The following is a 51,792-nucleotide window of genomic DNA, read 5'->3' on the forward strand; positions in this document are numbered from 1 at the left end:
AAATCCATATTGACGCTTTAGGTGACGTCACACTAACGATAGTATCAAATTGCATTGTCCATTAAAATTTCATGACAAGGTGGATTTTAGCTGAGCTTTCAAGACTTTGCGGAGAGAAACCTTATAATTACTTAGATTTAAGATTATTTTAACCTTAAGACTAGCTTTATGCAAGAGATTTTGATGGCTTGAAAACCCTAAGACAACCTTGATTTAAGGTTTTTATATAGAAGTTTGTTTTGTAAGGTTATGGATTAGGGTAATGTGTGTAGAATAGAGCAGATTGTCACAGATCTCGTTTTAAGGTTAGAAGGCTTACGCGTAAACCGCATAAAAAGCTTTTTGGGTTTACATTCATAGTTTTTTGCTGAGTGAACATAAACTTTGTTTTGCTATCTGGGGGCTAGTCCACCGTGCCCAATCCTTCGAGCCCCAAACGTGGCATGCTGGTAAGTGCACTGATATGCTCACGGGCATTCTGGTATGCCAGTTCACATAATAGTGCACTCAGCACGCTTCAGTGCTGAAATGGGCTGGCTCCATATCATGCTGAAACCATCTTACATTACATACGAAACCATTACGATATATATATATATATATATATATATATATATATATATATATATATATATATATATATATATATATATAAATATATATATATATATTAAAAAAAATTTTTTTTAATATATATATATATATATTAAAAAAATTTTTGAGTGCTCCTCACACTATTGTATTAATATATTTTGCTTTGGCTTTATTGATACAATATCAGAAAGCACTCTGTTTTGCGGATATAATCGTGTGGGCTGAAGAAAAGATTATATCTTTTTTTTCCGGTTTTTTAAATAAAATTTCATTTTTATTTATATATATATATATAAACTGTTGTTTGTTATTTTTTACTTATTATCCCCCCCTTTTTTTTCCTTCTTCATATGTCTATAATTTTTCTTTGCTTTATTCTTCATTTCGAATATTTCGAATATATATATATATATATATATATATATATATATATATATATATATATAAATCTCTTGTCACAGTTTTAGTGGTTAAACTCCTCCTAAACGGCTGGATCGATTTTGATGAAATTTTATATGTATATTCAGTAGGTATGAGAATAGGTTTATAACTAATTTTTTTTTTTCATTTTTTGGACAGATTTAACGTATATTTTAAATATATCTTTATTTAATCATATTCCAATCCAAACTAGACATAGAAACCTGATAAATCAAAAAGTAATATTCACGCACGTTGCAACAATTCACTTTAAACTCTAATACTTATGCTCGCCCTTAAAAGAAGAGCATCAAATATATTTGCAAGTATGTGAATAAAGGCAGTGATATGGCAGTATTTCGAGTTGAAAATACCAATGTGACCGCTTTTCCAGTGAATAACAACGACGAAATAACGCTCTACCAAATTGGCCGGTACATCAGCTCCAATGAAGCTGTTTGCCGCAACTTTGGATTCCCTATTCATGATCCTACCGTTAGTCATTTAGCCGTCCATCTTGAAAACGGTCAGCGCGTATATTTCACGAACGAGACAGCGATTGACAGAGCTATAAATCCACCAAGAACTACACTCACCGAATTTTTTTGAATTGTGTAATCGTGCGGATGCGTTTGATGCCTTTGCACAGACATTACTCTGTTCAGAAGTACCACACTATTTCACATGGGCTCAAACAAAAAGAAATGGACTTCCCGCAAGCAAGGCACACCGATGAAGGCCGTTGTCCCGGTTTATTCGAATCAAACGCCTTGGGGAGATCATTTACAGTCAATCCAAGGCAGACTGAGTGCTTTTATCTTCGAATGTTGTTGGTTAATGTCACCGGCTCATTGTCATTTCAAGATATACGTAAAGTCGATGGACATCAGCATCCAACGTATAAAGATGCATGCCTTGCACTCGGCTTGCTGGAAGACGACAACCAGGTAGAATTTTATTTCTTTATTTCAATTAGTAGCAAAATGTATGCTTTCTATATATTCCTTGCATTTATAAACTTAATTTATTATCTTTTTGATCCACTACTATTTTTAAAAAAATTAAGCATATATATTAATATGTAATACTATTGTAGAAGTACGCATTAGCTTGATTTAAATACAGCGAATATTTCTGTCTGAAATTATAATTTAAATTCCGCTTAACTACCGCAGGGTAAAATCATCCTCAAAAGGATTAAAAGTTGGCAGGTTTGCAATAAGCAGTATCTCACTTCTCACGCAGTTTTCGGAAAAATTTCGGCCATTATTATTGTTTGTACATCGAACGCCGTTGTGACGTTTACAATTATCATTTCCATCGAATTTGCAGTGCTGTAAATATTAATAATAATTATTAATATTAAGAGTATTTCTACTGTATTATTCTGAAGGAAAAATATTGTGAAAGGTAGGTTAAGTAATAAAAGATAAATAAACACATTACTACTATGCTGTTTTTCATCATACGTTTACAAATATCATTTTACTATTTAAGTGTTATTCTCAAGTAAATTTTTATTAATTTATTAATCTGCAGAGCTGTCATTATTCATTCCTATTTTATAAATAATTGATACAATTATTGATTTTAAGAGTAATTCTGCTCTGTTATTTCAAAAGAGAAATATCATGAAAAGTATGTTAAATTAAAAAAGCGTGTGTGTACTTATGTATATGTGTTAGAAGTTATAATTTTTTGGCGTATGGAAAAAAATTTAAAATAATAAAAATGCTGTAATGATCAAATATAAATATTAAAATCAATCAAAAAGGTATTATTTAAGTAAAAATATATATTTTTAATTAATTTCATTCTATGGCTAACTTTATCCTGTCGTTTTCTGCGCGCGCAGCTCACAAAGTTTACTCTCATCCAAACGCTCCAAAAGAATTATAACTTAAATAAAATATAAATAAATACATAATACTTTTTTTCATCATTAAGTAATTTAATTTTTTTTTAACAGCAAACAATGCCAAAACGACGTAGAGGGGCTTCTTTGGGCCGTAAAACATATCAAGCTACATTCATGCAGAATGCAAGAGCCGAAAGAAACGCAGAAAAAATCCAGCAAGACAATACTGATGCACGTGAGAGCATGGCACGATTGCATCAAGTAGAATCAGAAGATGCACGAGCTGACCGAAATGAAGAAAGAAGATTGGAACAAAGACGATCGCGCCGACTCACATTTAACAGACTAAGAGTAAATGAACAACAACGCCAACAGGCACATCGATCTTTTAACTCTCAGTCTTTCCTGCGCCTAGCATTCGAGTATAAGCCTAATGTTGAATATTATGCTCATTCAAAAGTCATAATTGGTGCTATGGACAAGGAATGCCTGCATTGTAATGCTCTTAAGTTCAAAAATGAGCCAGCCGGGATGTGTTGCTCATCAGGAAAAGTACAACTACATGTAATTGATACACTACCTGAATCATTAAAGGGTTTACTGTTTGGCACGAATCCAGATTCAAATGTGTTCCTGAAATCAATTCGGACATTCAATTCCTGTTTCCAAATGACATCATTCGGAGCAACAGAAATAGTTAAAAATAATACGGCATATGGTCAACAATTCAATTCAACATTTAAAGTCAAAGGTCAAATTTATCACAAAGTGGGCTCATTGCTGCCAATGCCAAACGAAGCGCATAAATTTTTGCAAATCTATTTCATGGGCGGCAAAGATGCGCGCGTAGACGCACGTTGTGAATACAATCACCTCAATTCATTTTTTGCCAAACGCATCGTTGGTGAGCTGGACGCTCTATTGAATGAGCACAATGAATTATTGAAAATATTCAAATCACACTTGCCTAAATTACAAAGTGATCATCACGCTATTGTCATCAGCCCTGATAAAACACCTGTTGGAGAGCATATTCGTAGATTCAATGCACCTGTTGTTGACGACGTTGCTGGAATCATGGTTGGCGATCGAACAACTGCACGACAAATCGTGATTCGTAGAAGAAATAATAATCTCCAGTTCATTGCTGAAACACACCGTTAATATGACGCTCTCCAATATCCGCTAATTTTTTGGAAGGGACAAGATGGATATTGCGTAAATATTAAACACCGTGATCCCGCAACAGGTACTTCATTCATTGTGGACTTGAACATTACTCATTTAACATGGACATGGACGCCGGCACACAGCTCTGCACCTATGCCCCCGGAGGGGGCATCTATCAGAAAGAAAAACTGTGACCAGGAAAACAGTTACAACGGCGACATACCACGCTTCCCCCGATGTCAGTCGCTAATCACAAGCCCACCCTAGCATCTGCAACGTCGCCAGAGCTCCCGTTAGGATCCTTACATTTATTATTTATTAATTACTATATAATTATATAGAGATACAGATATGAATTATTTATAATTGTATTTTTATTATTTATTTATAATGATATTTTTATTATTTATTTATCATTATATTTATTAGTATAATTATTACAGGAGCCGAAACAAACAAGAATGTTAGTGCGAAGGATTATTATGCGTATCAGTTGATGAATAGACGCGGTCAGGACAACATCATTCTACGATATCGTGAGCTTTGTCAACAATTCATGGTCGACATGTACGTGAAGATAGAGAGTGAACGACTACGATTTGCGATATAATCAACAACAGCTGCGTGCTGAAGAATACATTCACTTGCGAGACGCTATTGTCAGCAGCGCCGATGCCGCCGAAATTGGTAACTCGGTCATTCTACCATCATCCTATATAGGCAGTCCACGTCATATGCAAGAATATATCCAGGATGCTCTGGCTTACGTGCGCGAGTACGGACGACCGTGTTTGTTTATCACGTTCACGTGTAATCCTAAATGGCCAGAGATTACATCATTGCTTTTTCCCGGCCAAAATGCAATACATCGTCATGACATTACAGCACGTGTATTCAGACAAAAGTTAAAGTCTTTAATAAGTTTCATTACGAAATTACAAGTATTTGGTCCTACACGTTGCTGGATGTATTCGGTTGAATGGCAAAAGAGGGGATTACCTCATGCGCACATTTTGATTTGGTTAATCAACAAAATACGTCCTGAAGAAATCGATAGTGTAATTTCTGCGGAAATTCCAAATCCGTCTACTGATCAATTGCTGTTTGATATTGTTACAGTTAACATGATTCATGGCCCATGCGGCAATTTTAATCGTTTATCGCCGTGTATGGCAAATGGAAAAGGTTTCCTAAAAATTTCACTAACGATACGATCACAAATGTTGACGGATATCCAATATATCGTCGAAGAAATTCCGATAATGGCGGACAATTGTTTATTAAAAATATCAGCAACATCGACATTGACATTGACAATCGTTGGGTCGTGCCTTATTCACCTCTACTGAGCAAAACATTCCAAGCTCATATTAATGTAGAGTTTTGTAGTTCAGTGAAGAGCATCAAATATATTTGCAAGTATGTGAATAAAGGCAGTGATATGGCAGTATTTCGAGTTGAAAATACCAATGTGACTGCCCCTCCAGTGAATAACAACGATGAAATAACGCTGTACCAAATTGGCCGGTACATCAGCTCCAATGAAGCAGTTTGGCGTATCTTTGGTTTCCCAATTCATGAACGGGATCCAACAGTTATTCATTTAGCCGTCCATCTTGAAAACGGTCATCGCGTATATTTCACGAACGAGACAGCGATTGACAGAGCTATAAATCCACCAAAAACTACACTCACCGAATTTTTTGAATTGTGTAATCGTGCTGATGCTTTTGGTGCTTTTGCACGGACATTACTTTACTCAGAAGTACCACACTATTTCATATGGTCTGAAACAAAAAAATGGATACCCCGCAAGCAAGGCACACCGGCTGAAGCATGTCCCGGTTTATTCAAATCAAACGCCTTGGGGAGAGTATTTACAGTCAATCCAAGGCAGACTGAGTGCTTTTATCTTCGACTGTTGTTGGTTAATGTCACCGGCTCATTGTCATTTCGCGATATACGTAAAGTCGATGGGCATCAGCATCCAACGTATAAAGATGCATGCCTTGCACTCGGCTTGCTGGAAGATGACAACCAGTTGGAATGTATGCTTGCTGAAGCAGCATTGAACTGTACTGCTAAGCAAATTCTTGTCATATTCGCTATAGTATTAACTACATGTTTCCCGGGCAGAATAGAAACTTTATGGGATAATCACAAAGATTCGATGACTGATGATATACTGTATCACCATCGCACACGTTGTAACGATCTAACGATAGCATTCAGCGATGCTATGTACAATGAAGCACTGATTGCTATTGAGGATCTTTACATTACTATTGCCAACTTGCCTCTCAGTCATTTCGGTATGCTTTCGCCAAATCGAAGTGCATCTGATTTTTTAAACAATGACATGAATCGTGAACTTCATTACAATACAGTAGAAATGGCAGCTATTGTGACTCGCAATGTTCCACTGATGAATGAGGAACAAAGGAACATATATGACCGCATTATGCTCGCAGTTTCGGCAGGTCAAGGTGGATTTTTTTTTTGGAAGCACCAGGTGGAACTGGCAAAACATTTATTATTTCGCTAATTCTTGCTGAAATACGATCAAATAATGGCATCGCGTTGGCCGTTGCATCATCTGGCATTGCGGCAACTTTATTGGATGGAGGCAGAACAGCTCATTCAGTATTTAAGCTGCCACTAAATATTCAAAACAACCCGGACGCAGCGTGCAGCATAAAAAAGCAATCGTCTATGGCCACAGTGTTGAAACACTGTAAAATTATCATCTGGGATGAATGCACAATGGCACACAAACATTCGCTTGAGGCGTTGAATAGGACATTGAAAGATATAAAGAACAATGACAAATTATTTTATTTGGCGGCACTCTGCTACTCCTTTCAGGTGATTTCAGGCAAACACTTCCCGTCATTCCGCGTTCAACGTACGCTGATGAGATCAATGCTTGCTTGAAATCATCTCCACTGTGGTATAATGTTGAAAAAGTTCAACTCACAGTAAATATGCGAGTCCAAATGCTTCAGGATCCATCTGCTGAAACATTCTCAAAACAATTGCTAGATATCGGTGATGGAAAAGTTACCAAGGATGAGACAGGATGCATAAAATTACCGGAGGATTTCTGCACAATCATTGATTCAAAAGATGCTCTCATTAACCTTATATTTCCCGATTTACACACGCAATACATTAATCATGAGTGGCTTGCAGAAAGGGCGATTTTAGCAGCAAAAAATGTGGACGTCAACGAATTGAATCTGAAAATACAACAGTTATTGCCAGGTAACATGGTGACATAAAAATCCGTTGATGCAGTTTGCGATCCTATGGAAGCTGCATATTTTCCAACAGAGTTTTTAAATTCATTGGATTTACCAGGCATGCCACCGCATAATTTAGTACTTAAAGTTGGATCTCCTGTTATTTTGCTTCGTAATTTGAACCCACCACAGCTGAGCAACGGCACGCGATTGGTCGTTAAAAAATTAATGAACAACGTTATCGAAGTCATTATTTTAAATGGAAAATTCCGGGGTGAAAGTGTATTACTTCCACGAATCCCTATTATACCCACAGATGTGCCAATTCAATTTAAACGCATTCAATTCCCCATTAGATTGGCATTTGCAATGACTATTAATAAATCTCAAGGCCAAACAATGTCTGTTTGTGGCTTAGATTTGAGCACACCATGTTTTTCACACGGACAATTATACGTGGCATGCTCTCGAGTGGGTAAACCATCCAGTTTATTTGTGTTAGCAAAAGACGGAATGATAAAAAATATTGTACACTCCATTGCACTAAGAGATTAATACTGTTTACTAATATTTTCAGAATTAGTTGTATATATAATTTATAAAAAAAAGTTACAATAAATTTAAAAAATTATTATTTGGTGTGTTGTTATTTTCACCTTCCGTCATCGTTCACAGCGCTCCATGCCACTGCCACTCACATACCACATACGCACACACTTACAATAAATAAGATATATTTTCATACTCAAGAACTAAATCATATGGCATAACAACGTTTGCCGGGTCAGCTAGTATATATATATATATATATATATATATATATATATATATATATATATATATATATATATATATATATATATATATATATATATATATATATATATATATATATATATATATATATATATATATATATATATATATATATATATATATATATATATATATATATATATATATATATATATATATATATAATAAAAATGCTGATGTATAATATCCCCAGTGGTAGACGAGTCGCGGGTCTGAATTCTCTTGCGGTCGGGCTGTTTGTGGTAGATTTTCGTGATTTCCCTCTGCCTGTTGCACAAATGTGTGATGCATCCATCAAAAAGTTCCAGGCAAAGATTTGTTTGCCCTTGATCCAGATGTTCTTTTGTCTTCTAGTTTGGGTTTGAAATTTCAAGGCTTTGGAGTTGAGCATTGATAGTCGTAAGGTCAAAATTGGTAGGCGGTTAAACGCCTGGTTTTAAAATAAAATATACTTTAAGTTAACATTCATTTTGCATTAAGTCAATATTCATTTCGCATTGGGTCAATATAACTTCATTAAACATTTAAATTGATAAAAACTTGAGTTGAAACAAATGTCGAAATACTGTCATACAATCATAAAAATCATTCAAGCTGTAAAGATAAATTTGTTTTTAATAATCTTCATATCCCACGCTTGTATTGCTGTATGATGTTTACAATTATTCCTGTGCAGTTTTCCCAAGACATTTTAATAAAACAATTCTGTGAAACCAAATCTGCATTAAGACAATAACTTAATAAGAATTTTTAACTGAATTTTTAATTTTAGCGTAACAATCTGATTATCGTTATGATTCAACAAGGAATGCGAAGCAATCGTGGCTGTTTGAAGAAGTGGAACACCACAGTTTATCATAAAATCTGAAAGGTGTATTTTGGTGAAGAAAACTATCTTATTTTATTTTAATCTTCAATAGTGATTCACCGTTTTCTCGTTTAAGAATTGATATTTGAAACTCAATGGGGATTTAAATATTAGTTTTGCTAGCTTAAATAGCATTTTTTGAATCTTAATATGTACAAAAGCAGTTTATAAAAAGCTTTTAGTTGACAGACATTTTAGTGTGTGCAGACATTTTAGTCTTATTTTTACGAAGTGTAAGCACATTTTCGTGTTGTCATGTGAGAAGTTTTGTAATTGTAAAACAAAATTAATTGTACACACTTATTTCACGTTGCTATGTGAGATGTTTGTTCTTCGTGCAACAGAAATAATTGTACACCCATATTTCACGCTGTTATGTGATATGTTTTGTATTTGTACACACTTGTTTTACGTTATGTGAGATGTTTTATATTTGTGGAACAGAAATAGTTATTGAATCAAGTGCCATGTGAATCAGTTTATTATAATCTCCAATAGAACAACCTTTGGACAAGTTTTACTAAGAACATTCATAGAGTGTATTTATTCTGTAAATATCACTTGAACTGAGTTGATTTTTGTCATAGGGGTCAATCAGTCGAATGCCTGGTGTCTTGGCGACCATAGTCTTAGAATAGTAATCTTTGGAGAACGCTTTCTCGCCATATAACATAATTGAATCATAATCGAATTTATTGATCAACCTCTCTTGATTTGGTCTCAGCTTATCAAATTGATCTTCCATTCCTGAAAGGAATCATAACATTAATTACCAATATTATTGTAACGTTACGTTACTGTTGAACCATTATCATTTTATCTCAAGAAAGCTTGTTTTAAGATTTTAATGGCAGATTTTAATTATTTACATTGAATTAAGATTTAATGTAAATAATTTTAATGCCTGTAAAAGTTCCATAAATCAAGGAGACACGTTTACCATACCAACATCAAATAAAGGAGTTTAGTAATAACGTCTTACGTGCTTTAAGGATTCTTCAACACGTATATTATTGGAGTTGCTTTGAAGTAGGATATTATTACTTGATTTAGAAAAATTGAGTAAACCGTAGTGTTAAATTTTCTGTCGCGTGATTTTCTTTTTCATATTAAGTAAATGGAAATTATTTTCTGTCATCTACTGTATTCAAGATGGTACCGTATTTCATGGGAATTGTTTAAAAATATTTTGTTTCATCAAATGACTACTCCCTTTCTTTACCAAGTTAAATTTTGGAACATATTTTTAATCCTAATCCATCGAAAATAGAGAATTGTGCTTGAGTTTTTAATTTTAAATAACGTCATTTCGATAACAATTTTTTCTCTCATTTATTGATGGTGACCCTTAATTCTCTTACTATTTTTTAATTCGCTTTTTACATGAATTCGAAGCCAGCATATAAATTAGAAATCGTGATTAGGGAAAACCCATAAGAGTATTCTATTTACCAGTATGTAAATTTTTTTTTATAAATTTGAAAAACTAATTTTTTTACAAATTTAATTTAAATTAATAAATTAAGTAAAAATTAATTTTTATAAATTTTAAAAATATTTTTTTAATTTATGAATAAAAAAATTTTTTATATGAAAAATTTATGATTTATATAAAAATAAATCGATTAACTATAAGTTCCTATTACTTTAAATATTGTTTCACATCGCTTTTCTCAATGCATATTTTTAAGTGGGTAAAATGTAAGCTTTTCTGTTGATGCATTACGCAGAATTTTATCGTTACTTACCAGTCATTATGTTTTCCCAAAGAATGGTGATGTAATCGTCCCTGTCAGATCTACACTGTTCATGATCGAATCCTATAGCGTGGGTCAACTCATGAATAACAGTTCCCAATGGCTCACAGCCATCCCCTAAGGATACTGGTTGCATGCCACCCGTTCGACCCCAATGAGAATAACACCTGTTATCACGAAAAATAACACATTATGAAAATATCAGTGTTAAGATTTCATTAAAACATATATTATATTCCTTATAATATATGTCATATATTAATTACAAAATATGTCATATATTCATTACAATATATGCCATATACAGTAGAACGCGATTTTATTTCTCTTTTGAGCAATATTATATTGTTCATCCCAGAAATCAAGAACAATTATTTACTTCCATGTTTTATGATTGAAAAAATAAGTAGCCTTAAATATTTCTTTTGTTTGTTTTGAAAAACTTTTTTCGATTCATTAAAGTACATTGCAAATTTTTTTAATCAATTAAGGGACACTTGTTTTTGGTAAAAAATATTTATGATTACCCCTTCTTTTACATGATGAGAGAAAGTTCCCTCATGACTAATCTGAGATTTCTTTGCTAATAAAAGCAATAATGAGGTTTTGTTTTCCTTGCAATTTAAATTGAATACCCCAAATATTATTCCCCAAACCATGAAATTTACATCACTATGCATTAGAGAAATTTACATCACTATGCAGTTGTTTCACTTCTAATGTATGAAGAAAATATTTTTTACTATATGTTTATTTTATATTACTTTTGTAGAGAAATTTAGAAGAGAGGGTCATTGAAGATTATTTGGACCAGTTAGCAGGCGGTAGGCTATCAGAAGATGGTCAAGAAAATTCTGATGTCGAGTACAGCGATGCAGATGGAATTAGATGATTGTTGCAAGAGGAGAATTGTTTTAAAATTATCATAAGGAATAAAATTGATACAATTACATTTTTTGCTTATTTTGTATTAAGCTTAACTTGCAAATTTGTATGAGGATGGATATTTCCATGATACGTTTTTTAAATACGATTGTTTTCACGCACCGACCGGCCTGTGTAGGAGTTAGAGAACTGTCCTTGCACCAGAAAGGTTCTGGGTTCGAATCCCGGGCAAGGCATGGATGTTCTTTCCTTCTTTGTACTATCTGTCCTTACTGTCGGAGCAAGTTTTTTCACACAAAAAGGGAAAAATCATCCAAAAAAGGGTTATGACTGTTAATAGCCTGAGTGAAGCAAATTGTATTAACATACTTTAGGATATTGCAGAATATTTACAAAACTAGCAATTTTAACTCTAAATAAGAACTAAAATTAAGCTCTTACTAAACTCTAAATTCAGTAGCTTGACAAGCAAAGAAGAGGCAAGATCTACTGTGTCCATCTCCGTTTTCTTTCATAAGGTTTAAAAACAATTTTTATCCTTGTATCCCTGCTATTATTTTTTGTATCTTTTTTTATTGTAAGCTTAACGAACTGTTTCGAGAACGTTTTGAAAACATAAATAACGAAGAAAAGTGATCTTAAATTATTTTACATAATTCCTTAGGATGCTCAAGTATAATTTGTTTTGTATTTTATAAATGAAGTGGAAAATAAATAGTTCAAATAAGTAGGTGACTGTTATATTAAAACTGCAGAACTTTGATCTATAATATAGCCTGGAATTCCAAAGATGCCCGAAGACTTGGATAATGAATTAAAAATAACAGAGATGAAAATGGAAGGTTTTCTGCTAAGGGATATAGTGAATTTATCATAATCTAGGTCACAAAGTTACCAAGTGACGACACACTGTTAGAAATTTCTCGAAGAAATCGTTAAATAGCAGTTTTTTTGTTATTTTACAACATTCAATCAGAACAATTAAATAACCGTAAACAAAATCGTATTCAAATTGTTAACTGGAAGAAAAATCATTCGTTAATTAATTTCACCTAATATGGTTAAATAACCAAAGTTCTATCCGTGCATACTGGATCTTCAGCCAAAGAGAATCAAGTGAGCATACTTCGAAACCTGGAAGTTAGGCCATCACATAAGGAATAGGAATTCATCTTTTTATTTTTCGTCCTTGGATGCCTAATAATTTAAAAGTGTGTGGTAAACACGTTATAAAGCTACTTAGTTTCCTGTAGCTAGGTACATAGTTTGCCCGAGGAGGCTAATTTGTCAGTCTCATGTGCGAGTGACCGGCAGTTCAAAACTCAGCTTTGACACGGCAATATTTTCTTAATATACAGGGTTATTCATAATTCCCTCCGACCGCAAACGACATTTTTCTTTACTACAACTGCCTTCAGTGGTACATGTTACTGCTATCTACCGGCAACTGCTTAAATTAAAACTTGAATACTTTTGGAATAATTTCATATGTTCTTTTTTGCCATATTCGTCTTCGTTTTTTTACTATAACGCTTCGAAACGCCGGATGGAATTATGAATAACCCTGTATATATATATATATATATATATATATATATATATATATATATATATATATATATATATATATATATATATATATATATATATATATATATATATATATATATATATATATATATATATATATATATATATATATATATATATATATATATATATATATATATATATATATATATATATATATGATTGTTTCGATTGATTGTTTCGCAATAATTGTCTTTTCTTGGCTGAAAACAGTTTTTCGACGAAAGTTAAAATTATTCACCTAACATGTATATACTAAAAGGAATTCTGTTTGCTTAAGCTTGTGCCTCTACTTCCCACGTCCAAACATTACTATCTATTAGTATTATAAGCAATTAGATCTCTTGGTGAACAGAAGTGATTTTTCGAAGTAATCATTTTTTAAAATAACATTTATATTCTTACAACGTTATATTGTTCAAAAAAATTTGATGAGTTCACAATCATAATTTAATATTTTCTCCAATAATAGCAGTACTGGAAAAGAACTTTAAATTACGGATACAAAAATATTTAAAGGAAAACAATACCTTTACGACTTCTGTTAATTTTATGCTGATGACAACCAAAACAATATTGAAATGAATGAGGAAAAACTGGATCCACTCATATTTAAATGGTAAGTTTAGTTGCAACATTTTAGCAAGCAGCATTATTAGAAATTATTACTTTTTCCCACACATGCGTTCTTAATTTTAATTGGCTGTTTTGTGCGTCACTATCTGCAAGTGTTCTGTGATTGGCTATTCGTCATCATTTCACTCTCTTCTCATATTACATAAAGATATATATAAATTTCTATTCTTACCCTTGTCCTGAAAATATTCTTATGTAGTCAGTTTCTGTAGTTTGCTCTTTGAATTTTATGCAAGTTTTACTTGATATATGCCTCATTCCTCTTAAAGCACTCCCCCTATCTAAATAAGATATCATATTATTAAAAGAAGTATTGTCAATGAATCTAGGTATTTTATTAACATTTGATGTTAGTTATTGCTGTTTTTACTGTTATGATAGTACTGTTATGTGCTGTGGACCACATTTAACATCATAAACAAAATTTACATGAAAAATTGTTTTGAAAATATTTAAGTAATTTAAAAATTCTTATTTTTTCGAAGCTTAAATATCAATATTTTTTGAATAAAAACTAGTTTTGAACTTACTGGAACTGCCCTTTTTTTCTTCTCCAGAACTGGCAATTATGTTTAATTAATTATTAAAATGATTAATTATTAGTTATTTTATTAAAATTAAATAAAATTTAATTTTTTAATTAATTAGAATGGAAAGATAGAAAAATAGCTCTCTGTTCATAAAAGAAAAAAGTAAGATTTATATTAATTTTATTCCGTATTTAAGATGGCTAATTTGTTGGATATTGTGTATTGACAAGTGTAGGAAAATGGTTCAGAAATTTTATTTTTCTTAAATATTTAAATTTCATACAAATTATTCGCCTAAAAGCTCTGATTTGCTTAAGTGCTTTGATTTTAAAATCGGAGTAATTTAAAGAATAGTTTTAATAAATGTTTTTTATAATAAATACGAACTTTATACCTGATTATTTACAAAATACTAACTTGCACTGGGATCTAATCTATACGGAATAACACCATTTGGCCACAATAAGGATTTGTGATTCACGGCATTTCTGTCCTAGAAGTAAAAAAAAAGATAAATATTTTTAATTAACAAGACACTACGAAATGAAAAATGCTTTAAATTTGGAAAAGAAAATTGTATGATATGTACGATAGCAAGTCGGGTAGCCAGTGGGGTGGTCGAGAGGCCAGCGTGCTCGACTCTGGATTCGAATCCTTCTCAGGACATGGATGTTTCCCTCTGCTTGTTGTGTGAATGTGGCCCACCTTATGAATAGGAGTGTGGCGTGGACCTCCTCCTTGACTTAGGCTCTCAGGTGCCCACAGGGAAAAATCATCTTTTATTTCCTAACAAACTCTAACTGATCCTAAATTATAGCTTTTCCACTCCGATATCAGAATTTTCAGACAATTTTCAGCACCATCTTCACAAATCAGAAAATTTATTCGACCAAAATGCAATCAGGTGGAAGACTAATACTGTATGAATTACACTATACCAAACTTATAATTGAATTTGCAAATAGTAGATATGAATTTGCAAAATCTGAATTTGAATTTACACAATATGAATTTGCATAATATGAATTTACACAATATGAATTTGCAAATAATAGATATGAATCAAATAGAAAAATGTAAGTATGAAAGTTTAATTTGAAACTATACAATAGTGCTTAAAAGAGAGACGGAATAAAATTATAGTTATAGCACTTAAAAAACTAAAAAAAAGTTCAAGATTTATACAATAAAAGTCTCTAAGATATAGCACTCCAAATATAATATTTTCAAACTATTATTCTAAACTTTTGACTTGAACAAACAATAGCTATATTTGCACCATACTCAGTTGTAAGTTAAGAAAAGGCTATTGCGGTATAGAACTTAAGTTGTCATCCGCGACTATAGTTCTGCTTTATTTCTTTATCAAATTATGTTTTCAAAACAATTTAAAAGCTTATAAAAGTTAAACTCATTGAACAGAAATTTAATTCGTGCTACCTTTCACGATATATATCACAGAATAATTAAAAATAGGTTATAGTTTCGAAGTCGTAGAGGAATCCTAGACTTGACGACATATTTCGATAACTATGGAAATTATTGGTTCTTGAAAAAGAAACAAATATATGACGTTGCAAAAGCATTGGAAAAATGGCGTGTTTTAGTGTGAGATCAGGAATTTTTACTTTTGTTTCACAGTAGAGGTAAATCGTCTTAAGAACAATATTTATTATTCTTTCATCAGTTTTTTTTAAATGCGAATAGAAAAACGTATATTTGTTACGAATTTTAGATGTAATTTTTATTAATTCTTATTACTTGTTAATTGATTATTATATTTTTCTTTTTTTCATTTCTCCCACTTTAAGAATGCAAACAAGAAGAAGGCTGTGCAGTGTCGTTTCAAGAGTTGACGATGTTGGTATTCGTTCGCGCTGGGAGCTTGGCATCATTTTAGCGTTACATTTAGATACAAACAGTTTCTCTACATAGGGATAATGGTTTTTTCTTAGCTTGCAACAGAGTACTGTAAACATTTGTTAATTAAAAATCTGCACAAAAATTAATGATTTTTTAAATTTAATTTGAATTGTACACAATTATCTTAGATTCAAAACTGGAAGAGGAAAAGCAATTTAAAATTTATGTGAAAAATTTAAAATAAATAAATAACTGACTGAATAAATAATCAAATAAATAAATAAATGAATGAATAAATAATCAAATATTTCCCCCTTCAAAAACTTTAATTAAGTTTTAACCTCTTATGGATATATTTTAGTGAATAAAATTGTATGAGGCAAAGGCCATAGTCAAAACTTATCTCCCAAACTTAAGTTTCTGCAACTGCGTTACATTATCAAAACACTTACTACCCGCAAGCTGCACCAGTCCGACGAATTGTTTTGGGTGCCAGATCTCAAAAGGGGCAGAGATAATTCTTTACAGTTCATCAAAGAGGATAGGAGAGAAAATCATTACTCTTTCATTTGATCCCTATTTTATTCGGCAATATCTTTAACTTTAAAGAAACGGGCATTGTTTTGTTAGCAGTTTATTATTATTATTTTGAAATATGAGATTAAAAAAATAATCTGCAGACTGTGCAACAATCTGTAACGCCCGCTGTAGTGTTGGAAGGCGTCTGTTACGGAGCTTACCTCTATACTGTCCATTCCAGCGATGTCCCCTTGAAATAGGTCTGGATTTTCCATTGGATTCCTCTGTCTTCGGGCCCCTGAAATAAATTTATAACTCAAATCCTATTCTAACACATTAACGACAAAAAAATCATCGAATTAAATTTATACATCAATTGCAAAAGTACAAATATACAGGGTCTTTCGTAAACACCGTTGTTAATATACATTTTTAGAATCCTTCTCAAACGTATAGACAAAAAAAATGTATGCATTGCGAAAAATAAGTTTTTTCAATGTGAAACCAGTTCCAGAAAGGGTTTAAGCACGGAAAAAGTAAAAATGTTATCAAATTCCGAAGTGTTTGATTTAGAGGTGAAACTTTCTATTAATTGCCCTTTTTAGCTTCCTCGTATTTTCACATGTAATCAAGCATGTTTTGACGTTTTTAATCCTGACATACTCAGAAGTGATTTGCCAGATTATGAAAGAGTTTTTTTTCCTTTTTAATGATTAATTTGAGACTTCCAATTTTTAAGATACTTTTCTTCATTTTTTTGACAGGATTTTAAGAATAAATATTAAGAGACGTGATTATGGAACACCTTATATGCACAAGATGCAAACATAACACATGACTATTTGATACATAGATGTAGGCCTAGGCGGGGAAAGTAAACATTTTTATGTATTTGTTCTTAAAGCATTCTTCTTTTGTTTATATTTGCATTTGGAAATCAAAAAAATGTTATACTTGTAAACAAAATAAAATAATTTAATATACTTTCTATTTTCGAGATGTTTGATTTTCAGATGATGTTGTATTAAAGATATTGAATGTTGATTCAAGATGTTGCATTTTCAGAAGGTAGGATAACACCATAGAAACATTTTCTAAACTTAATGAAATTAATATATTTGTGAGACATTAAAGTATTTCTAAAAAACGAATGGAAATTTTCATCTGGGTAAACTGCATCAAAGTCTGTAGAAAAATACCAAATGAGTATGCATAAAAAGGATAATTGTTAATTGTATTTCGTAAATATCAATTATCATTCTTTAATAAAATTTATTTAATTAATTTAATATTTGAAAAATGCATTATGAATAATTAACTATTTGTCAATAAATACATTCATGAAATATTTGATCTTGTAATATCTTTATTTTGCAATTATTATTTAGAGTGAGATACATTAAGAACAGTAGAAAAAGAAAAAAGAATGTATATTTTTTTAAAGGCTCGAAAGAATAAAATTAAGTTGATTATTACTTACATACTAAACAGAAAAGAGATATTAACACATAAATTTGCATTGTGACCTAAAATAGCGCAGCAACCCTATGTTCAATGCAAGGTGACAACCACTGGAATAAGATACTTTAGATTTTATTTAATCTTAAAAATGCGCGAGAAAACTTCAGCTGTTGAAATTGTATGAAAACTGTCATATGTTGATTAGTGAATGTTTCTGAAATCATTTTACTTCTCTTAACTTTTCACTTTTTTAATGATAGGAAAAGAAATTAGTTTACTAGTACAATCTCCGCTCTTAATTTTCGAAATTATAATAAATAATCTCCATGATCGGGTGTGGAGTACGTAAAATTAAAAGGAGTAACTTCTCAAATATAAATTTCCTGTGCTAAAACTTTTATTAGATTTTTTTTTATTTTACGACCGGCTTTAAACAACTTACCCATTTTTGGGTTTACGACTATCAATGCCCAATTCGTCATTCTTGTAATTTTGCTCAACCCGGAAGACAGGAATACACCTGGATCAAACATTGATGATAACAACCCTTCGTGGAGGATTTTTTGAAGTAATTAACCCACAATTACGTTACATGGATACGTTACACATGAATTCGCACCCGGCTTGCGCCTACCACAGTGCTGACGTAAAATATCTTCAGTGGTAGACGAATCATGGGATAGAGTCCCCTTGTCGTCAGGCTAACCGAGGAAATTTTCCCTTTGCAAGTAAAGCAAATCTGGGTTAGTTTCACCATAAAGTCCTCCACGAAGGCAAATTTCACCAAATTCTTCAAGATTCAGGAGTTCCTTTGTCTTTCGGATTGGATTCAAAATTACAAGGCTATGGAGTTGAACATTGGTAATCGTACACCCCAAAAAAATTGGGTCGGCTGTTTAACGACTGTTATAAAATATAAAAATTGAGGAAAAGCATAATTTTAGCCAGATTTTACAGCGGTTTCATATATTTCATATATATCCCACAACGTTGAATTTCCCTCCTCAATTGAACTAACTTTTATCATAATTGTAATTTAACTATTTTCATATGCTTACAATACTAGTTTTCAAATTAAATGTATTGATTCATCGATTATGTACAGGTTATAACAATAGAATAACCTGATTTTAAATATTTATAATTTCGCAGCTATTACACACATGAATACATAAAATAAAATAAAAATATATTCAGCTATTTATTCAGTTAAAAATTAGAATTTCTTCTTCCTTTTATACACTACAAACATCTAATCTGTAATCAAGTTCGTCCATATGTTTTGTAGTTTCATACTACTGATGGTACTTAATTTTTATTTCAGCATGTTTAGTAATGAATAAATTTACTGTACATTTTTGGAATCTTTTAAAAAATTACACTAATTGGGCTAACAATTTGAAAATTAAGCGAGAGGGAAACAAAAACGTTACAGAAATCTTTTGAATTGCAAGTAAGGGATGTGAGATGAAAAATATATCAAAGTCAGTCTGATTGCCTATTGAAGCTTGGTGGAGTTAAAAATAATTCCTTTTCTTTTCCTTCTTGTTACCTCCAAGAATCAAACAGGGTAATAATGTAGGGTAGCTTTCCTTAATAGGGTTCGTTTGGCTTGCCTTTTTTTCTCTTGAATATTATTTGGCAATCCCTAATGTGTACATTTCAACCTTATTATTTTTTTTCTTTGCAATGATTTAAAAAATATAAGTAGCTAACAAAGTCATTCCCTAAAACCCTTTGTATTTTAGTTAATTTTATAGTATAATCATTATTAGTATATTTTTTTAAATAAATAGAATAAGCAAAATTGATCAGTAATAAAAGTTCAAAATGTCATTTAAGCAATATTTTTTGGTTGTTAAAACACGTACAAATTATTTATAATTTTTTATTTAAAGAAGCTTCTGTAACGCGACAAGCAATTTCATTTCTATTTAAAACTTGAAATATCGACTTCGGTTTTCAAATAATATATTTTATTAATTTCATTTTTATTTATTTCCAATGCCGAAAGCCAGATTTAAAATAAACACTTCTTTTTAAGCATAGAGAAGATACCTAAGCAAAATTAAAGCAACAAGTACAATCAAATAAAAATGATCAATTAGTGAAACACAGAAGAAAAAAAGTTAAGTCGTAAATCTGGATGAAAGTTTTCTAGCCTCCCAATAACTGGTGTTGATAAATCCTTCCTTCAAATCCAGACAAAGAAGGAAGTGGTCCACAATCAGCACTTTTTTGATACAGCATCGGTAGCAAGTATGGCTATTGACGATTTTCAATAGATGAAGATGAGCATAGAAGAAATCGTGCATAGTAGAAAATATTCCTTCTGTAACAGTTTAAGTTTAGTGTTCAGTTACAGTTTAAGTTTCGTGTTATAAAGTTGTGAAATTAGCTTCAAAAGTGCCTCTGCAGTATTAAAATTCCATCACATATTAATCTAAAACGATGCTAGTACATTTTTATAGTTACAGTTTTCAAATAAAGTACAGCTCAATTCCAAAGTTCTTGCCATTGTAGCTGCGTCGATTTTGTTTAAAATGTGAGTGGGAAGCGAGATGAAACAGATATTAAATTATTGTTAACATGCTCTGTTCTCTAACCAATACAGAGAATAACTCTATTAAAAGACTATATCCTATAGTTGTGATATAAGTTCAGAAATGTTTACATAACTGAATATATAAGTTGTTTTGTAAATCGAAAGTATCATTGATATAAGGACAGGTTTGAAAAGGTCGAAACCTGTAGGATTGATGGAGTAAACAATGAGGAGTTAATCAAGAATTATTAAATTTTTTTTTAAAGACATTCAATTGTCATTATGTAATCAAACTGATTTTAAAGTTTCCACGCCTGTCTTCTTGTATAGTGATTTCTTAAACTTTGATTGAAGTTTTTCATTGCTTAAATATTAATTCAATAATATTGTCAGAAGAATTAAAAAAACTAAATAATGATTATGTCAATTGTCATCTGTACATCTATACATAATAATAAACGCGGCTGTGTGTGTGTCTGTAATCACAATATATCGCCCCAGAAGCCTCGCCCAGGCACGAAACTCGGCACATAATTGTGTTTTGACATAATGAAGAAGTATTTTCTTTCTTTTTCAAAAATTTGGATTAGTTTTTTAGTTATCAGTCATTTTGTAAGAAAATCTGTGCTTTTTCGTTTTCAAAGAGCCATATTCAAAAAACTATTAAAAAATGCATATACTTTTCTCCACTCTTATAAATGTATGCTAATGCGAACCTTACAATTGAAATATTAATTTTCGACAACTTAAACCAATAATATATGAAGGAATTAATAATTTAATTGTAAGGTTCGCATTAGTTTACATTTATCAAAGTGGAGAAAAGTTTAACTTTTGTATTAAAAATGTGGCAACATATTCGATACGTAAATAGAACGCTTCGCTTTGATATATTTGTCGCTGTTCATAATAGTTATAATAAGTTTTTCTTCTTCTTTCCACGCTCTATTTTTTTTTCTTAAGCGAAGACGATAATTTTTGTAGCGATATAGAAATAGAAATTGATACCATAAAAAATTATATAGAAATAGAAATTGATGCCATATAAAATTAATTCCTTTTCGTGTTCTTTTCATGTATTTAGCATTTTAGTTTTTTTTTCTTAAGCGTTGTAGCTATATAATATATAAAATAGAAATTTAAGACAAAATTGCAGGACAGGAACACTTTAAATGTTCACTGATCTTCAGATTTCCTGCTATGTTTTAAAAAACTTTATTTGTGAAAACCTTTAGCGTGGCGGACAGCTGACCGCCTTAGGCGGCTAGTTATGTAATAAAACTGTTTTTCAAGTTTCCACGCCTGTCTACTTGTATAGTGATTCCTTAAGGCCTGTTCAGACGATCCAAGTTCTTGGACGAAGACTGATTGATATTGATGGAAACTTGTTTTGCTTTGAGCTTGGATAGTGTAAACGATCATCCAAGTACTTGGTCCAAGTCTTTGGACGATAGTAGAGCATGTTCTGCTTTCCATCCAAGTTTTTTCTCCCTTAACCAATCAGCATCTTAGGTTTTGTGGCGTCAACAAGCAGGCATCAGATTATATCATTTTGTTATCTGTTTTCATACATTTTAGTCCAAATAAATTGATTTTTTACTGATTTTTGTGCTATTATGAATTTATTTAGTTATTTCAAACTTATGTAAGTATTATTTTTTATGTTAAATATGAACAATGCGCATGCTCTAGTTTTTCGTCTGACCAATCAGTGACATTCAAGATCTTGGATAGTGTCAACGAATCCATCCAATTTCTTGGACAGAGAAATTCCTCCAATTTCTCAGATTCAAGAACTTGGACCTGTGCAACCTTAAAACTTTGATTGTGTTTATGTTTTTCCTTGGTTAAATATTAATTCAATAATATTGACTGAAAGAGTTAAAAAAATTAAATAATGATTTTCAAATATTTGAAAAATATTGCACCAATGAGATCGTTAACGCTAGATGTTTGGTTTTTAATGACGTTTAAGCGCTCTCAGAAATCCAGGCCTATACCTGCATTTTAATACGAATCTAATATAATTAAACTTTAACTGTATATTTATGTCTTTAGAGTGACGTAACGTCTTAGACTTATGGTACCTCTGCTTTGTTATTTCTATCATTATACTCCGTTGCAAGTGAAGACCATTGCGATATAGGATTTAAGTAATCATCCGTGTTCCGTTTTATTTCGTTATCAAATCATACAAATACGTTTTCAAAACAATATAAAAGTTAGAAACGTCAGATAGAAATTTAATTTATGCTATCTTTTTTGAAAAAAAAAACTTTTTTTTCTTTTCGCAAATTGTTACAGACAATAAAAGCATTTTTGAAAATATAGTCCCCAGAGAGTTCTTTCTTAGCTATCTTGGAATTTTGGCTAAATTTTTTATCGTTCTAAACTAAATTTATATGTTTTATAATTTTGGATAAGAAATTTAATACTTTTGTTAGTTTTATACTTCTTTTTAACAATTTTTTAAAAAATATAATTTAAAATAAAATTGAAATTCACGTAATTTTAAACAAGTAACGTTACATTAACAAAGATATTTATTCACCTTATTCATGACGGAAAATCTCTCTATTTTTAGCTGAAGGCAGTACAATAAAAGCCATTCATAACTTCCTAGCTACTATTATGTCATATGAGGTCTGCAAGACTTCCGTTTTGACTTGTTTTTGCTTATTTTTTAGGATACTGGGTAAATTAAAAATCTAAAAGTAGGCACGCAATGTATAATACTAAATCACCTTTTCAAACAATTCTGATATTTGGATTTTTTGGTGTACTTTTGTCATAAAAATGAGTTAAAAGGCGAGAAATATAACTGGCATTCAATGATTTTAATTGGGTGGCAGCTTTGTAATTTCAATGTTTTAAAAGACGTTGCAGAGTGGAGTTTATTATTTTTTTTTTACATAAGTGCATTTTTGAGAAAATAAATGAAGGTGATTAGGTGACATGTTTATAATTTCTCTCATTCGCCTACTTCTTTGACGGTGAAATTTCGTTGGGAAGAAAGATACTTTTTGAACAACGTGGAAATACAACGCAATTTACTGTGGATGAAATAAGTTTTGGGAAAACATTTGAGAGCAGGTATATTAAAGTAGTGTCTGTTAAACGGAAACCAAGATGCTTCGGTGAAAACAACTTAAGAGATAAATGCTTTTTAAAAAAAAAAATAAAAGCTAACAAGGAAAATAGAACCAAACCTGACCAAGATATCAGCTATAAGACCAATATTTGAAAAACAAAAAAGGGCACAGCCTGTACACTAAGAAAAGAAACCGTCTCTTGTTAAGCACAGCAGCTGACCGACACCCTGTCAGTCAGAGTAACCTATGTCTACATTGTTTGAGCTTCAGCGTTACATACTGTTTTACCAGGGTTCTTATCAATCCCTGTCGCATCCGCACCCTCTTTTGCATCAAACCACCCTTGTGCTCACCTATCGTCGTTGGAGAAGGTCTTCGAGCTGCAATTGAACGTTCAAGGCATCTCATACGCGTTCGATGAGATTAAGGTTAGGGGATATTATAGGACTCTCCAATTGTTGAATATTCTCCGATTGGAGTAGATGGGTATTATCGTCCATAAAGATGAAATTCAGTCATACACTCCTCGGGAAAGTCTCACACATGGTGGAAGCATCTCGTACCTGTACCGATGACTTGTCAGAGTATCTCTATAATCAGAGTATCTCTAGTAAAGACCTCTATCGAACACATGAAAATCAGTATGCCCGTTTGCCATGATGCCTGTCTGGACTATCAGACCGCTTTCATCAAAGTGGTCCTTTTCGACAATGTTAGAGGGCCGATATCGACTCCCGGGTTCTCTCTAGATGAGATCACGTCTCGAATTGCTGTCCAGACTGGCTCGCTACTTATCACTTAGGAGAACCCTCCCCCAATCATCCCTTGTTCAAGACGGGTGCCCTCGATATTATGTTAGACGGTCCTTTTTTGTGGTTCACAGTCAAAGAGATGCAGACTACAGAGTACCTGGTTCCTGTTGCATTATACAGGTTGCAAAACAGTTGCGTCGTTGCTGCGGACACTTATCACTTTCGGCTAGAAGTCTCAAATAACGGTTTTGATCCGGCATTGTTGTCCTTTTGCGTCCCTGAATAGGTCGGTGGACCGCTGCTTCTGTCTCTGCGAATTGTTTCCTCAAAGTAGATCCTACATTTCTCGAAACTCCAAGGTCTCCACGACAGGTAGTCAGTGATTAAATTAAGAAATTAAAACTGTGATTTCAGACTTCTTATATTCGACATGCCATGTTCTTGTTAAGAAAAATAAAAATAAAATAGAGCACTCTATGAGTAATAGAGTGCATTAGAAAAATCTTTTCATATAAATTCAAGCTTTCAAATGGATGAAAAATGCCATTTTTGTTTATCTGTATTTTATGTGTGGCATTATAAATGTAAGTTGAAACATGCATTATAATAAACGTAATTCTATTTTCACATTTTATCACATTTTGTTTTTACACATCTAATAGATTAGTTTACAGATAATCCTTACACTCATACAGTACATTGATCCGGTATATATCACTAGGACTCATCTCATATTTTTTATGAGGACCGATTAGTTTTACTCCTTTTTTTAATGGAATAATTGTTCTATCAATTCTGTTTCTTGAAAATGCAGTTTCATCATAAAGCATAATAGAATCGTAATCAAATTTATTGATTAATCTATTTTGATCCTTCTTTAGTCGCATGAATTGGCTTTCAAACCCTGTAAATGAGAAAAAAGGAAAATATTATATTAAGTGAAACTTTATATCATTTATTACTCAGACAACACAAAAATATCTAAAGCTGTAGCTTTCATCGATTTCAATTATTTCAAAAACGTGGTTCTTCTTTAAAAAAAACTTCAAAAGTTATTTTTAAATGTCAACTTTCTTTCCTGTAATCATGAAAAAATCTTCAATTTCCCAGTCTCTGAAGCAGGTACTTGTAGCAATTTAAAACTTTTAATCTAATCAGATTAATAAAATATCTGTCGAGGAATTTAAAATCATAAATGTAAGCCTTCAACGCGATTGGTAAATTATCATTTTATAATTTAATGGTTTTGTTCACATAATTTCTTACACATAACTTAACGTAACATTTTCGTTCACATAATAGGCGATATTTAATAGTGTACGTGTTAAGGGATCATTTCTATTAGCCACTAGCTGAATGACCATTCTTCATACGGGTTGACAGTACTTTTATTTTATTTTATAACCGCCGTTGAACTGTCGACCCAATTTTTGGGTTTACGACTACTAATGTTCAACGCCGTAGCCTTGTAATTTTGAACCAATCCAGAAGACAAGTAAACTCCTAGATCGGTACCCCTAGAAGTATTGATTTGTTATGGGAACATGGAGGACTTTGAGACTCGACAGATTTAACGTGCATCAGTCACCATTTACTACACGGGGAGTCTTTGACCGGCGGGGACCAAACGCACGAACTCTTGGACATGGGCCCGGCACCCCACTGACCAGGCTATCCCGGCCTAGTAGCGACAATTTAATTTTACGTAGATTAACTAGCAGTGTTACATTACAGACTCGAAGAATGGACATCGACAATAACAGTACAATATAAAATAGCTAGTCACGTCACAGATATTTTATTTATTTATTTTTTTTTAAAAAATTTTTAAATATTTTTTTTGAATTTTTTTTTACATTTAACATAAATGGCCATCACGGGTAGCTGAAAAACTCCAGATTCACTATCTGTCCCCAGGGACTGGGAGCAGGGTCAGTGGGGAGGCATGTGTGGTGATCAGTCACGTTTTCTGCTATTGTGAGCCAGTCCGTGGTTGATTGCGTGGTAAGTATGTTTTGTTTATGTTGTATTGTGTGCTTTACCTATTTTTATTATGAGTAGTAGTTGAGGCAGTGTTTTGGCGGATCATGATATAGATTAGCGTATTATTGTGTGTGCGTTTATCGACAGTTAAGCCATCTCTTGTTTGTGTGGATCGAGCTTGTAGGCTTCTTTTTTTTTTAAATTAGCCTCACGGACAACAGCTTGTTTTGACTGACTGCCTGCCAAATGTTTTCTGGTCAGGGGTGGGGCCAGAGTGTGTTTTTATGCAGCAGCAATGGTTTGCCTGGAGCCCTGACACCCTATGATTGTATTTGCTGCCAGTATTTTTACAAAGTTATTATAAGGTTTATGACATATTGTCTGTGATGTTCCTGGTCATGGCTAGAATATTTATTAGTTTTTGCATAATATGCTTGTTTTTGAAAGTGTCTGCAAATATCGTTCTGCCTTGTTCATTGGGTTTTTTGAGGTGGTATGATTCAGTTAGTGGGCAGTCATGTAGGTAGTGACTTGGGGTACCTGTGTCATCGCATGGGCATGTGTCTGTGTTTATTCGCTGCTTCCTGTGTAAGAATGAGGGGGAGAAGCCATGTCCTGTAATGAATTGTATTGCTGCTGGATGGCCTATGAGTCGGTCTGTGTCTACTTTAGGATAATATGATTTTTTTGTATAGCCTTTTTCCTTTTCGTCCCAGTATGCTTGCCAAAGTTTTCGTGTGATGTTTTTAAGTTTATTTCTTAGGCTCGATGGTGGAAGCAGAACACCGTTGGGAATTCCGTGACCTGCTGCTGCGTCTTTAGCCGCTAAATCCGCTGCTTCATTGCCTATGTTACCTGTGTGCGCTGCCACCCAGTGTATTTGTGTGTTGCCATTTCCTGATTAGGTGTTCTAGTTGTCTTTGTGTTGTTGCCACGTGTGGGTCTTTTTGTTTCGTTTTTCTAATAGCGTGTATACTAGCTAGACTGTCTGTGAAAACTGTTGCATCTTTGCAGCTGTGTGTCTCTAACCAATTGATCGCTTCTTTGATGGCTAAAACCTCTGCTTGAAACACTGTGTTTTCTTGTTTTAACGCAAATTTGTATGTATCTGTATGTTGGTTGTTGTGGTAACCACAGAATGCAGCTCCCACGCCATTGTCTGTTTTGGAGCCATCGGTGTAGACTTGTTACGTCGTTATTTTGCTGGTTCTAGTACTTGTTGGTAGGTTAGTGTATTTATGACTAGTCTTATGGGCCGGGTGGACCATATGTGTTTTTATCTTTTGTTGATAATCACCCGCTTTTATGTTGTATTGTGTGTTTTCTTGATTGAATCTTAGTGTGTTAGCTACTAGTGCTTCTTTTTTGATTTGCAGGTGCAATGGCGGTAAACCTGCCAGAACATTCAGACCTGGTATGGGTGATGTCGTGCTGTTCCCGTATCTTCAACAGCTCTTCTCAGCTGAACGGCCGGAACAAGGCATGTCAATATGGTCAAAATTTCCATTTTTAAATAGTGTGTAGCGGTTTTCTCAGCCAGAAGAAATTCTTTATGAAGAACACAAATGTCACGAGGCTTATAATGCATTTGTTGAAGCAAATGGAAGAAGGTACCAAAATAGCTTATTTAGGAAGAAACAGCGAAAGACACAATTAAAATTAAGCTAAAACAATTAAATTTATTTATTTATTTATTATTATTTGCTTCCTTTTACGGTGACTTTATGATGAAGTAAAATTGATTTTTAAAAGTTCATCCCATCAAACAAAGATTAATTGTATTCGGTATCAGTGTATTATTACTCCAGGTCAACCATAAGCGATTGTCAAAAATTTCTTCCTATACTTATCCCTTTTGGTTGGCCGTAAAAAAACCTATTTCCTCAGAACTTGGTTCAGATATTGGTACATTTAGTTCCTATTCTAAACACTAATTAATGTAATAACAATAATGCTTGTTACTAAAACTAATTAAACATGATTGAGTGTCATCAGATCACCGAGTTACGATTTGCAATTTGTACACTTCCCTCTTGAGGGTAAGTCGTATTGAAATTCTTAGTCAATTACCATGCCAAATCTTTAGTAGAGATATTTTTAAAGAATTTAACCATACCTTCCATGATATTTTCTCTCTCAATGTACACATATTTGTCCCTGTCAGATCTGCTGTGCTCATGAGCAAATCCAATGGCATGGTTAAGTTCATGGAGCATGGTTCCAAAAGGGTCACAGCCTACGTCAAGAGATAAAGGTTGCTTGCCTCCTGTTTTACCCCAATGAGAGTAACAACTAAAATTAAAAAAATAATAATAATATAGAATTAATTATACAAAATTATTGTACCGAGTGTTTTACATTCACCTTATGCAGAGTGTTTTACAACCACCTTTTACACAGTGTTTTACATTCACCTTATACAGAGTGTTTTGCAATCACCTTATACAGAGTGTTTTACATTCACCTTATAGAGAGTGTTTTACAATCCCCTTTGGCAGAGTGTTTTACAATTACCTCATACAGAGTACTTAGCAATCACCTTATACAGAGTGTTTTACATGCACCTTATAGAGAGTGTTTTACAATTACCATCATTAATAAAATGTATTGAATTCATTCCAAGTAAAAATGCTGCTTTTTAGTCAGTTTTATAATTATCATAATACATGAAAAAATATGACTATTCTGGATCTCATTGTAGTCTCTCCGACAGGTCAAATGATTGCATACATGACAGGTCATTATGAGTGCAAGGACTTTGAATTCTACATAAAGCTTGAGTGTTTCTATCAACAGATACATTTGAACAGGTGACCAACTGTGCGTCTGAAGCGGCTAATTAGTAATACAAGATGTAATGGATTTGGGTTATAATAAATTCGAGTCAATATCTTATATTTTTGCTTTTTTAGTCATTTTTGCAATTATTACAATACATGAAAAAAGTGACTATTTCGGAACTCATTGTAGTCTCTGCGACAGGTCAAAATGAGTGCAAAAATGACAGTCAAGCACTTTGAATTCTACGTAAAGCATATGTGTTTCCATCAACAGATACATTTGAAAAGTGGACCAACTGTCCGTCTGAGGCGGTTAATTAGTAATACAAATGTATTTGATTCGGGTTATAATGAATTAAATTTTTGAAATCTGACATTTTGTTTACACCACACAAAAACAATATGAGAGCAGCTGAATCTTGCTTTAGGCGTTGTGCCAACGATTTCGTACATTACTATCTATCAAATAGCAATATTTCAGAAATAAAACAGTTGACGAATTGGCAGTGGGTGAGGGGTGTTTAACTACAAGGAAGAATGAACTCAATCTCATTATATCCTCTCTATATTAAAAAAATTGCAAATGCCACCACTGCGATTTTAGATGTGCAAGTTTATGTTACATATTATTTTGCATCACAGAACTATGTGAATTAGCAACTTAAGATTAAAATAATGCGTGGAAAAATTTACAAGAAGTACGATATAATTAAAAATTAGACTTTGATAAATAATTCGAGAAATTCAACTTTCTGATGCCTACTTACCCTTTTCCACGAAATATATTAATATAATCCTTTTCATCCGTGCGCTTTTTAAACGTAATACAAGTTTTATTTGATATATGATTCATAGCCATTCCTATTTTATACGTTAATCGACCTATAGGGAAAAAATACATTTCAACACCTGAGGCTATTACTATACACCGTTGCAAGTTAAGAAAACAGCATTGCGGTATAGGATTTAAGTAATCATCCGCTACTGCATATAGTTCCGTTTTATTTCGTTACCAAATCATATAATTATGCTTTCAAAACCATATAAAAGCTTTTAAATGTTAAAATCATGGGGGAAAAAACTCGTGCTGTTTTTGATAAGCAGAAAGAAGGCCGTGCTACGTCGTTTCAGGAGTTGGCGATGTTGATATTTGTTCGCACTTGGAGCTTGGCATCCATTTAGCGTGCTCTTAGATGTAAATAGGCTCTCTCCATAGAGATAATGGGTTTTTCTTAACTTTGCAACAAATTATAAAAATTTAAAAAACTTTAGTTTGTTTTTGTAAAATTTTTTCGTTCGACTAAAAATATTATTATGGAATAGGAATATAATTTGAGTAAACCCATCATGAATAAATTTTTAAAATCATTTTCTAATTTTTACAAAATTTTTTACTTTTGTATAAAGCACGATAAAAGAAAAAACTGCTTTTATAAAATAATTAAATACTGCACTTTATTGCACATCAAATTTGTTGAAATATAATTCCTTCTCGTCTACTTCTTTTACTTAACTTAAATTTATTATTTGCTCAAGTATTTTATTGTAACCGTGATATATTTCGTTTTGTGTACCTGGCAACTTCGATGCTTAATTAGTGTGCTTATGTTCTCCATGGCTTCATGCCTGTCTTTGTGTTAAGTAAGAAATATATAGTGAAAGAATAGAAATCTTTACGAAAGAATCATTGTGCAAGAATATAGAATGTGTCACTTAAGAGAATCGATACTTGACTGTTTTGGCATACTCGAAATTGAATGGAAAAAAGAGTAAACAAATGTCCCTTTTCTACAACCAATCAGGATCCAGATACCAACACTACGTCACTTGCAGGTATCCCATTCTGATAAAATTTTACATTTACATATCACCTTTAAATAAAAGAAAATTATAAATTGACTATCACAACAAAATTATGTGCGTTTTATTTAAAATATTTAATAATTACATTTATATTCTTGCCATTTATTGTGAACGTAATTAATTGCTCTTTCAATTTTAATACACCGTAAGAGCTTTTTTATCATCAAAGTCATAAATTAATGTGGGAGTTACTGTTGTTAATTTTATATGTTTGAAAAATTCTGGAAGTTATTTTATCACTAGTACATCAAAAAATAAGACCAAAAGTTGGAGAACGGATTTGAGCAATTTTACCATTTTCTCCATGGCCGATGAGGATTGTGGGAGGAAAAACATTAAAACCAGTTTGATTCCCAGATAAAATTCGGTGGTGTTTCTAATTTTCTTCTTTCAGTTCTGTTTCCCACAGCAATCTAACATGTTTTAAAATTTTCATTAGCCGTTTTCTCAGTTGTATTACATTTCGTTAGTATTTGTATTTTTTCATCGATGGAATACTAAATTGCAACCTTTAATGTGTATACTTTTTGACTCAATTTCTGGCAAGGATTTCAAAATTTTATTTTATACGTGTTCATTACGGATGATTTAAAATTGATTAAAAAAATTTAAGCTACTTACTGGCAGTATGGTCTATATAGTAAGGAATAACACCATTCGGCCATCGCTGTCGATCAGACGTGACTGCATTTCTATCCTGTTAAAGCATTACAAAACGTAAATATTTGACTTTCCCTGCTCTGAATATAAACAAAAACCGGTTCTGAAGCATGCGAAGAGGTATAGTTTGTCTAAAGTAAGAACTTCCCAGCCATTCGTCTGGACCCATGGTGGTGACTATGGCAACGAGGTATAACTATTTCAAATAGGGTTGGGGGTCACTGTTCAGACTCGGGTCACGAGAGGATGGGAATTTTCTTCTTCGGTCTATTGTATTAGCACTAGAGTGAAGAGAAGTTACTTTATCTGAAATGCGCTATTCTTGTTTCCATAGCAGCAGACGGTCTCAGACTTTGTGATGGGGGGAGTACTTACCGTAGACAAATTATATCTCTCTTCCTCAAGCATACAGGAAACAGAGATTGGTGAGTAATAGAGCGGTTTTAGCCTCTTTCCTGTTTTGTAAAAAATGGAGACTCAAATTTCACGAAGCTTTCTTCGTTGTTGACGAAACAGTTTCCTGATATATGTGCGGAGCGAACTTTCCGTCCAAATGACGTAATAACTATTGTCACTTCGTTGAGGAAACGTATTTTGCCAAAAGTAAACATATATTTCCTTATTATAGTTTCGATCATCTAGTCTTCGTTCAAGTTTTGTCATTCTAGTTAACGATCTCTCACGATGTTCCGCGATGAGGTTCCGAGTTGAGGAAACATTTTTGTCAGATATTTGAGAGCTCACATTGCATCACAAAGCATGTGATATTGGGATGAAATAATTCTCTAACGAAATACAGGTCAAGGATTGCTGAATGGTCGGAAATGAGAATTATATTTCTAAGAGTGTGGTTTCGAAGATTTCCACAATATGAGGTTTATACTGCACACAATATTAGGCTTCAATTTAGACGGAACACTAAACCGTTGATAGACATCTCTCTATTCCAGTTGTGTATTGTAATATAAATAAGAATGAATAAAGAAATATTACCCATAAATCTACTTATGTAGAGTGTTCTCTAACTTTCACTCTGACTTTATTGTTTAAAAATCAATATTAAAACGGAAGTTATGCGTGTTTCAAAAGTATTTTTTTCTAGTATTAATGCCGTCGAGGTAAGATTTCCTAAATCGGTTATTCTCTATTGCCTTATATTTTACTTTTTTCTTCCATCTCATACCATTTTTGAGAAAAGAACGCTAACTTCGAATCTTGTATCTCACAGAGATTTTACTATACCTAGATTCTACTTTCACAACTCTAAAATTAGCTTCGTAAATTAAGAGGATTGTTACATACCTCAATGAGCAAACTGTATACTTAAAAAAATCGCTCAGTTACTCATTCTTTTAAAGAAAAATAATTTATTTCTTACTTCAATGTCTATGCCAGCTATATCACCTAAGAAGAGATCTGGATTCTCCATTGGATTTTCTTGACGACCCCCTAAAACATAGTGAAAAATTACTCTTGCAGCAATCTTAGAAAAAGCTATAACTAAAGCTCTTAACATTTTTGATGGAGATATAAAATTATAGACTATGAAATTAATCATGAAATTTATAATACAGACTTTATGATACTATGATCATACTGAAATAACACAATAATAATGATAATAATAATCCAAATGTCCTTTTTCCTTTTCTAAATTTTTTGTTATATAATCCAGCTTACAACCTTATATTTTCTTCCTCAAAAACCTTTAAACAATATTAATTATAATTGCACAATTTTGATTAAAAGTGGGTGATATGCCAAGAATTTTTAGATTCAGGTGAGAGTCAATTTAATAACGATCTGCAGAAAAGGTCTCGGGTTAATGCCATCTAAACTACATAATTATACTGCAAGTTAAATTTCGCAATTTTGGTACAGAAAGTAAATAAACATATCATAGTGTATCTTATGATAAAGTCGTTACGAATTGAAGAATTTGAACTTTTTATGACATTAAAATTAATTATTAGGTGTCATAATTTAATTTTAAGGCATCACATTAAGCAAACATAAGCAAAAGTATAGAAAAATAATTTATTGCTTATACTCCTTATTTATAACTGCCTTATTTGTAAAGTTTCGTAAGTTTTTTTGTAATAAAGGCAGTGGTTTTTACAGCAAACGCAAAATTTTTCACAGGCAGGTTTTTTTTTATGTTTAAATACTTATTATTGGAATTCTTAAGGATTTTTTCTGTTGAAGTTAGAATGTTAAGGTAATTTTTTTCACAGTAAGCCTAAAATAAAATTGTGAAATGAAACAGCATTTCGAAAATTAAAATTTTTACATCACGTTATTTACATCAGCATTCGATATTTTTTTGAATGTTTGTTCTTTACAATTTTACACATGGAGAACTATAGAAGATGTTATAATTGATATACAAGCAAATGAATGCACAGATTTACTGCAGGAATCAAAATATTGATTCTTTTTTGAGAAAAACATTGACGAAACTTACAGCTCTAAAGATTTAAAAATTGGGAAATATTTATTCATTTTTTGAATTTTTAAAAATTGTCAACCATGTTATTAATTTTCGAAAAAGTAATTGACTTTTGTTAAAGTGTGCTCGTTACGCAACTGAAGAGGTGTTTATTTTAATTTTATTGAAAAATAATATAAATTTTCAGAGGATATTTTAAACCCATAATCTCTGAGAAGTTAGTATTTTTGATTTAGATGAGTTCTGGAATTTTATTTCTTAGAATATTTTCTCTAATTTTTATTTATAGTGTATTCCATAAGTACTACCCATAATATTTTTTCCTCTTTTTTCTTTATGAAAGATGAAGATTAAAGAGGACTCAATCTTGGGGGGGGGGGAGATCTCCAATGTACTAATTAATTAGTTCTGGCGATAATTTAAGACATTACACAAAGACGTATTTTCTCTGAATAAAAAAGCATTTTTTTCGACAGATTCAGGTTTCTGGCCTATTTTTTTTCATTTTTAAAGTGGGTAGACGCCATCTGGGAAATATGGTCCTCATAGTCCAAAGTTTGGAACCCTTTAATGTTTTCATACTTTTTGCGTATTTCGCTGTATCTCGAGAACATTTTAAACGAATTAAAACATTTTCGCCCTAAATTATAAAATTTATGTCTCCAAAGATAATTTCATGCTTGAAAAATTAGTAAATATTTATTATTTTTATCATTTTATTAAAAAAAATTTGAATATTTTTGCATGATCTTAAAAACGCAATTTTAAATTACAGAATGGAAAAATTGGTCGAATCGTGCCCTGAGAAATCAAATTATAAAAATATGATTTCTCAGGAATTATTCCATGGATTTTTCTCAAATTTAATATTTTGCTATTTAAAAGCACATTCTTTAAAATACTGAAAATATGTTTATTCCTTATAATTCAAAATATTTACGACTATTCTTAAATAAAATGATAAAGATTTTTTTTAAAGTTATACTTTGCATGGAATTATCTTTGAAAAAACGAATTTTATAATTTAGTGCAAAAATTTTCCCATTCGATACAAAAGTTCTCGAAATTAGCGAAATACGCAAGAAGTAAAATTAACATTAAGGGGTACAAACTTTGTACCACTCTACTGAGCAAATAATTGGTACCATATTTCACAGATTGTGGCTATCCCCTACATTTTGAGGTCAGAAATCCGGATCGCATGGGGAAAAGGTATGTTTATTCAGAGAAAGTACGTGTTTGTGTCAGATTTCGTAACTTTAATTATCGTTTGTACTAATTAATTAGCATATTTGAAGTCACCCCCTCAAACCATTAAGATTGAGTCCTAGAACGTGAAGATCCGGTCATCAGATTAAAATTTATTCAGTGTGGTCCGTTTTTTTTTGCGCAATGTACATCATCGTATCAATATTATTTAACATAATGTCCATTTGTGATTAAAAACATGCTTATATGTTTAGGTGATAAAATAATAAATGACATTATGATAAAAATCTCGACACAATTTCATTCTCTGGATCGAACTTAAATATGTAAAATAGAACGGGAAACATTACTCACATGCTAATCCTACGAAACAAATCAGCATAAAAATCAGCATGTTTGTTAATTAGACTCAATACCGTATCGATTATTCATGAAAATCTTGACTTAGAGGCATTGTGATTTATAAAATCTTCATTTACTTCTTAAGAGCTTTAGATAAGATACACTTAAGAAAAATCACCACCTGTAAAATTTACAAGATATCTTTATTATTCTACACAAAGCATGGAATAAAAACTTAATATATCTTTTATAACATCTGTTGAATTCTTTACGAATTTAAATCCATGAATAATAAATCCCAGAATGTTAAAAACTATTGAAACTTAAAATATGTAATAACAAATCGGGATAATAAATGAAATCACTCACAGTTTTTTATCTCGAAATTTGTATATTCTTAATGATCTTTAAAAAAAAAAATATGTTTGTTGCAAAGCTTTTAAATATTTTTAATAACACGGAGGAGGACGTGACTGATGACAATTTTAACTGGGAACGGTTTTGAGAGCTATTTATTAAGTATTTTTTATTTTTAATAATTTCAATATAAATATTAAGATTTATATCTGGCAACATGTACTCTCTCTGTATATTTATGCCCTTTTTTGTTGCTCTCTTTGAAGCCATTTACTCGAGAGCGAGTTTATATTATAAAAAGATAAAGATCTTTCGAAGGGAAATAAATTTTCAACAACTTTGGATAGATGATCATATACATAGCAAACACGCTGGGAAGAAATTAGGGAGAAGCACGCAAAATTGCAATAACGTTTGAACAAACTGGTATTTTCGAAACAAAATTAGAGCTAAGTTCACAAATAAAAATGCCGACTTTTAACTCCGTAATTGCATTTCAAAGAGTGAAGACTGACCGAATATGGTATTTTCCCGTTACAAATTTAAACATTCACAATTCTAGAACTAATTGTCAAATCGCCGGCATGAGTCTAGAGGTTCTAGAGGATACTCCTACAGTAAAGTAATTTAACCGAACGTTTTAAGAAAGCTAGAAAAATTACTGACGAAAACAAGTTACATGGTTTCAAAACAAATTTTTTCCTTATTTTAAAAATAGGTGTTGCAAGAAATTGAAATGAATCTCTCCCGAAATTTTAAATTAAAAAATTGAAACTGTAATTTCAGACACCTTATAATCGACATGACGTTTTCTTTTTAAGAAAAATAAAAATAAAATAAAGCACTCTATGTGTAATAGACTGCATTAGAAAATTCTTTTCATATAAATTCAAGTCGATAAAGAATGCCACTTTTATGCATTTCTACTTTGTGTGTGCCATTCTTGTGTGGCATTATAAATGTAAGTCGAAACGTGCATTGTAATAAACATAATTCATCATTACATTTTATTTTTACATTACAAAGAGATTAGTTTACATATAATCCTTATACTCATACAGTACATTGATTCTACATATATCACTAGGACTCATATCAGATTTCTTATGGAGACGGAGATTTAAACGAAGCCTATTAGTTATATAAATAAATGAAAATTAATTTATTAGTTTGTTCATTTTACATTAATGTGGTTAGTGTAAGTTTATTTATTTTCTCTAAACATGTATAATTAAACATCCTTTTATTTTTCTATTTCATCACATTTCATTTTTACACAACAAAGAGATCAGTTTATAGATAATCCTTACACTCATACAGTGCATTGATTCTACATATATCACTAGGACTCATCTCATATTGCTTATGGAGACGGAGATTTTAAACGAAGCCTCTTAGTTATATGAATAAATGAAAATTATTTTATTAGTTTGTTCATTTTACATTAATGTGGTAAGTGTAAGTTGATTTATTTTCTCTAAACATGTATAATTAAACATCCTTTTATTTTTCTATTTCATCACATTTCATTTTTACACAACAAAGAGATCAGTTTATAGATAATCCTTACACTCATACAGTGCATTGATTCTACATATATCACTAGGACTCATCTCATATTGCTTATGGAGACGGAGATTTTAAACGAAGCCTCTTAGTTATATGAATAAATGAAAATTATTTTATTAGTTTGTTCATTTTACATTAATGTGGTAAGTGTAAGTTGATTTATTTTCTCTAAACATGTATAATTAAACATCCTCTTATTTTTCTACTTCATCACATTTCATTTTTACAGAACAACGAAATCAGTTTACAGATAATCCTTACACTCATACAGTGCATTGATTCTGCATATATCACTAGGATTCATCTCATATTGCTTATGGAGACAGAGATTTTAAACGAAGCCTCTTAGTTATATGAATAAATAAAAAGTATCTTATAAGTTTGTTCGTTTTACATTAATGTGTTAAGTGGTAAGTGTAAGTTGATTAATTTTCTCTAAACATATACTATAATTAAATATTCTTTTATTTTCCTATTACATCACATTTTATTTTTACACAGCAAAGAAATCAGTTTACAGATAATCCTTACATTCATACAGTACGTTGATTCTGTATATATCACTAGGACTCATCTCATCTTTCGCATGGGGACCGACTAGTTTAACTCCTTTTTTTAATGGAATCATTGTTTTTTTATAAAGACTTTTAGAAAATGCATTTTCACCATAAAGCATGATAGAATCGTAATCAAATTTATTGATTAATCTGTTTTGGTCCTTCTTTAGTCTCACGAATTGGCTTTCAAATCCTGTAAATGGGAAAAAAGGAAATATTAAATTAAGAGAAATTTTACTCATAAACACAGTTGATCATTTTGATAAAATAACCGAGATTAAAGTAACGAAGTACAAGCAAATTTGAAGCCCTTGGTATTCTTTTTGTAGTGAAACATTTAAGTGTTTTATCTTTGCTACTTTTATTTTATTTTATAACCGTCGTTGAACAGCCGACCCAATTTCATGGGTTTACGACTACTTCCGTTCAACTCCGTAGCCTTGTAATTTTGAACCAATCCAGAAGACAAGGAAACTCCTGGATCAGTACCCCCAGAGGTATTGATTTGTTGTGGGAACATGGAGGACTTTGAGACTCGACAGATTTAACGTGCATCAGAAATATTGTGTTATGCGTCCGTGACAGGACTCGAACCTGGCTACTTTTATTGTAAAATATGCTTCAGAAACGTAGATGTAAGTTAAGAAATGATTTGACTGACAAAAAAAAAACTTATTTAATTCTTTTTGTCATTCGCAATTAAATTCTAAGTAATAGATTTCAAGCTGACAGTCCTTGATATTTTCTTCCGCAATGTAAGTGTGGATTTAAGTGCTATTACGTGCTTTATATCTGATACTTTCATTGTAAAACATGTTTCGGAAGCGTAGATGTAAGTTAAGAATTGATTTGAGTAACAAAAAAACTAATTTTTTTTGTCATTCCTAATAAAATTTTCAATAATGGAATTCAACCATACCTTCCTTGATATTTTCTCGCTCAATGAAAATATATTTGTCCCTGTCAGATCTGCTGTGCTCATGAGCAAATCCAATGGCATGGTTAAGTTCATGGAGAATGGTTCCAAATGGTTCACAACCTACGCCAAGAGACAAAGGTTGCATGCCTCCTGTTTTACCCCAATGAGAGTAACACCTGAAAGTGTATAAAGTAACATAAAATTATTTAACAACATTGTTCCATTTATATGAAATGTTCGGTAATCACATCCCTTTACAAAAAAAAATTACATTCATTCTTGTCAAAAAGCATAAAAATGGGTTTATCTGGAATTTTTATTAGAACTTTTTTATGTTAAAAAATTATGATCCCCCGGATCTCATTTCCCATTGTGATCTCCCCAACAGGGTTATATAGATTTGAAAGTTGAATTGAGTTCTATGATTGCAATCACTTGAAATCATTAAACCCAAGGCAGTTGAGTTTCTACAAACAGGTGTATTTAAAAGGCTGATTCGTATAAGGCTGCTAAGAAGTAATATAACGTAAATGTCATGAGAGTTTATATGAAAATATAAATTTTTGGAATTGGACATTTTTGGCATTATATTCAAACCTCGAATCTGCCACTTTTAGAAATTCTGGCTTTACGTGTGATGTTAATAATCTCATACATAGATCTCTAATAAACGAAATCATATTTAATTTATAAAGAGATGACGAATCTGAAGTAGGATGTAGGGTCGGGTTGACAATGGGGGGTTAATACAATAGAGTAACATAATTTAGATGCAATGAATTTTTATATAAAAATTTAAATTTTTGTTGGCAGTACTTTCAAAACTCCGAATCTGCCATTTTTAGATATCCTGGCTTTACGTGTGATATTAAAGATGCTATACGTAAATATCTAACAAACAAAATCATAGTTTATATATAAAGAGATGGCGAATCGAAAGTAGATGTAGGGTCGGTCTCACAACATGGGAGTAATACAATAAACTAATATAATTCAGATATAAGGAAGTTTTATAAGAAAATTTAAATTTTTGAAATTGTGTATTTCGTTGGCACTACTTTCGAAACTCGAATCTGCCATTTTTGATATTCTAACTTCACGCGTGATCTTATAGATCTCATACATAATGATCTACTACACAAACTTATATTTAATACATAAAGAGACAACGAATCAAAAGTTGGATGTAGGGTTGCGTTGAAAATATGGGAGATAAAACTCACCCAATGGGCTATTGAAGACGGTCTGGGAAGCACATCTGAAGATGATCCAAAGACATGCCATATCAATTTTGATCTTCTGCAAAGGAAATGGCACTTCTTTTTTGGGAGCCCGACGACCTGCACGTGATGTCGAGTACTTTATGTGTAGAATAGCTTAACGAGACTGATAACCGTGTACCCTCATTGCCTACGCAGGCTGATCAAAACAAGCATCACTGACAGCAGTTAGTGAGGCTTGACTTCGATGTTCTACTGGAAATCGTGTCTTTATGATCCTACAATTGCCGGACATTTTAGAAACTAATTTCAAAGCTAAATATCAGATATCATCTGTACATTGATAATGTATCAAACTTTAAATTTTTTATTTCTGAAAAATATTGATAAATTGCATTTCAGAAACTTTCAGTGGTTGCTATTATAGAAACACACAACTTCTAGCTTGTTTGGTAAATTCAAAATTTTAAAATATTGTTTGAAAAATTAATTATTTGTCTTACTTACCCTTGTCCTCGAAAAATATTAATGTAATCCTCTTCGTTTGTGCGTTTTTTAAATGTAATACAAGTTTTATTAGATATATGATTCATAACCATTCCTATTACGTATGCTAATCGACCTATAGGAAATAAAATTGCATGTCAAAACATGAAGTCATTTCTCAAAATTTAATTTATTTTCATTAAATATACTCTGGTGTATGTTTTGCCACAATATAAAATATTATCACAGAATATGAATATAATTTTTTTGAGAAAACCTATTATAAGGGACACATTTTCGAAATTGCTTCCAATTTTCAAGAAGGAGTTTTTTTTTTTATAAGACACGATATAATAAAACATATGATATTATAATCGTTCATTAACTGTCATCGTACATAGTTTCCAATTTTCAAGAATAAACTGCTTTTTTCTTTCTTTTCTTCTTTTTATAAAATGCGATACAGTTAAACCAGTTATATTATAATCGTACTTTAATTTTTATAGCCAATCTTTTGCAAGTACCGTATTATTCTATTGCAACTTTTTAAGTCCTCTGTTACAGTAACGGAAAGTTTTACATTCTTATGTTATAAATGAAATTAATTCCACTCAGCTTTCACATTCTGATTTACCAACTATGAAGAGATGTCTATTTTCTCCGCTTTCTGAGAAATCTTTTTTTTTTTTTAGCGGTAGCAAAATTGAAATTGAAATGTACGATTCATGTTTTTGTTAATCGATTGTGTAAAAACTAAGCAAAGATGTCAATTTCGCTTTGTGAGAATGGTGTTCTTAGTAATAGAGAAATTAATGTTACAAATCTGCGACTCATGTTTTTGTAAATTTGATATAAGGTTTGTTTGCGCACCACTACGCGTGCACTAGTGTCCTAAAGTTAAGTATAAATTTGCACATTTCAAATTTACTAGGTAGGGATGCCAATTTGCTCTGCTTTGTGAGAAATGTTTTTATAGCGGTATCAAAATTTAAGTTGATATGTACGATTCATGTTTTTGTTAGTGGATTTTGTAAAAACTAAGCAAAGATACCGATTCCCGTTTTGTGAGAAAGCTTTCTTAAGTGGTAGAAAAATTAATGTTAAAATGCGCTATTCATGTTTTTGCAAATTTGATATAAGGTTTGTTTGCGCACCACTACGCGTGCACTAGTGTCCTAAAGTTAAGTATAAATTTGCACATTTCAAATTTACTAGGTAGGGATGTCAATTTGCTCTGCTTTGTGAGAAATGTTTTTATAACGGTATCAAAATTTAAGTTGATATGTACGATTCATGTTTTTGTTAGTGGATTTTGTAAAAACTAAGCAAAGATACCAATTCCCGTTTCGTGAGAAAGCGTTCTTAAGTGGTAACAAAATTAATGTTAAAATGCGCTATTCATGTTTTTGTAAATTTGATATAAGGTTTGCTTGCCCACCACTACATACACTATTGTCCAAACTTAATCATAAATTTACACATTTATGCTTTCATGCTTTTAAATTATGCTATTATGCTTTTAAATGTGTAAATTTATGACAATAAATTTACATATTTATGCTTAACTTTTTAACGCTAGTGTAATTTGAGAGTTCAATAGTTAAAACAAAAATTTCCCTTATTTCATGCTATTTTGGGATGAGCCATTTAAAGTTCAAGAGAAATTGGACAAAGTTTAGTGTTTTATTCTCTACCTCTTCAGAAAATCTATTGCCGAAAGTGATGTAGTCGGCATACCTGACTATAAGCGTCCGTAAAGCTTGTTACGCTCAAAGTATTTTGATGCTTCTTATCGTAACAAAAAGTTAGCTTAAAATAATTCGTAATCTAGAAAGTTTTTTGACAGGTCTCATTTTTTAAAAAAAAGAATCATCAAAATGAAAAGTATAAAAATAACTTGTTACTTAAGATTGTCATAATAATTCTAATTAAAAACTAAGATTTTAAACAGAGCTTGAACTGAATAACAAAAGTGGTGGTGGCTACTTTACAGCAATGAGCGTGAAAGAACATTGGTGTAGTGAAACTCTAGATTCAAGAGTTATGTATGGTGTTTCACTAAACAACTTTGGTGTAAAGTAGTTACCACTAATTTTGACGTTGAATTTAATAAAATTCGGACGAATTTTTTTTTACTGTGTATGCTAGATGCTGATGAAATCCCCCAAATTAGTTTTGAATGTCCTTTTTTCACAGCCTATTTTCTGATTTTTGATTAAAAAAAATATTAGCGATATGCCGCGATCAAATGACTTCAAATATATAAAAAAAAAAATTTCAACTGATTCATGGGAGGGGGTATGTAGCTTCTGTTGTCCAAAGACCGGAGCACCGTGAGGTAGAAGACTGTCTCGGCTCCTGGTGGTGTTCTTTTTAGTCTGGCACCTACCCTTCGGCCTGTCCGGCTTGGGAGACCCTACCAGTAGCAAGCTACCTCCGGCATAGCCCTCCGGGTCATTGGTGCCCTCAAGCCTCACCGCCCCGTCAAGGCAGGAACACCATCGGGAGGTAAAAAAACATTTTTTACGTCGATATCCACGGCAACGAGTTGGCTGACACTCTTGCAAAGAAGGGACTAGACCATTCAGTCCCCTCCACCTCAGAGCTTACATACCTTGAACTTTTTGCAAGGCAAAAGGCCCAGAACAAACAAAAGTGGCTGCTTCCACCTATTCACTACTGGTATAAAGCAAAAAGACCAGGTCTCTCTCTATCTCTTCCTGGTGACAGGCAAACCAACACCTGCTTATCCCGACTGGCCAGTGGACACCTGAAAAGTCTCACATTTTCTGCAAATCAAAAGATCCTTCCTCTTTGCCCTAAATGCCAACAAAACCAGGCATCACCTGAGCACATCTTGAACTGTTTAGGGCTGGACTGGAACGACATTCATTCCTCTCCCATTCTGGTTTCGGATTTTCTTAATATCAACGGATTCATTGATCTGGTCTGACCCCGTCAGACCAGATGGGAATTAGCAACAACAACAAAATTTTTTTTAGCAAATTTGTCTTCAGCAATCAAAAATGTTTTGATATTTAAGTATACCTTTTCTCATTCATGATTGGTCAGATGTTTGATAATTAGTTTATTTTTATTTTTTGATTGAATACTAATTTCCGACCCATAATGGGAATACTTATTTTACTTCATCCCTGACAAGAATTCTACAATTCTATATTAAACATGGTCATTATGTATATTGATTAAAAAAATAAAATAAGAGTACTTACTAGCTGTATGGTCTATATTGTAAGGAATAACACCATTTGTCCATCGCTGTCGCTCAGATGTGATTGCATTTCTATCCTGTCAAATACAGAAGAGTTTAATTACACCGGCTGATTCTATACAGTGGTTAGAAACTTGAAGGGTAGGTAAGATACACCACAATAATTTAGAATTACATAGCAACTTATGCTGAAATGTCCTCTTATGCCGATAGGGGAGCCTCTTCGTAATGTACTCTTTGTCTTGTGCATTTGAAACGTTACATTTATTTAACTCATATTTTGCTGCAAAAATTGTATTCAATTGGCAAAAAGTTAGGATTTTTATCGATTTGACTACTTGATGGTTTGACTATTAGCTACTCGATTACTTATTTAGGCTCTTCACGCCATGATCCAGCCTTCTTCTCCATGCCCCCTGGTCTTTGGCTTGGGATCTAACCTTCTCTTATCCTTTAAATTTTTTTCTTTTAAAATCTATCTTTATTTGTCACAGCCAAGTCATTCGTGGTTCCCTTTGCTCTAGTCCATAAGAGATTACTTTTTTCACGACTAGTTAGTCGCTAAATGTATAAATTATTTACAGTAGCTATTTCTGAGTGTATTAGAAGGGAAAATATGACAATATTTTTAGCAAAACTTAAAATTAGCATAGAGTGAATGTGATTTGGACAGTTAAATTTACAATTTTAAACTCACAGGTACAACCATTGCAGGGGCCCATTTAGAGCCATACGACTGGGTATTGTGGGTTTCTATATAGTTCTCTACTTTTATGATATGCTTTACCAACCCACAGAGTTTGTTACCGCTAAACTGTTTCAGCCAGTATAATTTTAATATGAATACAAACGAAACAATCGAATCATTCTCAATCAAAGTGAGAGTTTCCTGAATTAATGATTCCTGATTTTATAGTTTATAAGACATTGCTAAAAAGAAATTATTAGCCTTAAAATCCAACAAATCATTGTCGATTTCATTCATGTTAAGAGTAAAACTAAAAATAATTGACGCAAACTAACCAAAATTATCTAACAAAAAACAAACACGTTGTTATTATGAGATAACTTCCTCTTATTAAGTTATCATAATTTTATTTAATATCAAAATTGAAAATTAAGATGTGTTCTAATTTTTTAATTTTCAACTTATGATGTTTTAATGATCGAAATGTAGTTTTTAAATTTAGATTATTTAGTCACATCACGGTGTAAATGAACAAATGTGTGTTTAAAACATATTTTTTTCTTAACATTAATATTTCTGAATCAAGGCGAGCTAAATCAATAATGCTCTGTAACTTTGCATTTTACTTTTCTATCCCATCTAATAAAGTTAAGAAAAGAATGCTAACTTCGCACTTCGGTAGGCCGTCTCATCGTATAACGCTTCGACATTTTACTTAACCTAGGTTTCACTTTTAAACTATAAAATTCACTTTTTAAAGTTACGCTAATTGTTACTTATTTCAGTTGGTAAACTGCGTACTTAAAAATTAGCTTAATTATTCATTTTTTTTAAAGCAAAAGTATTAACTTCTTACTTCAATGTCTATGCCAGCTATATCCCCTAAGAAAAGATCTGGATTTTCCATTGGATTATTTTGACTTCCCCCTGAAATATAATGAAAAAAAACCTACTTAAACTGCAAGCATTCAAGAAACTATAATTAATATTCCGTTTTACTCTGGTGAAAATGGTGCTAAAATTAAAATTAAAGATTTAATGATAATGATATTATTTTTGTTATTATTAATAATACTAATAATAAATAAATAAATAAGAAAATAAAAAAGTAAACAAAAAAGTTAAAAATTGTGATCGCTTTATTCCATTGGTCAAATGGTCTTTTTCTTTTCTTTATTGACTTCGATAAACATCACAACATTTCAAATCATGGGTTGCAAAAACTGTCTCAATTGATGTTTCTCGTCAGATTGGTCCTGCCTATACATGTGTCTTAAGACGTCACAAAATACTTTTCTTTCTTCAGTATTCATATTTATATTAAAATCACCGTCAAGATAGTAATTGTAAGTTAATAATAAAACTAGTATAAAAATACTTTAAATTATTATTATGTAAATACACTGAAAATGCCTTCTGGAGAAAATAAAAAAATAAACAAACAACAACCGTCGCCATAGCAACGCATACGCACTGTTTTCTATTACTCTCGAACACAGTTGAAAAGTGTGATGGCGTCTAAATAACGTGCACACGCCATCAAACCCAAAACAACACCCATTTTGTCAATGGGTACTAAATAAGAAAATAAATCAGTAAATTAAATAAATAAAATTGACATTACTTTGGGACATTAGGTAGGTTGAGTTTCAAAAAGTTTCAGATTCAGGTGGTCCCTTAACCTGAGAATCAACAGGATCGACTTTGATACAATGTTACCTGAATCGGCAATTCCTGTTCTCTTCCAAGTGCTATTCCATTTTGGTAAAAAAGTAAATAAACCTATTTATTAAGCCTTAGAATGAAATTGTTGAACTTTAGAATTACGGTCAAATCCCTTTGCTCCCAACGGTAAAAATCTCAGCACAAATAAATTATGTCCGAATGTTGTTACTTACATAAAATTCCTGAAAATTGTTCAATATTCATACCCAAGAATTATAGTTCGTTCACCAGGAGTTAGCACTTGGCTCCTCCTTCGTCACGTGGTATCCGACGATACTATTTCGCTATTTTTGGAAGAAGGATGTGAACAATTCTGAACAAGGTTGCTATTTGGCCATCGTATGACAAAAATATTTATTTCGAAATCTTTATGTACATTTTTTTAGCATTAAATATGTCATGAATTTGATATTTCTTTCTTTTGAGTGAATAGTTTGCCCTTTTCGAATCATTTTGCTGGTAAAACAGCAGTTTTCAAATTTAAAATATATTTAATTAGCTAGAGTAACGAAAGGTGTAACAGCAGATGATAAAGCGTAGTAAGTGACTGCAAAAGAATTCATTATTTGCGTCTGGAGTGCATTAAGGGTTGTCTCAATTTCAAGCGTGGAGACATTTCTCCTCTCACTCCCTAGCTGATATGAACTCTTCGTCCACGGAGGTGGAGCCAAGTGCCAACTCCAGGTAAACGAACTATAATTGGATTCTTGAGACAAATACTTACTTAATTTTTTTATGTGAATTTTTACGAATAGCAAAGTCAAATTTCTTATCGGATAAGAAATGAACAAACTAATAACGTTTTGGAAATAAGCTGAATAGGTATTAATAAGTTTAACTTGTTTAAACATGGATATCAACTGAAATATACCGATATTAAATAATTCATCAAAGGATGGTATCAACATCCTGCTTTTTCACACAAATTACAAAATTTATTAAATCATCAATTAATATTAATGACACAAATAAAAATAAGAATAAATAATTGTAATTTATAAACACTCTTGTTGCCGATCACGCCATGGAGAGTGATCTTCTTCGAACGAAATTCTTCCCTACAGTTTATGTCAATAAAACAAATCAAATTTTTGCAAGATGCACATTATTATCGACCTATCTTTGCATTAAACATGATCTTTGCGCATGACCAAACATATTGTTTATTAAAATAAACTTTTCGTAAATTATAAAAACTGAAATGGTTGCTAAAATAAGAAAATTTAACTTTAAGATTTAATCGTTATAGATTAACACTCTTCAATGATAGATTTTAAAATGATAGATAACAACCTGCAATAGATAACACTCTTCAATGATTGATAACAATCAATACTTGGTTGGCAGTGAAAGGGTTAAAACGCAAGTGCTTTCTGGGGAATAATTACCTAGAGTATCAATTTTACGAAGGAAAGCCTTCCAATGAGGGGACCCAGGTTCGAATCTCAGCGATAGCAGATTAATAAGAATTCTGCTCCCTGCACGCACTGACCACAGTGTTGACGTAAAATACCATCAGTGGTAGATGATCGTGGGTTAGAGTCTCTTGCCATCGGGCTCAACATGGGAGGTTTTCGTGATTTTCCTCTCCATGTAACTCAAATGCAGTTAGTTCTATCAAAAAAGTCCTCCACGAAGGCTAGTTTGTCTCAATACTTGATCTAGGAGTTCTCTTGGCTTATGGATTGGGTTTTAAAAGGCTACGGAGTTGAACATTGATAATAATAAACTTAAAATCAAGTCTGCTCTTCAACGTCGGTTATAAAATAAAATTTTACCCGACCAAAAATAATATTTTTTAATTAAACCATCTTTGCATTTGATTATTTTTACTTCACTATGACAAGATTTAAATTTTTTTAAAAACTAATTACTTATTTTTATGTTATACATTTTCATCTCAATATAGTTTGACATGTCATCCAACTGTGCTGAGAAACAAATTAATATATTTAGTTGGAAAAAAATGGTATCATGACATAATACAATTTATTTTCTGATTGGAATAAAACTATGCCATGTGAAGTTTGAAATGCTACTCACATGCTAATCCGAAGGAAAAAGCTAATATAAAAATCAGCATGTTTGTAAACTAGACCAAATGCCGAAATGATTAATGCAAGGAAATCTTGACTTAAAGGCATCGTGAGTATTGAAATCATAGTCTATTATTTAAAAGTTTGAGATAAGATACACTAAAGAAAAATCACCACCTGTAAAGTTTACAAAATATCTTTACGATTCTACACTAAGCTCAGAATAATAACTTGATATCTTTTATTACATCTGTTAAATTTCGACAGTAATAACATCACTATTTTTTATTCATGCAAATTTAAATTCCAACATATTAAAAAAAAACTTAAAATATAAACTATTACCTAACGAAATTTCGAGCAGAATTTTTAGCTGTGTTGACATTTTCATAATCTTGAACTTTGTTGTAATTCTTATCATACTTTTACTTTTAAATTCCAACAGTAATAACCTATCATTATTTTCTAATCACTCAAATTTAAATTCCAAATTATTAAAAAATAATCTTAAAATATAAATTATTATCTAACAAAATTTCGCGCAGTATTTTTAGGTGTGTAATCTTTCTTATAAACTTAATCTTTAGTAATTTTTAAAATAATTTTGGAGAAAATTAATAATAAATCATATTCAAATAAACTAATATAATTACATGGGATAATTAATAAATAATTATCATTAATAAAATGTGGAGTTTGTGCGGGATTGTGTACTATGAGCGTTTCTCTTATATCTTTAGAATTGTTTGTGCTATGGTCTTGAAATTTGGACAGTGGATGAAAGGGAGAATTTCAGTTCCGATCATAAAAATTATTTGGGAGGGGCGTTTAAAAAATGAAATTGTTTTATTGGTTTAGAACTATTTGAACTATTTATTGGTTTGGAATTATTTTGAATTTAACCACACATGATTCAGTTTTATGAAATATTCTAAAAACAACATAAGAAATGTTTGCTAGTTTTTAGCTCAAAACAGGGTTCCTTGTAGATTCGTAAATATTTAACTATTTTTTATTCGTTACGTGAGAACGTGGTAGCATCGATGGATTATTTCACCAAATTAGTATTTTTAAAGTTGCCTAAAATCTTAATTTTTAATTTGCTTATAGTTACGCTTTTAAAACATATATCTGAGAAACTAAATAATTTAAAATCAATGGTCATTGAAAGAAAAAAAAAGCTACTTACTTAAAGACAAAATTAATGAAAAAAATTGTACTAATTAATTTAGAAGAAACGTAAAAAATAGCCACATTATTACTAATGATGTTCAATTTTGGTGATAGGCACTATTGGTATCATAATAATTGGTGCAGTTTTAATATAAATAGTGTCAAAAGAGGCTTTTGAGACCCCTCAAATAGGATCAGTATCGAAGAAAATTATTTGATTGTAAATAATAATAAATAAATACCAATCGATGAATAATAATAAACAAATAATAAATAAATAACAATAACAAATGAATAATAATAAATAAAAATAAATAAATGATAATTGATAATAATAAATGGAAAACAATAAATAAATAAGAATGAACAAAAATTTAACTGTCCATTTTTTGTTAATTTTTTTATGAAATTGAAGGCTGTAAAATGGGAAATATTAGGCAGGCCACAAACTCTCGAGGCAAGCGGTAAGGATAAAAGGCGAACGCATAGGATGCGCAGAGATGATGTGCGCATGCTAATGCTAAAATATGGTTACTGCCCCTCTCTTACTAACCACTTGCCTCCTTAGTGTGTGGCCTCACCTTAATAGCACTGATACACTTAATAGCTTTTAAATTATTATTATCGCATAAATTTATGCTGTTAATTGAAGGGATTGTTCTATTTTATTTTAAAATTTATTTTACTTGGCAAACGCTTTATCTAGATTTTAGAAAAATTACCCCTTTTTTAATCAAATCACTCAAAAAATAAACTTTAATTTTTTAAAGAATGTAACTACTAAATAAATATGTATATGATGCTTTGGATTTGATATAAAACAATCATGAGTAATTCTTTTCACCGTGAGGTAACTTTTGTATCAAAAGTGTCTTCAAAAACGTTTGGAGTTTAAAATAGTTTGTAGAAAAGAAAATTTCAAAATATTGCTCAAATGGTGTTCTGTTTTTAATTGTCTGAACTTTAAAATTTCGAATCATCCTCAGAGATGTTTCCCAGAACGTAGCCCATTTTGCAGCTCTAGTGCGACGAAAATAAAGAATCTGCCTTCCTACTTAAAAATTGAATTAAGTAGTTTTTATATTATTAAAAATTAATTGTGGAGAATATGCTTTTTTTTTGCCTTTTAAGTCTCATGTAACCTATCAACAAACTTATTTTTGCTATACTTTTTTTTTTAATTATTTTACATTTATGATTTGAGGAAAATATAACAATTTCAATTTTATGAGAAACTTACTTTTTATTGAAAAATCTTGGTTTGAATTCATTTTGTTTCTAAAATATTGAATTTTAGCAGAACTGCTGCATTAAGAGAAATTAGATAAGCTGAAATTTGTAGTATAAGGAACAAAAATGGTCACCTTCGCATATCATTTGACAATTGTCATTGATAGAAAAAAGAAACTATTATTATACATTACGGCACTAAGTATAGTAATAGTTTCTATTACTATACTTAGTTTACTATAATACTTTCTAATTTAATACAAAGTATTGTAATAGCAAATTTCATTCTATATACCCCCGCACTAAAATTACACGATTTATCAATTTTCAAAGAAAATAAAAATTTTTATTATCCTCAGCTATAAAGACGATGAAAAAAAACGAAATTTTATTTTTCTTTTCAAAATGATAATTGCGAAATAATCAAATAATAGCATGATTATAACAAAGACTATTATATGAGATAAGGATGCAAATTGTTTCTATTTTGTAGTCCTGAATATTTGTACATATTCCAGATATTTAAAGTGCCGTGGAGACCACTCTTATTATGTATTTTTAGAACCCTTATAAGAATGAGAGCAACAAAATGCGCATCGGAAGTCGCTTATTAATATTTAAGAGAAGAAAAAAAATACCGATATCAAAATCTGACAATTCACAGTACTGGAAAACGAATGTAATAAACAAGAAGACAGGGTTGAATCAACACCACC

General features: G+C 31.5%; 3 protein-coding genes across 3 annotated transcripts; all 3 read right to left on the reverse strand.

The window, feature by feature from the left end:
• Positions 1 to 9,431: 9,431 nt before the first annotated feature.
• LOC107441050 (astacin-like metalloprotease toxin 5) lies at positions 9,432 to 18,382 on the reverse strand. Its single transcript, XM_087165489.1, has 6 exons — positions 18,229 to 18,382; positions 16,970 to 17,046; positions 14,784 to 14,859; positions 14,009 to 14,117; positions 10,717 to 10,892; positions 9,432 to 9,715 (listed from the first exon to the last, which is right to left on the reverse strand). The coding sequence occupies exons 1-6, from the start codon at positions 18,266 to 18,268 to the stop codon at positions 9,489 to 9,491; spliced, it is 705 nt and encodes a 234-aa protein (XP_087021615.1). The 5' UTR covers positions 18,269 to 18,382; the 3' UTR covers positions 9,432 to 9,488.
• Positions 18,383 to 25,202: 6,820 nt separating this feature from the next.
• LOC147807663 (astacin-like metalloprotease toxin 5) lies at positions 25,203 to 36,046 on the reverse strand. The gene is made up of 6 exons (XM_087165488.1): positions 35,897 to 36,046; positions 33,263 to 33,333; positions 31,846 to 31,921; positions 30,129 to 30,243; positions 28,698 to 28,873; positions 25,203 to 25,502 (listed from the first exon to the last, which is right to left on the reverse strand). Exons 1-6 carry the CDS (start codon positions 35,934 to 35,936, stop codon positions 25,267 to 25,269), a joined length of 714 nt encoding a protein of 237 aa, XP_087021614.1. The 5' UTR covers positions 35,937 to 36,046; the 3' UTR covers positions 25,203 to 25,266.
• LOC107441048 (astacin-like metalloprotease toxin 5) lies at positions 36,034 to 48,789 on the reverse strand. Its single transcript, XM_043053144.3, has 7 exons — positions 48,681 to 48,789; positions 45,769 to 45,839; positions 44,226 to 44,301; positions 41,014 to 41,128; positions 39,287 to 39,462; positions 38,342 to 38,560; positions 36,034 to 36,065 (listed from the first exon to the last, which is right to left on the reverse strand). Exons 1-7 carry the CDS (start codon positions 48,718 to 48,720, stop codon positions 36,049 to 36,051), a joined length of 714 nt encoding a protein of 237 aa, XP_042909078.3. The 5' UTR covers positions 48,721 to 48,789; the 3' UTR covers positions 36,034 to 36,048.
• Positions 48,790 to 51,792: the final 3,003 nt, after the last annotated feature.

The sequence above is a fragment of the Parasteatoda tepidariorum genome, chromosome 6 (genome assembly GCF_982258835.1).
Source record: "Parasteatoda tepidariorum strain Cologne lab strain chromosome 6, Ptep-v5.0, whole genome shotgun sequence".
Taxonomy (NCBI): Eukaryota; Metazoa; Arthropoda; class Arachnida; order Araneae; family Theridiidae; genus Parasteatoda; species Parasteatoda tepidariorum.

Coding starts and splice junctions, on each gene's coding strand:
- LOC147807663 (XM_087165488.1), bottom strand. CDS start 35,936: ATGCTGATTTTTATGCTGATTTGTTTCGTAGGATTAGCAT. Junction 30,244..31,845: donor CTATATAGACCATACTGCCA/GTAAGTAGCTTA, acceptor TTTTCCCTATAG/GTCGATTAACGTATAAAATA. Junction 28,874..30,128: donor AATATATTTCGTGGAAAAGG/GTAAGTAGGCAT, acceptor TTTTAATTTTAG/TTGTTACTCTCATTGGGGTA.
- LOC107441050 (XM_087165489.1), bottom strand. CDS start 18,268: ATGCAAATTTATGTGTTAATATCTCTTTTCTGTTTAGTAT. Junction 14,118..14,783: donor TAGATTAGATCCCAGTGCAA/GTTAGTATTTTG, acceptor TATCTTATTTAG/ATAGGGGGAGTGCTTTAAGA. Junction 9,716..10,716: donor TTGGGAAAACATAATGACTG/GTAAGTAACGAT, acceptor GATTCCTTTCAG/GAATGGAAGATCAATTTGAT.
- LOC107441048 (XM_043053144.3), bottom strand. CDS start 48,720: ATGCTGATTTTTATATTAGCTTTTTCCTTCGGATTAGCAT. Junction 45,840..48,680: donor TTTTTCCTTCGGATTAGCAT/GTGAGTAGCATT, acceptor ATTATATTTCAG/GGGGAAGTCAAAATAATCCA. Junction 41,129..44,225: donor CAATATAGACCATACAGCTA/GTAAGTACTCTT, acceptor TATTTCCTATAG/GTCGATTAGCATACGTAATA.